We start from the raw sequence: 62898 nt of genomic DNA on the forward strand, positions 1-62898 counted from the left end.
GAGCGACAATGAGTATGACATTAACCAAGACTTTTTTATTGACTGAAGGGTGAGTACCAAACAGTACGTCCTGGTACTCATGTGAGCAACCCACGATAAAATGATGTGCACCCCTGATTATAACACAATTTTGCAATGGGTTGATTCATGTTTCAGTCAATTTCTTTTTTATTTTGAAAAGAAAATGTAGTGTTGCTGTCATGGCATTAAAAAGTTTTCATTTTGATTTTCTGATAGTTGTAGGGAGCCTGTAGAAATCTCATGCCGGGATACTCGTACCCTCAACTGCATTATATACACATCAATTTCCATCCATAAGTCGGTGAAAATCTCTCTGTATAAGCATTGTATGCATTGCCAAAAGCGCTTAAGATGTAGTGTGTACAAACATCACAAATGTTTTGTTCATTCTGTGTCGTGAGGCACTGCTTGCCTCTTCTGGGAAGTATAAATCTTTGCTTGCCTATTCTGCACCTTCTAACTTCCTCATAACATGTGGTATCACCATTTCTAACTTGCCCCATCCTTGGGAATTGGACTTTTTCATTTAGCTGTCCGAAATGCTTCCTGCCAAATTAGTTGATTATGTTTACAAGTTTTTCATTTTTTTTTTTTTTTATGAATATGCTCACTTTTCAATTTTTATTTTGTAGTTTTGTAAATTAATCATTTCAAAATATGTCCTATCTGAAAATTTAAAACATCTGACAGTATTGAATATGCAGCAGTTCAAGTTCGGACACCGTCTGTTTGCAATCAGCACATGCATGGTAAGAGTCCACTTTGTTTTCAGTTGGAAGGACTCCTCAGCAACCCCATGCAACAACGCTTCATTCATCGGTTGTGATAATTCTATTTGGTTTGTTTCTAATATACTGTAAACATTTCACCAAACAGCTTGACATCTCTTTTGTTCAGAGTCTTAAATGAACAACCCCACCCATGTCCTTGGCTGCTTTTCTCGTCCAAACCCGAACTTGAATTTTAATACATACGAAGCTCAGTCCCGGATAAAGAGCACATGTGCACAACTGGTGACATTGTAAAGGATCCTGATTTTTTGTTGTTGTTACAACAAGAAATGTATCAGCACCCTATGCCTCAAGATCGAAGATAACATTTAACCCTCAAGTGATGTATTTCGCCATTTGTCTTTCTGTAACTCCAACAAAGACAAATCTTTATGTGTATCATAAACTGGGTGATAATGACTGCACGCCAATAAAAGAGAAAGACTTGAAATGTTCAAAACACTTTTATTTGGAAATCAGCTGTTAATTCAATAGCTTACAACATTAGAGGCTTTTTTGATGTACAAAATCATTACTTTTCATTGACAGGATGAATCATTTTGCTTCGGGCAAACAGGAAAAGAAGGGCAGAAGTGAAGTGGCATTTGGTTATTGAACATTTCAAAGCTGAACACAGAAAGGTTTTCAGTAACCAACGCGCCCACAGTAATTACATAAGACAACCATAAATTACTGTGATTTGAGAAAGCTTTTTAAACTTGTATTCGCTACCGGCTTTAATTACAATTGTGGCTCTCTTTTTGCGTTTTATCTCTACGCTACTCACACTGGATAAATAATTGTTTGGGAGGGTTTTCCAAGCCTTTTTTACAGATTTCACTCCAAGCATTGGGCAGAGTATGTTTGGCCAGGCAAATAAGATGTCAAATGAAAAGTTGAGACAGGATAGTGGGTGAGTGTGCAGTATCTAAGGTGTAATCAGGACATGTCTAATGCTGACATGAACTTTTGAAGCAAAGATATGAGGAATAGCGAAAAATTGGGTTCCAATTCATATATCATAATGTTACCATGACCACCAAGCCAACAGCATTTGACGAATCCCCGGAGTTGTATTACTTGCCAAACCAGTATCACACCCACTGTTGCACTGGAAAATGCTCCTCATGCTTAGTAGAAACTTACACATATATCATATGTGGGGAAATACAGCTGTATATGGCAAGCTAGAGTAACGTTCGGAATATGTCCCTTGGTCATCTCCATGTGTGACTCACTGTTATGGCTACCCAGAGTCCATTAGCTCACCTCTAGTGCAGGTCAGATGAATCATCTTCCAGTAATACATCAATATGCTTTTACACTATAGACCTTTTGTTGTGATTTTGGCATGACTCAGATTTACTTGTGGTGTTGTGAGTCACGGTTTAATAGTCACCATTTTTAAAATCTGTGTTAGTGTTTCGTTCCTTAAATAAATCTGTCCATGAAATGTGTGCGTACTCTTTTTTTTTTTTTTTTTTTTTTAAATGACCGTTTGCAGTTTAATGTCTACAATGACATTTAAAATTATGAGCTGATGTTGTCTGGAAGATTCATGAACGATGAAACATGTAAACCGTAACCCAGGAAATCTGGTGGCTTCATGTATCCTGAACTCCAAGACCATATTATATTTCATTGACTCCACAGGAAGACAGCTGACCATAATTCCACTTGACAAGCAGTAAACATCCGAAGAAGAATAAAATTCCATTGACGAGGTAATTATGTATCATGAACTGAATTCACAGGTGTACTTGTTTCACAGATTCTCTCACATTTTTCTGCAGCTATTGCTGACCCCACCACAGGAGAGAACTTGGACACAAAAAACATGCCGTAGTAGCCAACAGAGACAGTATGAAGCATGTCTGCTTCTGACACAAACTCATAGAAATGCTGACCCTATTTTCTCATGATACAATATATTTGAAATGTAATATACTGTAGAGTGTGATCGCCAAAGGTCATGTGCCGTGGAGTACAATATTGTGGTTTTATTTGTAGTTCAAGAGTAACCTGGCTTCATACATTACAATCAAAGGCCCCCCAGGAAAGAGTAAACCTTTGAGCCCCCCCCCCCCCCCCCCCCCCACACACACACACACACACAAACACACACACGCACACTCACACACACGCACACACACACATGCACACTTGCCTCGCTGACTCGAAATACGTTTATCATTTATAAAAGTTGTGAAAGTATACCTGGCCATCTCGCTCTCATCCATGTCTCTCTCCCGCACTTGGGAAAGCAGGAAAAAAGTCAACCGAATGTCGGATGTGTTATCATGGTAAAGGAGCCACGAGTTCTCCTACCAAAACGCTTATCCCTTGTCACAGACTGAACATTGCAGGTGTTGCTACATCATTTTGTGATCATAGTCCTGGAACTTTACTGACGCACTTGTGTTTTCACTCATGTACTGTATGCACTGTGACTGCCTAGCAACCAGCCAGCCGGGATGAGCGCCAGCTATCCCGCAACTCTAATTGGGATAAGTGGTATAGAAAATACATGCCCCTTCTTTTGAGCTACTGTTCGATCCATCCATTGCAGAATAATCTCCAAGAATGACCCAATTAGACCACCAACACGTAATGAGTCATCTTTAAAACCCTTAATAAAATCCATACCTCCTGCTCCTCCCAGTTCTCCTAGCAAAACGCAGCCCAGCTGTGTGAAGACAACTCTGGCCTGCTCAAGTTTGTATCAAGTCAGCACATTGATGTTCTTCCACACCCGCCTACAGTCACTGCTCTCTCACATAGTTGCTCTGCCTTGTTAGCGGCAAACATCTTCTATTCATCTTCTGAACAAGCAGATGAAAATAATGAGAAACGCATGCTTGGCGCTGGCTGTTATAAATTTGGCAAAGGCTTCATAACTCAGGCTTGCGCTGCTTCCACTGTCCCTGTTGAATCTCACTTTACATAATCAACTCCCGCGGGACTTTGTTGTCCCTGTTCCTTGGTGCTCTGAAGGTCTGGGCTGAGAGAGCTGCTTGTTGTAAGGAGGAACTTTACAAGCCAGCAGAGAGCTGGAAGCTGAATCAGCCGATAGCCAGCTGTTAATGCACTCATGGCCTTGAGAATTGGCTCTGATACAGAGGACCTGTGAAAGACACTTTGGGTGGAGCACCAACTTGTAGACATCCGCTATACATCAAAACCATCCAGAACATTCTGTCCTGTTAAATGTGCACACACACACACTTAAAATATTTAATATAAAATATTTAAATATATATACTGTATATTATATTTGTTTATGCCGCCAGGCTGTATGTAATCTGTATGTAATCAGATGGATATGTGAGCGGTCCGTATAACTTGATAGGCAGCTGTAATAGCCAATCGAGTCATAAGATCGCCATCTAGAGGCCTCACGTTGAACGTGATGTGAGTGGATGCTCACTGCAGGAAGGCGGTGCAACGCTCAACAGGCAGGCTACGCGGTGTAACGTTAGAGGCGTAGCGTAGGTAGTAGCTTACCTGTGCCCACTTGGCCATATTTCTGACTGGGCTAGCAGGGGCATGAGCTAATCCTGGCAAATAGTTCTGCTGGGATGCCTTTTGTTTACAAAGGATCGATTTGGTGGAGCTACACTGAATTTGTAATCTTCAATTGTTTAACCAAGGCAGCATCGAGACACCAAAGCACAGCTGGACACACACGCTACGGTGGTTTTAGAATTTTCTTGGGACACCCGAGTGGATATGCAGTATTGTACATCTCAATTTGAAGGTAAAGAGAGCTCCTCAATGCACTATGGTGCATTAAATAAACTTTTGGGAACACGAAAGTGGATATACTGTACATCCCAAAAGAACACCCAAGTGGAAACACTGTATATTCCAAGGGAACGAGAGCATGGAGAGGTCAAGAAAAATCGGGAGATATTGAAAAGACTGATGGATTGTGACCGTCGTTTGTTTTGGTGGGTGCAAGCCTTTTCTTTATTTATTGTTTTAGTTTTTAAAAACAATAAATACACTATTCAATTAATAGTAACGAAACAAAATTATATTCTTATATTAAAGTGCGATTTGTAATTTGGATTTCATAAAATTTGGGGGAAATTTATTTTAAATTAAAATTAATTTTTTAAAAGTTTTGACAGCATCACGTATACTTACAAGTTTTATAGGCTGAGGAGGGTTTATTGACATTTAAAAGCTCCGGAAAATACACTGTGTACGTGTGCGCATCAGGGCTATTTATTGGAGAGTCTTACATCACAGAGGGCGTACGTGTGAAAGTCACGGCCCGCCACTGGAAGTTTTACCCGTTTGGTTGACTTCTGTTAGTAATCAACTTGGAGACAATTTAGTTCAATTAGACTTGAAGACTTGAAGAAATTTGCATGAACTGAGTGGAATATTAGAATTATTTTTAAAAAAGTTATTAACAAAACATTAAATGCTAAATGAAGGCCTTCTTGGTGAGTGCCTTGACATACAAACTCCCACATTCAGACCAAAATATTTGTATGTGGCGTTGTTTTGCTCATGCTCAACAAATCCCAAAGTAGCATGTGCATATAAAAAGAAGAATTATGAAGATTTGGTGTTTTATTAGACATAGATGTTTTATAAGACATTTGACAAATTACATGATGATTAATAAAGAAATGAAGGTAAACTGTTATATCTCCAGGGTTAAACAATGCTGAGATTTGCTCTTTAACAGTTAATAGCTATAAAATTAATGGTAAAACATGTCACTGATGAAGCACGTCTTTTTTTTCTTAAATTTCAGGAACATTAAAGTGTAAAAAGAAGCTTAGTATTAATGTAAAATTAAAATATGAGTGCTGTGAAGTAAAATTTTAAATTGTAGTCATTAAACGTGTGCATGTTTATATGACCTAACTTAAGGTGAATTGTTCAACAACTGTTCTGAACATTTTGGTCCTTCTTTTTGAATCACAATAAACCACTAGAATATAAATAATTCACTTGAGACAGTTAAATCATCTGAGCTAGCAATTTACATCAGCCATGACTAAATATTTTCAAATGACATGCAAAGCGATTTGTGATATAAATGCATGCAGAGGTCTTAGTTTGTCCAATTTCAAAAAAGAAAGGAAATTTACACAGTTCTGATTTATGTGGTGATACATCACCACACCATTGTTAAAGCTATGTTTCCACCGAGGGTTTAAATAAGGTAGTCGTTGTGTAATATGTCCCTCTTTGGGGAGGGAACAGCAATGAGAGAACTGCATGTACCATTGTTAGGCCACTAATAAGTCTTTTGTATGAATATGTCTACTTTCACAATCTGGTGAATGATTTGCCAGTCAAGTAAGACCTTGGACATTTTTGTTGCACTGGTTTCCTTTATGCATCATCGATTTTATGACTGTGTGCGCTGCTGAAGCAATGGTAACATACAGTATAATTTTATAAGCAGAGTTGCCAACTCAGCTTTTTTTTTTTTGACTCTTGTAGCATCTTCTGTATGAAAAAAAGCAGCATCGTTTTGATTTGACACTGCCATGCAACTAGAAATGAGTAGCCTGGCACACATCTTGCTGTTTTTGATTTCTTTGTGAAGGGAAACCTTTGAACGTGTGACGAGACATTTTTCACTCAAAAATTTAAAAAAGGAAAAATTCCCACTGGTTCCAAAGTCATCTTTGTATGAAAGTAACCTTACAGTAAGAACTGATGCAACTGTGGACTTTGCTTAGCTGTGAATCAAAACGGATAAAAAAAAAAAAAAAACAATGCTGTAACAAGAGCAAGGGGATTACATCAGTGATTTAAGCTCACACTGAGAATAAGGGTGTAGTAATGTACACACCGAGACCATATAAGTTTACAATTTCAATGTATGTCCAGTTTGCTCATCTTATACAACTTTCCCTTCAATCTCTAGAGAATGGGTGGAATCCAAGAGAGGAGGATGTTGAATATACAATAAAGGCCCGCAACGCTGTCATCTCAGCAGGGTTTGAAAGACTGACAGGCAGACAGGGAAGTCAGCGATGGCGACGGAAAACAGTTTATCTTATCACAGCTGTGATAACTTAAGTGGGCTGTAACAAATGACTTATTCGGTCATTTGGGCCGGAGGGCTTGCTGAGAGCAGCATCTGCGCCACGTTGCTCCACTCCCACATTGGCCATTTTTCACAGACGTACTGGGTGGCTGGGAAAACATGCAGTGGACACGCATACTGTACAAGCTTTGCAATGCATCACATCCATGCTGCTTCTTTTCAAACCTCAGCCATATTCAAAAATGGACTCTGTAAATTGATGATTTCAATTTTGCCATTCACTGTGGATATACGTCTAGAGTCCGATGGCGTTCATGACCTCAGTTTCATGTGAATAGATGCTATTCCCGAAACCATTGCTGATGGGCAGGGTTTGCAAATGGTATTTTTTCCTGCTTCAGATGCATCGGATGTATTCCCTAGCAAATCAATTACAGTGAGCCCTCGGTTTATGAGATTAATCCCTTCCGCGGTTGGGATCGTAAAGCGAATTCACCGTATGCTGGGCAATCCAAACCTATGTTAATTAGCTAACGTGTGTAAAACCCAGGTAAAAACATCAAAATTGTGTATAAGTATTAAAAATTGGTATCAAAATAGTATGGTGAGTGCTACTTATATATAATATACAAATATTCAATTAAATAACATCACAAATAAAAAAACATAGAAAGGATGGCATAGAATGTTATGGCCATATTCCATAGTCGGGGTAGCCTAGCCTAGTTTAGCGTTCTACGTATTTCTTGATTATCTCCAGCGTCATTTCTATATAGATCATCTTCTTACTTCTCTCTTGAACATCTCGGGACACATGGCTAACCAATTCAAGTTTGAATTAAGCACTAAAATGCACTATGAATATGTTTTTGTAAGCACTCACAGGAGAACAAAGCGGTCCGCCATTTTGGAGCAAGTGACGATGACCAATAGCAGACCAGCATCTCAGTGCCTCCGGGATGCCGACCAATAGTAGACCAGTGTCTTAGTGAGACATGACGGCGACCAATAGCAGACCAGTATATTGGTGATGTGGCAGTGACACGTGCATAGACATATGAGCGCGGATTGACTCGCGGTCATGCACGCAAACTGACCGCCATATTTGAGGTGTCGTAAGGCAAAAAAAAATGATGTATGGAGTGGACAAAAAAAACATTATAAGATGAAAAAAGGCAGGGATGTCATAAACCGGGGTCCAATATCAAAATATGAATTTTATTGCCCAGTGAAGTTTCTTTCATCCGCCGTTGGGGTGATGCCTCGTCAGCCCCTAATTTTGCACGCCACCGTTGTGAAGTAAATCAGGAAAGATGGTTTGAAACACATATGTCACAAAACTATTTATACTAGTATGTCAAGTCACTGTATGTCTTATAAACTGACAAGTAGTTAATGGATAGGTTGCTTAGAACTTTTTGAGTGTACCTGGTATTATCACATGCAAGCCAAAGCTAAAGAGCATATTAGTCAGGCTGTCTCTACATTGTTGTCTGCTGTATTTACCTGCAAGTGTAGTATTACAAGTGCAGTTTTTACAGTTTATACCCTTTACATTGCGATCCACTACTTGGAAACTCAAAATGAGAAGTGCTGATTAAAAGCAAAATCTAAAAGCAACACCGGAAAACACCGTGCGACTTTATTTTATTTACGATCCTATCTTACCCTCATAAGCCACTAATGAGGGAAAATGACTTTTAAATCACACCCGATTGTTTTTTTCCAAATTGTGTCTTTCTAACTAAACGTGAATCACTGTTAGCAATGCATAAAACTAGTCCACACAATCCCATACATTGTCTACGTAGTGACTGTTGAGGACAACCCAAGCCAAGTCTCCTATTCAGCCAAGATGGAGGAGGGGGGTTCCAGAGAATGTGCCAAAAAGAGGAGCCCCAATAGAGCCACGCATGATGATGGGCTGATGGTAAGGGGAGTGGTCTCCACCGTACAAGGTTTCAATAAAAGCCACTTGTGTGGACCTCTGAGGAGCCTAAATTTTCCAGTAGCATCAAAGGCATCTGCTGCGCCGAAAGACAGACGCTACCATAATTGGGGGAAAAAAGAGAGCAAAAAAAAATTGCCAAACTTCTTTTTTAATCATTTCAACTCTTATTACCACTGAAAAGGGCCTTTTGTGTGAAAAAAAAAAGACAAAATGACGAGTCTGCTGTGCATCACTATTTTCTCCTTGACCCTGGCTGGCAGTGTGTACAGTCAGCTAACAGACACTCCCATGCCATACTCAGGTAAGATGACGTTTTTTATCATGTTAAAAATGATGACGTTTTTATTTTAAATGATTGCTAAATGACCCATGTAATGAGCAAAGTGCTTCCACACAGTGTGCAGGTCAGTAGAGCAGGGGTTTCTGGGGTAGTAACACACAGACTTTGGCTCATTGACTTTCTGCCAGCAGACCACCTCATTGTGGAGCGACTCGTGAGTAAATCAGCCTTGCTGCCAGCACTCCTGAAGCCAGACAGAATCGCGCTACCATGTTGCTCTGTGTAAATGTCTGACAGGGGCCACTGTGTCTGGTGGGGCTTCGGGTAGTTCTTAAATTGAGAGTCTGCTTTTTAGTCAGTCACCTCGTTAGATGGCTCATTTGTTTGTTCATTAGTTAGCAAAGAAATCACCTGGATCATCTATTGGCACTAAAATAAGAGGTTCGTTTGGAATTTTTTATTGTTGTAGAGTGATATTTTAATGTCCAACAGTACCTAGAGAACATATATGTTCAAAAATAGAAGTTCCTTAAAGATTCAAGGTACACATTGAACAAAAATCACTCTACTTGAGAAATGATTCTTTGCATATCACAAGCACAAGAGGAAGCATACCATACGAGAAAATGATTACTGTATTGTGGTTATTTAATGCATTTTCAGCATCCTCTGTATGCTGACTCAGATGTCATAGGCTGAACAGACAGCCAACTCTGAGCTATTCAGATATGTCTGTGGGAGTGACAACATTGGCAAGTAGTGGAGCTTTGTGTTCAAATGTTGGAAATGTTCCCACAATGACCAGTGAAGTGTGTGTGTGTGTGTGTGTGTGTGTGTGCGTGTGTGTGTGCGTGCTTGCGTGTGTGCATGGGTGTGTTGGGGGGGTTGCACACTGTGCAAGCATTTGCACAGCTGAGACTAAGTTTATTAGCTGGAAAACTACAACAAAGCTATACTTCTGCCTAATATGATTTGGTCTATTCCATTTTTTAATATCACTGTATAAATATAATTTACATTTGCTAATTTAATTACAGCACTATAAATCATGTAACCTATGAAAATCAATGTTCATAATGAACACAAAATCAAATAAATTGTTGTACTCTCTGGGAGTGGCAGCGAACATAAATCTGAAATCCTGCTATACAGCTATGAAAAGAAAACATAAATGGAACAATAAGTAAATGGGCTTTCACTTACATAGTGTTCTAAATCACACTAGGTGCTCAAAGTGTTTTTCACTGACAACTTATTTACCTACTGATGACGCAGCATCGGGAGCAACCGGGGGGTGGGTGTCTTGCTCAAGGACACGGACACAACGGCTGGGAGCTCCAACTCACAACCTCCCAGTTGACTCTACCACTGAGCCACGCCACCTCCAAGGATAAAGATTCATTCCTATATTAACCAGGCAATTCAATCAACGCTATTAATTAGGTAAAAATGCAGATTAAAAGGAAAAAACGTCCCATTTTGTGACACACTCCTGTCACCACGATTGCAGCGAAGCCCAGCTAGCATTTTCTTAAACCTTGTGAACAACGAATTGTTCATGTGCTTACAGGGCGTCACCTGTCCGACACTTAGCGATTCACTCCCACGCTCAAAGCGTTTTGGCAATCTGCCACGATAATGGGCATCCCGACAGTAGCCCAGTTAAGATTTACGACCACCGGCAAATGTATAGAAGCCCGTTCTGAACAGTAGCCAAATGACTCTTTCCTGCGAGGTAATAAGTCTGTTAAGTGGGAGTATCGCTCATTGGTTGCTCGGGCCCTGTTGGGTAGGCGCTTGCTTGGAAATGGCCTCAATCCAAATCCGGGGCTGAAGTAGTGGTTTGGTTACGAGATCGGACAGTGACGCAGCCGCATTTAATTTATTATGAGGTAAATTTAACATGACAGGTCGGTGTGCAGGGGATTGCTTATTCTGTAAAGATTGCACCCATGGCACTGTGATGTGCCCACTTTCTATATTTGTGCTCATTATTTAGACCAGAGAGGGTGTACAGTATTGTAATTAGTGAGTAGGTTTCGTCAGGCAGTGTTCGCGCCTGCTAGGCTTGTTAATTATTCCACCATATTGACACAAACAGGCCAAGAGAAAGTTGTGAGTAGGAATGTTCTAGCGTCATCGGACAGCATGTGTGGATTCTGGAAATTCACCCACTAAAATAGACATTAGATTCACCTGTTTGTGTGTGTGAAATCACTCTCTTGAAACGGGACAATGATGCGTAGTTAAAATGTAACAGTATGCAAGAAGGAGTTTTAAACAATTTTAAGAACTTTGGTCCCATCACCATAGCAACATGTATACCTCTTGGTCTTTCACAAATCATGGGGGAATCTTCAAACATTGAGAAAAATACTAATCATTTTGGCTGATATTACAATAGAACGCCATATTGTTCAATAGAGTTTCATATTTGGTGGATTCAACCTCTGATGTAAAGATGGTGAACTAAAGTTGTTTCCTGTAGAACAAAGAAGCACATGGCTCCAATCACGTTCTAATACAACCTTTCATCCCTGGAGAGTAGAGTGCTTTAAAAATGCAAAAGGTATTGGCTGCAGCTGTTGAAGTTGTTTTTTTTTGAGTGATGTATTTTCATTCACAGGTGTGTTTTTCCAAGGTGTCATTAAGTTCTAACTTTTGGACATTTCTTCAAATATTAGGCTTGCAAATGTGCCACTGGGGATTAAGGGGCGTGGTCATGGGGTGTCACAATTCAAACGTGTGAAATACCACAAACACACTAGATCAGGCATATGTACTTCTACTCACATCCACTGAGTGGGATTACAAATAGACAATACATTGTTCAGCAACATGACCAATCACGTAAATATAACAAATTGCCACGAATCATATGTATTTTTAACTATAAAAGCTTTTGTCACGTCCAAATAATTAATTATGAGGTAAAGTGCACTTAGTGCAGACCGATCCTTGCTCAAGTGTTTTTAACCCTTTCGTTTTTAACAATAATTAAAAAAACAAAAAACAAAAGAAGATTTACAAATTCTCAGCCGCCTATGCGTGAAGTGTGGATGACGATAACATCTGGAGAGTCAATCGTGACGTCACTGTCCCTGTTCCAGGAATTTTCAAAAGCTGGTTCCTCAATCTGAATCCCTCAGGTTTTAAGCACACCTCGTGAAACCAGCACTCATGGAGAGTATTTATGAGGCCTGGCAAAGACTTGAGTCATTTCTGGCACCGCAGACAACAAAAAAAAAAAGCTCAGAAATGCTTGAAGTTGACGCACAAAAGTGCTTCCTATAGCTCTTACAAATCTTGATCAGTCACCTTACACATAGAGTTTTGTGAATCATGTTCTGGTTTGATTTGAGCCAAGTCTGGCAGCAGTGTGTGTGTGCATGACAGCTCAATATTAACAATGTAAAAGCTTCTGAACAAAGTCCAGATATGCCTACTGTGTGGTCAGAATAAGCACTGGGTTCCTTTTTGTGTTTTTCCAGTCTTGATCATTTAAGTGTTAATGTGAATTAGGACAGATTATCTATAAATGGGTTCAAGCATACATGTGGTTCCATTTAGTCCTTGTTTGCCCAGTGAAGAAAAGTGGCAGAACCAAGTAAGTCTTTTTCAGTGTCAATCATTTAAAGTATCTTTGAAGTGAAAATAAATATGCATTTGAAAGTTGACACACAACAAAGAACAGAATTGACAACCCTGAAACACAAAACAAAAAAAAACACCAAGTACAGTGGGATATTGCACATCATGGGCAATCGGAGCTGGGCCAACCTGCCAAAAGCAAAAATTTGCATATTATTGACGCCTATAGAAATGCATATTTATCAAGCCCAATAAGTCTTTAAAAAATATTTTCTTCCACAAAAAATAGGGAGTCAACCAGCCTCTGAAAAAAAAATGTTGAACAAAAATATTTAAAAAATAATAGTAATTGAATAGGTGAATATGCAAACCACGATTATCCGTATGCATGTGCGTCCACCGCATATACATAAAATGAGCTTTAAAAAAATGTGAAAAATCAAACTACGTTTTTGTTAGACCTGTGTCGGCAGGATGCAGGAGTTGCCCACGATGGCACAGAGCAGCAGGTGGAAGGGCACGACACGAAGATTTAGGTATGTCCCCCGATTGCGTGAAGCTACACCCTGCTCAACTGTCAAGCAAACAAAAGTTCTTCAAACTGAAAAGACGGCTGATAAACTTTTTAGTAGCTTTCTTATGAATGCGCAAAACCACATATTTGAACTCTCTAAAATCTCTGGTGGCTGAAATAAACTTGGGCAAGACACTATCCACGGGGGGATGCATTTCTGGTGTGCAGCCAGAGCTAGCTAGCGAACTGCACATGGTAAGTGCGCTCTGTAACCACTGATACAAATAAAGGTACTCAAGATCTTACATAGTCAGGGAGGGGTGACTCAAGTTGGTGCCCATTTGTTTCACTCAACCCATTTTAGCTATGCCTAAAATACATATCTGGAGAACTGAAAAGGTGAAAAACTGTTAGACGCCAAAATTGAGTATGACATACACAGTAAGTCTGTTTTTGCACAATGTTTCAGCACTTTTCTTCATATACAAACAAATTAACCTTAAAAACAAATTAGAATCCAATTTGCAGGGTCTTTAAATGTCAATGTGTATTGGGACAGATTATTTAGAAATGAGTTCAAGGACACGTGTCGACAGTTCCTCCTGTTTGCCCAGCGCAGGAAAATGTACGCTTAAAATCCAGCATTCCAAGCAAAGCTCCTGCTCGGTCATTTCCTTCACAACTTGTCAGAAATCTAAGCCACGCTGTTTCACGTCGGCTTAGAGCGGTTCCTGACTTCAATTACTAAACTGGTTCGCGGGCTGTACCTGTGGAGCCAGGGGTCAAGAGGTTGTGAACATATGTCCATCTGTGGGCTATTATTGCCAGAGAGGGGGCCGCCGCTGCTTTGCTGCCCACTTATGCAAGCCTTGTGCGGTCTCAAATGGTGATTACAGAGGCTGTGGGAACTTGAGGCAGAATAAATTGACTACCTTATTGAGGGTGCGCCGCTTGTAGCGCAGGAAGAGGAAATTTTGTTTGCCTGTGGTGTGTTGGTCATCAGCTTTGTTTATACCTTCAACTCAAGCTTTTGCAGTTTTTGCTGTTTTACTCAAACAATTTGACAGATGCGTGCTTTGACAAACGACACATTTCTAACTACGTTCAACCATCCTGTGCTCCTTTCCAGTTAAGCTATTCGCCGACCTTGGAACCAATGTTACTTTGCCGTGCCGCCTCCCGCAAGAAAGCCACAGCTTTTTTAGTGTCGGCATCAGAGTTAAATGGACCAAAGTAGCAGAGGACGAGGCCCTGAATGAGGATGTGCTGCTTTCCATGGGCTTCCACAAGAAAACTTACGGGAGCTTCGAGGATCGCGTATACCTGCAGGAGCTGGATGGTGACGACGCATCCTTGGTGATAACTGATGTTTCTGCGGATGACGCTGGAACATACCGTTGTGAGATTATCAACGGAATGGTGGACACCATACAAATGATTGGCTTGGAGGTGCAAAGTAACCTCATGGATGGTAAATTAATTTCATTTTTTTGGTCCTATGTAAAATAATCAAAATGAGATTAAGATGAACCAGACTATTTAAAATATATACCATACTATTTACTAGTTATTTACATACTAAAATTAGAAATTGGAAATTAGATTGGAAATTCATTCCAATCTTTCTGGATCCATATAGTGGTGTGTCTACTTACGAACGCCTCGTTACAAAAAATTTATCTTAAAAAACACCTTGGCGGAAAAATAATGTCTCTAGTAATGAGAGTAAATTCATGATACAAAAGTTGGCATATAATATGAGACACGAGACACCAGTGCTCGCGCCAACATGACAGTAAGTAATGTCATCACAACCAGTGATGTCTATCGTATTTGTTACAGTTTGTGATGCATTTCTTACAATTTATGAATATGCCAGCTTGCCCACCAATGAGACAATAATTTTTTGCATTGATGCTTACTGTGGTCTACCACTTTTCATCTTCACTCGCTTTACTTTGACTTCCCTACAACAATTTATGTTGTAGACCTATCAAACATAAAATTGACATTAGCTATGGCTAATATTGTACTTATACACATATGTAACATACTGCTTTGATTTGCCGTGATATTAGCGTTGTTAGCATGGCGTTAGCACTTGACACAGCCATGACATCACACAGGGAACATTGTGCATGATCCTAAACTAAAGAAAACTTACATGCTCAAAATGTGAACTTGTAAATGATTGCTGGAAATGTAAAATAAAAACGTACAAACTGAACATCCTAAAAAGGTCCACGACAACCCCAAACAACTGAACTGCGTTCATATTGTTAACTGTTACAAATAATATGATTAATTTAAAGGGTTTAGGAGTGTTTATTTTTTAAATTATTCCTTACATGATTTATTTTTATTATTATGCACTAATGTGATGCATTTTTATACTTTAATAATATTCTTTCAAAGGGTTTAGGAGCATTTTCTGGGTGGCTTTGAACAGATTAGGCTATTTATATGTAGAAAGCGTATCTATTTATGAAAGATTCACGTGGCGAAATTAATTCCGCAACAAATGAATTTCGTAAGTAGTACCATTGCACAAGTTAGAAAGGAGCCTCGCATGCTTGTCGTGAAAGGCCATCCCACCAGAAATCATTCAGCCAAAAATCATTTATCCAAACAGAAGACAACAAATGAGTTGTCCACATGGTGAAATTCTGTTAATTCACCTAGATATAATCCGAACATAAATATGGATGGTTGAATAGCCTTTTAAGACACACAGACAAGGCTCATGAAGCTTTTTCTCCATATATGAGCAGCTAAAACCCACCCTTGGATGATTTTTTTTCCCATTAATTAAATTAATTGTGTGATGTTGTCATTCTTCATTCCGTCCATTTTTGGTACCAGCTGTACAGTCCATGCTCCATATGTTAATGGGTTAAATGATATCTCCTCTACCGCAGGTGTGGTGTTCCCCTACTCTCCGCCTCTTGGCCGCTACAGCTTAAACTTTGATGAGGCTGTGCAGGCTTGTTTGGATCAGGATGGCGTAGTAGCCACCTTTGACCAACTCTTTGAAGCCTGGAAGGGCGGTCTTGACTGGTGCAACGCCGGCTGGCTGGATGATGGCACCGTGCAGTATCCCATTACGAACCCTAGAGAACCCTGTGGTGGTGCCAACAACGGACCTGGCCTCAGAAACTACGGCAGGCGTGACAAGTACATGAACCGCTTTGATGTGTTCTGCTTCACCGGTCCCTCAAAGGGTGAGTATTTAGTGAATACATTCAGATTTTTTTTTTTTTTTTTGCTTTGTAAAATTATGTACATTGGAATCCAGGAAAGATAGTTATAGTAATAGTAGATTTGCAGTCAACAGATGGTCCATGGTTGACATGTTGCATTCTGTGTTTAGGTCCTGGTGTTGTTTCTCTCAACATTGTATCATACAATGGAAACCAGATTTGCTCAGCTGGCATTCTGGGACTACATTTCATTCATTTGATTTTTAGATATGGAAGCAGGAAGTAGTTTTTGTTCTGATATGACAACAAAGCAACTGTAATATGAAGGAATTTAAATTATAGATGACAAATTTACAAGAAGCGCTGTCGATTTTATCACAGGATTGTAAATGTGCGCTACAGCTCAAAAAATATGAAAGTACATTTTTTTTAAGACTGGTAAATGTAGAAGCAGTTATTCAAGTCCAGTATTGAAAAGTAAAGTAACTGAATTTTAGTTATGTACAAAAGTAAAATGTAAAAATATCTTTTTTCAGTCAATTACAATTTATACCTGTGTGAAATCAATTTTAAGAAAGTTTAAAGTCCAGTACATGTCCTCAAATGTTGGCAGTAATAGTTCATTTTTCAGACAAATTAATACCAAAAAAAAGTACATGTACCTGAAAAATTCTACATAGGCTCTGTAATGAATTATCTGGTGAAGAAGAGTAAAGGCAAGAGAGATCACGTACATCTGGCCCGCAGATTTAGCCCACGTGGACCATAATTTATTGCTGTGCCATGTCTAATTAAGTGCCATTTTTTTATCTGTGTAATTTGTAGTATGACAATTCCACATTAACTCAAATTTATGGGACTGGAGCTACATCTTGACCAAATGTTCTCATTTGTCTGTTCCACACAGGACATTTCTACTGGCTTACGCAGCCTGAAAGACTTAACTTCGACGAGGCCGTCCAGGCTTGCTTCGACGACGGCGCAGAGATTGCCAAGGTTGGTCACATGTTCTCCGCTTGGAAGCTGGAAGGCTACGATCGTTGCGATGCCGGCTGGTTGGCCGACGGCAGCGTCCGCTACCCCATCTCCAGACCCCGTAAGAACTGCAGTCCCACAGAGGCCGCAGTGCGCTTTGTTGGATTTCCAGACAAGCAAGAAAAGCTCTACGGTGTCTACTGCTTTAGGCCCGAGCCTTGAGGAGCATCACCAAAGAGCTGCAATTGCAACCCAAAAAATCATTTAAAAAAAAACAAACAAAAAAAAACATACATTTTGGAGCTTGAACATCCTGAAACCATGGTTACATTTAAGAGCTATTTACGAGACATTTTCATATCACATGCAATGAATGAAAAAATGTATCAACATGATGGCAACAGGGAGTTAATTACGACTTCTCCTCGGAGTAGATATAGAAAGTTCAAGGATTATAGCTGCTATGATCATAATGCAAACATTAAGTCGTTCTTTACAAAATACATTCAAATTTCGCAATATATTCAGCAAATGTCACCTTGCACTAAATCTAAAACTTGGGCTTCAACACTTGTTCTACAGTTTACATATTATATTGCATCTTCAATGCTGAACGTTTTGTTTCTGATGGTGCAGTAGTCACATTTTCTATTTTGCAGGTAAAATGAATGTAAACAACTTGGACTGTGTTTCTTTTGAATAGAGAGCACCAATCAAATTGTTCCCACAACAATTATATGCTTTTACTTTTTTTTGTTTTTTTTACATCTTGTGCTTTTTTTTTAACACAGTTGTGTTAGTCTACATACTGTATACTGATCTTTTTGTAAAAACAAACAATGTGTTTCTCTTGTCGATAGGAACAGGAAATACTGTCATGAGATGACATTTCTGGCACACCTGTAAAATTAGTCATGATTACAAATAATGTTTCTAACCCACTTTTCTGGGGGAAAAAAATGTGAAAAAAAATCCACAAACAAACTACCGGTATCTTTGACTTGCCTGGCTTACCTGAATTAGAAGTCAGTCTGTTTACGCCACATTCTCATATACATTTTCTTCTGGTTCATCTTGAGTGTTTTACCGAAACCTTTATCTAAATCAGAACAAAATGTCAGCAGTTTCTTATATTTTTTACATTTCACTTGTTTTATTATTTTCACAATTCTGACAGCATTTTCCTACAAAACAGTTTTATATTAATAAATAAATAAATAAACAGTTGATGTCACTTAGTTGAGTTTTTCTTCCCACAATCGCATGATTGTAGTATAACCACAACAGGCCATAAAGACCTACAATTCTTAAAACTGCCAATTAGAGGCCACACATCTGGCATTGACCCATTTCATTGAGAGGAGTGAACACCAACCTCACCCTCAATGCACTTATTTATTCTTTAGCTTATTTAATTTGCTCTACGTTGGCTGGGAAGCCCCTCAAGTTAGACAAAAGGAACAGTCGTCTGTCTCAAAGGCAGTCTGTTGCGATGCATGGGAATGGGGTCAGATTTAGGTTGCCAGCTAAATATAAATGGGTTGCTGAAAGGTCCATTGATGCAAAGACTACATAACGCCCACAAAGAACAGGATTTAACCAAATATATACTGCTTTTTTGGAAAAAAAGAAAATATGGGGCATTTTGGTACACGGCATACCGAGAATGAGCACAATGGTAAAATGAATCATTTGGGATTCTTTCTGTAAATGAATACAAACCTGCATCTTTACAAAACCAGATTTTATACACAGTGTTCTATATTAATGTATTTTTTAACTTTCACGTGGAGGCCAAAATGTAGTAAGCACATTAGTCATTTTTGCCATCATTGAAACCCTTCTTAAGAGGCACAAAAAAGCCCCAATTTCAAAAAGTGCAACCAATGTCCAAGGTTTAAGCATTTTTTTTTTCCAAAAATGTTGGTTTGAGTCCAAGTTGCATGACTGAAGTGCCACATAAAAGTTGACTCAAACAGCTAAATTAAGCAATAATTACGGTTGGTGAGACATTTCATTGAATAAACATTTAGTTTGTTGTTATTTAAGACCAACACATGGTTTCACATTACAAAAAGGGTTGAAGCGGTGCAAAACTTATTTACACGACCACTGCTCATACATGTCTGTCTTGAAAAATCGGGACGTGCTATGTGCATTTCTTTTTCAAGAAACTGAAAGGACCCATTTGAATCACCCCAATACAAAGAGCTGGAAGTATTTCCTTTGGTCTCCAGAGACAGCAGAATCTCACAAGGTCAGATTGGAGGTCAACGCTTTCATCACGTCACACGTCTACCCATAATGAGAGTAGAAAATGCCAAAACCACTAGAAACGCATTGGAAAACTGCATTTGAAATGCAAAGCTATTGGCACTTTACGCTATTAGCAAAAACTTTAGGTGACTTGCTTTGATGTGTTCTAGAGAATCCCAGTAAGTAGTAGTAGAAGAGGCAGATAACCGAAGTTTGGAGCCGATAGTCATTTGCAGCAAAAGTGTACAAATTGGCGTAAAATTGAATAATGCAAACACTGAACTTTATCGAAATGCCTAAAGCACGTTTATTGAACCACACAAATAGAAAATAATAGCTCAAACCCTAAAATGAAAATGTGTCATCTGCAAAACCGGAAGTACCTCTATCAGCAAAACAATCAAAATCTCAATTAATATCGATAGTCATATGTATGAAATATAATAAAATTAAACCTACGGCGTTCCTGCCTGATAATTCACTGAGAATGCCGTCAAATAGCATGCTGTTCCATGAGAGCGGCCATCTACAAACCCGAAAACGGATGTGCGGCATGGGCAAAACCTCTCCTCTACACCAGTGCTTCTCAAATAGTGGAGGTGATGCCAGGGGAGGCGCGGGTGACCCCAGGGAAAAGGCGTCATTTTTGTCATGTGAAATGTAATTGCAATGAAACAAGAATTTTCATCTTTATTTTATTTTATATATTGATTTTTTGTTTTAGGCACTTTGATGCACTTGGTTATCTTTTTTCTGTTTCAGGCTAAGCTGTAACCTGTACACACACTGTAAAAATAATTAACAGTTGTTCAAAGTTGATTTATATTGCTTTTGTCTTTTAATGTTAAAAAGGATATAGGTTTAAGTACTCTATAATACAATTTTTATAGATAATAATCCTTTTAGAGTCAACGCGTTGTGTGTGTGTGTGTGTGCGTGTGCGTGTGTGTGTGTGTGTGTGTGTGTGTGTGTGCGGGGTCTCTTTCCTGGGGGGGGGGCTTGGCAAAATAAAATTGATAAGCACTGCTCTACACAAACAAAACAATCGTCCATCGAAAAACAAAAATTGCTTAACAATATAGAAACTACTTTATTTTCTTAGCATGGTTTGAAATAACATCCCGTTGAATCAGCCTTAAAGGCAAAACATTTACATTCATTTCTTTCTTTAAATATATATATATATATATATATATATATATATTTTTTTTTTTTTTTTTTTTTTTGATATCTATTTGATAATAGCCACGTGCTTTTTAGAAATACAAGCATGTCAAACATTGTCAGGGTTCAACTGCGGTCCTTGGCGAGTAACTATACCACCTGCTGTGGAAAAGACATGTTCACTGCCAAGTGATGTCGCAGGGATGGAAAGGTGCCCTTTGGAAATAGCAGCAAGCAAAGGAATCAAATGTGAAGATTTTTTTTTTCAACTTGACTTCCTATTTAAAAATAATATATTGACCTTTGATTTGATTATTTCTCGTTTTTTAAAATGAAAAGTTTGGCCTTTAAATTACTCATTTTTATTTGAACAATTTGGAAAGCCAATGCATGTGTTTCAGTAGTGCAAAAAATAAAAGAAAATCAGTATTGTATGTGAATATGAATCAGTCGTGATTGAGTAAAAAAAAAAATCTGAAGTGTGTGAAAGCATTCCAGGTGTTTCAGTATTGCACAGTATACGTGCAAAAACATGTCATTTTGTATAATACACTAATGTGTAAGAACGATAGTATATGAGCATTTCAGTAGTGTGTGAGGCCATCAGAGTCCTGCCTATGAGAGTGTATATGGTGAATATGACGGATGGACTTTTTTTTTTTTTTGCTTTCACAGTCTGGCCCTTGGGGTATGGATATAACATGTGGGCTCCAAAAGTTCCCCATCACTGGTGTAGACTCTTCAGCAGTGTAATTATATTGCAAAAGCTTTGTGAATCAGTTGACAGCTTCTGGAGGCAAGCCTCCTTACGCCATATGTTTGCAGTAATTCCCATGATCTGCTCAACAGCATGTCAAGTAAGTATATCTCCTCAGGGCCTCGTCAAGCATGTCTGACGTGTTTCTTCAGAACCCGAACAATAATACGACATTAAAAGACATTCTGGGTGGATTTGTTGGCCAATTTAAAAACTATATTTGGAGATTTATGCCTGCCACTGACAGTAATAGAACATCTCGGCCCGCTCACCGGAGAAGCAAAGGATTGAGCAACAGTGCTACCTGCTGGTACATTCACAAAATTGTCTTGAGTAAAGTAACTGTCTTGCGGAATGAAATGTTAAAAAAAAAAACATTTTCATGTATTCATTTTTATTTCCTTGATGAGTTAAAAAAAAGAGAGCAGTGAACAGGTTGACATCTTTTAAAAAATAAAAACGCAAACATCCTAGACATTCACAGTTTGACAAAAAACAAAATGTTATAAATATGAAAGGGATATTATGTGCACGTTAAAGCTAAGATACCCACATAAACATTCACAGACGAAGCAACATCACGTTTACATTAAAACGAAATAAAAACGAAAAATCAAAAGCATCAGCTTTGTAAATTATTGTCTTAGGTAAAACAAAAAAAACATTGAAGCTAATTGGGCCCTCCATATTATTTGGTCCGCTGCTGATATCAAAGCTTGCATACTGTGAAACATCATAGGTGTGATTGTGGCTGGCACTGATTTGTCAGGTATGTAAAATAGAAGCATTTAAGTTGATGAAGAGCATGTGGGAAATAAATTATGTGTATCCTTGTATAAACAGGTGTTCAAGTCCTTGAGAGTATTTCACAAAATACTACACTCAAGAATAGGGAACATAGCTCAGAAGAGGCAGGTGAGAGCAAACGTCTAAGGTGTATACAATTAGACAGCATTAGATTTAATGTAAACATGTCATAGCAAAAAGCTGTGCACATAAAATGACACCATTTTGCAATGTTTGGTGTGAAGTGTGTCGTTAAGTTGTCCATTGGCTTTAATACACGCTGGCCTTTTCAATGATGTACTGCATGTGCAACATCTCTAATTAGGATGCATGGACCAAACATCCAAATAACATTTATTCTCGACAGAAATACGTTCAATGGAAAAATGTCTTTAAGTTGGTACCTCTGAAAGCTGCCTCCGCTAAAAAACTGATCCAAAAGGTTTTACCATAATTTAAAATGATGAAACTGGTCAACAGTTATATGATGGCAGTATCAAACCACTTTTATGATTAACCACCAATAGTTCCAACTGTGCTCTGAAATATCAACAAGAGCATGATATTAGCCACAATTTGTTTACATAACGTAAGCGCTAAAAATTCACAACATTTTGGTAAGGACCACTTGTGGCAATTCTAAAAAGCTCAGGCAGATTTGAGTAACAGTCATGTTAGAATGCAATGTCATTGATGCATTTTGAACAACCTTAAAAAAAAAAAAAAATGTCCTTTTTGCTTTTCCAGTAGCCTGTTGAACACTTTTCTCTACACAGCAAGTGTCTCTTGGTCTGTGTCAATTAAAAAAAAAGAGCCATCTTCTTTAAAAGGCACTTGGGAAGATTCCATTGTCATCCTTAATGCAGGTCCTCTTAGATTGTTTGTATAACTTGTGCTTGTTTATTTTTGCGCACAAATATTGGATTTGTCAGTGAACCACATCCAGTACTGTACCGGAAATCACATCCTCTTAATTACGGCTTATCTCTCCGTCCCCTGTAACGCTGATGGTGGATGCGGAGGATCTGCTGATCAGGCCATTGCCTAAAATTGTTAATGCTGTACAGCCTTGTGTGCTGATGTTTCCTAAAGTAACTTCTTTGATAGTTGGACGCTGCAATGACAAATGTCAAATGTTAGCCGGACAACTTTGGATTCAACGCGAATGAATAATTTGTCCTACTTACGGTTCATGCAGGCGATTTTAGGAACATCCCAATGTCCATCGCCACGGCAACGGATGGTTGGGAGATGCCTCTGAATGTATCCTGTGCTGCACTGGTACCTGACCAGCGAGTTGACCTCATAGCGTTCACGTTGCCTCCCAAAGGTCCATGCGTGATCCACTTGTGGAGGCTGCCTGCATGCCACTGAGGAACACAAGCAACTTCACATTAACTACCAGACGTGTGGAAAATATTTCAGTCTTTCAGTACTGTAAGTATGAGAGTAATTCAGTAATGGATGTGTGTGAAAGTTAAGTAAATATCCGTAACAGAAGTCTCACTTTGTACAAATGTAGCGGTGCAGTCAGATACCAAAAAAAAATGGTCACAGAAATACACTGGTACTCAACTCCTAAAAGTACACAAAGTTGTTTCCCTCTTTATTCTTGGAAGAAAAATCTTGTGGAACCATGTAACATTTAATTTAATTTAACATTTAATGTCACAGCTTTTATTTTTTTCACACACGTCTTTTTGTTACTATAAAAACATACTTGTTTTTTGTTAAAAAATAAATAATGTGCAATAATGACTTGAAATTTGTTCATAATTATGCTATGTGGCCAAAGATGTGACGATGGAATTATACATTTATAAGGTTTCCCAGTCCTAATGACCCACTGAGACTAGAACTACAATGTGGTCCACAACAACAAAAAGTTTCATACCCGTCTACAACAGTAATTCGACTTTTGTTTACTTCCTTTACCGGATAATTGCAGCACATTATTGAATATTCACTTCCATATTCCAACCCATATATTCTAACTCAGCGCTGCCCAAGTCCGGTCCTCAAGAGCCCCTATCCAGCCTGTTTTTCATGTAACCCTCATATGGTATACCTGATTCAAGTAACCATGATTGTTCAGCCAATAAGTAGGCTTTGCAAAAGCCTGACAACAACCATGGTTACTTGATAACCGGATAGTATACCTTGTGCTGCAGATGTTGCGCATTGTCTGTGGGTGACATTTACCTGTGCCCTTCTTGCAAGTGAAGGTGAGGTGGTAGTTGCATGGGACGTCATTCCACTGGCCGTCCTCATGCCAGATCATCACCACGCAGTCCTCTCCTTCAGTAAAGAAACTGTCCGGCTGACTGGGCCTCCAATTTTCATAATGCTGCAATTCAAGAAGCACCGATAAGGCATGATGTCATGAAAAAAAAAATGTTCCATTGCGCTGTGATCCTCAATGCCCACAAGAGGTCACTTCTCTCTAGAAAAAAAAAAAATCACTGCGCTGTGGTTTTCCTTAATGCCCACAAGAGGTCGCTTCTCCCTTGACAAAATAATGGGCAAGCGACATTAATTTAGTGGCGGACGGACACAAATCCCAAATTATAAATCTCTCTTAGTCATTCCAGTTAGTCAGACATGTTCTACTGTCCCTATTGTGAAATTTTGAATGATCAGAGCACAAAGTGAAGGAAAATGGAAAGGTTTCCCGTGACAAAATGTAACTAGATGAGTAACGTTACATTGAAATAGTTAGGAAAAGCTATCCTGTATGTTTTGGCTTAAACTCTATTATATATTTGCAATCCTGTTAGAATGATCTTACAGGGTCCTTGTGTACTAAGTAAAAATAAAAACGTATTTCAATGAGGTATAACTGTCTTCAAATAATTGTAGAGGATTTCCTGATCAATGGCAATAATGTTTTTACAGATGTGTCTTTCATTCATTCTCCTGTGTTTTTTTTTTTTTTTTTCTAGAATACTTGACAAGAACGACTTTATGATTCATGCAGAACTCCTAATGAAGTTCTGGAAAACACTTTTGTCCAGTGATTTTTTTAAGTATGAGTTTGAAACAAAACCCCAACTGTTTGACTACCAACGTGGAAATGGGCATCAGACCCCTAGGCATTGACATGACATGAAATTATGCATATGCATACTTAACAGTACAAACGTTACGCTGCAGATGAGATCATTTAAACTTTTATACAATATACACACAGCTGTAGCGCTGTGGAGTACTTGACGTGCAATTGATGCGACCTAAAGTCTTTCAGCACATTTCTGGTTCAAACAACATCTTCAAAAGATGAGCCCCCACCACCACCACCTTCGCCCCTCCAAACGCCCTCACACACTTCAACCCCCGACCCTACAACAAGCCTTGTCCCTGGGCCGCGCTACTCTGTCATTAGGCTTTACAAACACAGCCACTTCCTGCTCGCCTCTGCTAAGGTAACAAATGTCATCAGTTGCACAACTGTGCACAGCAGGCCACTATCTTGCTCAAAATAATCAAACCAACTGGCCAGCCACACAAGTTTACAAAAACAAAAACACGTTATCCAAAAAAACAAATCGCATTGGGGCCACACTGAAAATGATTTTAACCTGAGAAAACCACAAGGAAAAACAATGTTGCATTAAGAAAAAAAAATCTTTATTTCAAGATCAAGCAAAATGCTACCATCTTTGACCAGCACCTGCTGTCTTTCTCTATGTCATACATTGTGTAATAAATCCATCAGGTAATTACAATTTTGATTTCTGCTTTCTCTGTGACTTTTTTGATGACCACTTGTCTGCGATGCTACCGTACTTCATTGTTGCTCATGAGGGCAGAGAAAAAGTGTTAACAAGCGGAGTATTTTAGACCAATGAGAGTCCATTGGGTGAGTGTGACCACCCATGCAGACCCCCCATTTTGCTTTGTGCATTTCTCTGTCTTTCTGCAGGCGGGCACAGGTGCTGTCCATCTGTGTTGTCTTCCTGCCTGGTGGGCCTTCTACCAGCGAGTGGGCGCCTGCTCTAAGAGGGAGTGTGGGAGTTAAGGGGGTGGTGGGACATTCAACCATACCTGTCTATGCCTGCCAGAGTGCATCCTCCATCTCCTGCCCTAAAAGTGTCACTCCTACACATCGCCCTTCAGCTGAGAAAGCATCTCAATAGGTGGCTGGTGATTATCTTTAAACCACTTTTACACCTTTCTGTACAGTAGTGTTGCACATGGCAATTACTGCTCGTCACTTTCCTGACGAGCGACATGTACAGTACATGCTTATAAGCTTCCGCTACATGATCAGAAGTTGCATCAGCACTCAGAAAAATGATACTATAGCGATTTACATACTATATGTTCAAAAAGTTAAAAAACTCATATTTTTTTCATTGACATTTACAATTCAAATGTGCAAACTTTGAATTATGAGGGAGCTATATATAGGTAGATAGATATTAATTCCCTTAATGTTAAAGCATGGTAGATATCCAACATCTCCTTATTTTTTGCCTTCAATGCTGCTGCAGTCAAAATTTTGTCCGCCTAACAAACCTATAAGAATCAGATCTCAATCAAGGTCAACATGACCTCTCTCTGGTTATGCATGTCCTTTTTTGCATTATGTTGTACCCACGAAGGTTGAAAAAATTTACAATTCTATATAGGCAAAGTCATGGAAAGTACAGCTCAGCTGTTTCCTGTCTTGCGATAGGAGCGAAAACGAATTAATTGCATTTCCATTCATTTCAATGAGGAAACATGATTTCAGATAAGAGCTTCATCACAGAACAAAACAAAACCCATATCTTGAGGTACCATTGAATGTTTTCAAATATATGGACAAAAATGTCATGAAAAAACTCATAAAGACATCATAAAATAAAATGCCACCACTTAACAGGTTTCTCCGTTCATGCTGCTTTTCACACTCTGAACACTTTTTTCATATATTGTTATATTGTATACATTGAGAACACTTTCAACAGCAGAGAACTTCATGAAACCAGAAAAACTAGTGCCTCCAAATAAAGGGTGCTCCTCTCAACACGAGTGCATCTGTCATTGACATGACGTCCAAATATTTAGACTGTCGCCCTGCCATGTTTGTTGAGGGGAAGAAAAGAGCTGTGGGAGAGCAAGCTATCTTACCGTGGGGCTCCCATCAGTCCAGCGGAAGTCACTATCAAACATTTTGTCATTTAAACCAATCCACTGGTAATCCTGCCCAAGACCTACCAACCAGAAGAGACAGATTATTTTTCTTGCCTATATTAGGACTGTGAGCAAAACAAATACAGTACACTGGATTGTGCTTTTTAAAGTATATACTGTGCTTTGCAGGCTTACGGTTAATAAACTGTTGCTCCTCATGGGAGAGGATGCTGGTCAGGTGAGCCCCTTGCATGCGACACTCTCTTTCCGCCGTATCCCAGTTTCTTCTGCTTGGGAAGTATTTGTAGCACTGGCCCTGAAACTTGTGCCAGCCGTATTCACATGTCTCTGTATCTGCAAGAAAATAAAGCAAAAGGTATTTGAGCTATGCCGATCCGTGCAAGTATCTCTTCTACTCAAGATGATAATTCCTCTCCAAATAAGTTGAGTTCTATGCGGTGTGAAGTTGGGTGGTCAAATGACCAAAGATTTGAGAATTTTCCACATTTTAGACTGACAACACTGTACCATTGATTCATGTCAGACTGATGGCCATCTTTGTGTCTAAACATTAACAACAAAATCCACTCTGTTGGTTTAACTCCTTTCATTTCAGCGCAATTAAAGAAAGGCAAATATCTCTCTGGGCCACTTTTAGAGTAAGCATTGCTAAGACAGCAGCTGCATTGAGTACACAGTCTTAGTATAATTCACTGATGAGTGAGCTCCTGCAAAACAAAGGGTGGGGAAAAGACACTCTCCAAACGTGACAACACCCACAAATGCATGCAGAATGGAATAAAATGTGCAATTCTTAGACAATATAGACAACTGAGACAGGTATATATTATTGTACATTGAAGTCAGCGCCAAATTAATTGGACTTTTTAATTGATACCTAGCAGGAGGTAAGGCAAGAAAGCGGCAAAAGACTATATGAATATTTTTTTTTCATGCATACAATTGAACCTCATGTCATTTGTTTGTGATGAGCAATGTTTCTCATTAAATTCCTTGTGGGTGCTATGAAACATAATTTGGCAACTGGAGCAATATTTGGTTGAAATTAGCATTCATAATCCACTTTGGATAAAAACAGGCTGATGTTCCAGTGTATTTTTTTACCTGTTCTTTAATGCTCTTCAGCCACACTTAAGGTTTTTTTGGACTTCAAGGCACACTTAATAGGCTTTAAGTTTCTCAAAAATGTGTTTATGTGCATTATAATTGGGTGTTCTTTATGTATGGATTTTGGATTTTCATTTAGTCATCTTCAATCACAATTTCTTCCAATCTATGTTCACCTTACAGTCCAAAATAAAGTACTTTACATCCTTCAGCAAATAGAAATAAACAAAATTTTAAAACGGCTATACCAAGAATTGAGTTTGAATTAAGTTTAACATGTGCTTCCCCTTAATGTGCAGCGGTGCACAATATAACCCAAAGCGCATTATTATACAGTGTGGACTCATTTCTGGAAATCTACCCCCAAAAAAGACCTGTCTTTTATGTGTCTAATAATGCCGCATAGTATTATAGTGTAGTGTATAGAATATATTATAGTGCCTCATGGTTCAGAAAAAGACAATTGAACTAGACAGAGGAAATACATTCATAAGAACTATGCTTGAAATGGAATCAAATATACACACAAAATGTTTCACCAAAAACGTACCCTCTTCACAAAAAAGCCCAGAGTAGCTCGGAAGGCAAACACAAGTGAAACAAGCCACTCCATCAACACATGTGCCTCCATTGCGGCAAGGATTGGACTGACATTCATCGATGTCTAGGCAAACAGACACAGTATATTACTTAAAATTATTATAATTACTTTTTTTTTCTACAGATTTAGAAGGACAGTTTCCTACCTGTTTCACAGTGATCACCGCCATAACCTGGCGCACAGCTACATGCTAGGATGCTGCCACTCATGACGCAAGAGCCTCCGTTCAGACAAATGTTTTCACTACATAAATCCATTCCTGATTAAAAATAAATAAATAAATACTGTTCAAACGAGTCTGTTCAGTTTGATTTGCTTGATAACATTGAAATTTGAAAAACTTACCGGAAATTTCAGCAGTCTCTCCTACAATGGTGTGTCCCAAGTCACGTTCTGGGAGCAAAGTTGGGCCATCTCTTTGTTTATGTGATTCTCCTCCGTTAAGTGATGGAGCTACAGTTATGTCACTCTCTCGTCTGTCATCCTTGCCAGGGAACATTCGGGGAGTAGCCACTGCTAGCACATTCTGGCTTTGGGTTTCAGCAGGTGCTATTGTTGTCAACTCTTGGTCTTGTGGCGACATTGTAGATCTTTCGTTCCTGCCTGTACCTCCCTCAATATCAACACTATCAATATCAACACTATGAACTTTAGCTGACTCCACCTTTGATGCAGTAGTACTAGCTTCTACTTTGAAGACTGTCTGGATTTCATTTAATCCTGGATTGATTGTTTTCATCAATATTCCGGATGGTGCCACAGAAGTTTCTGTCCTTGGTTCACTCCTAAAGATGGAGGATGACAAAGGGGTTACGTAATGATCCTTTGAGGTCACTGCTGCATCCTCATCACGATCCTCGTTAAGAGTGCTAGTTCTGGTGCTTTCGGAGCTGGGAGAGGGTGTTCCTTTTAGCACAAGACCGCTTCCGATACTGCTTACAAAGTCAAAAGGCTGATTCTCTGTTGCTTGATTGGTTATTAACATTGTTATTTCTGTTGATTTTATATCTCCATTGTCGTCTGGGATGCTCTCCACTATGTTGACAGTTGATTCCTCATAGTCTGTGGTCACTTTACTTAGGCCTTCAGAAATGCTGTCAGCTGGAGACTCTGTTACTTGAACATCTGTTTTGGGGGTTGCTTTAATCATTGCACCACTTGAAACCTGTTCATCTGTACGGTCAATTATTGCGGGAGTCACTGTGGAAGATACAGAATCAGTGACTGAAGGGGCGATAGAAAATGTGGTTATTAATTCTTTGAACAGATCTGTAGACATGGGACTGGTTGGTGATGCATCTCCCTCTGCGTGAAAGCGATGGGTGATGGCAATCTCTGACTGAGCTTGCGCCAATGATTCTTGGGGAGGTGTCGGGTTTTGTTGGGTCGGAAAATCTGTAACAAAATGTACCGGGATACTTTCTTGTGAATGTATCGATCCAAAAGGGACACCTGAAATGTGTTCTGCTGGTTTTGTTGTAGCTGCTTCTTGGTAGATGGTAGAGGTCTCTTCAGTATGTGCTATACCAGTGGGTTCTAGAGTACTTTTCATGTCAGTGTATTGTGTCATCTTATTCTCGACATCTGTTGATACTGTCTCAAAAGAAGTTCGAGGCATAACTGTAGACTGGGTTGAATGAGCCTCTGTCATGAATGTCTCAGTAGACGCAGAACCAGATATTTCTTCATATGAAAATTCATCTGTCAGAGTTGTTACACTAGACATGTCTGCATTGAGAACACTTGGTATAGTGACCCCTGAACCACCTCCTTCCGTTGACGTGATGAGATTTATCTCTGTTGACACAGAACCTTCCTTACTTTCTGAGGAACTAGAAGTTTCACCAGCGGTACCTGGTACCTCTGTGGTTGAGTTAACCATTACATCAGAGGAATATTGTTTGGTAACATCTAAAATGGCGTGTACTGTAGGGGTAACAGTGCTTAACAGAGAAGACAGGATACTTTCTGTTTGGAGTGAAAGTGGATTGGATATTCCATGTGGGCTTTCCTCACTTGGACTTTCAGGAGAGATTGCAAATGTGAATGAATCAGTTCCACTTGTTTCTTGATGTGGTTTTGCAGACAGAATAGACTGTGATGATGATGAAAGTGTAGATGTGAAGATATTCATAGTATCTGCTCCTGAAGCCTCTGGTTCATCTGTCACCTCTAACCGTTGCATCATTGTAATGGGTGTGAGACCTCCTGCCTCTTCCGTCTGAATGGTTGGGTAAAATGAAGAAGAGGGGATGCTTGAATGGGTATCTGCGTCAATAATATCAGTGCTGGATATAACCTCAGGGGATGGTTTTTCCTCTTGTAAAGAAGGCATAACGGGTGAGAACATTTCGACTTCATCTTTTGTATCTTCTGTAAATAGGATTATTTTGTTGGCCAATGGGGTTGATACATGCATCACCATGGTGGAGGTATGTTCTTTTAAATCAGTGTTGGCCTGAGTGCTGGGAGTAGCAGTGACTGTGACTGAGTGTTTGTCCAAAATGCTATGATATACAACTGAAGGATTATCATTACTTGAGTGGACTGTGGTTAGGTCACTCGCACTGTGAACATCCACTGAACCTCCACTTGTGTATGGGTGTCCATTAGTAAAAGATGATTGTGTTATATGCCCAGCTATAGTAAATTCATCAGCAGGAGTGCTTGCAATCGGAGATCGTGTAACCTCTGTGGTGCTTGGAGATATTGTATCCCGAGTCATTTCCATCTCCTGTGAGGGAACCTTTTCATCTGTGGTTGAAGTGACTGAAACTAACATTTCATTTTCAGCTGTTGACTCGCCAAATGTAATGTTCATAATGACAGATGGCTTAGACGTGAACATCTCTGTGTTTTGGTCACCAGAGCTCTCGCTTTCAGTCGAAATCAAATCTGGTGTTGATTCGTCAGTCATCGGTGTAAGAAATGACTGGGCAGATAGCATCATATATGATGTGGTAGGGTTCAGTTTTACTGTGCTGTAGAAAGAGGGAGCTGCTGTCCCAATAGACTTTGGTGTACTTTTTAGATTCTCTGGTGTTGCCGATGACTCTTGGTGGGAAGAGGCTATAATTGTTTCACGCTGAGTAGAAGTCAATTCATGAGATGTTGATGTTGTCCAATTTTCTACAGTTGTAGGATGTTCATGTATACTTTCCTTTTCCTCATTCTCTGATCTTGTTTGTGTCTCAGATGAAAACATTTTTGATCTCATAGTGGTGTGCAAGGAAGAAGCTTCGGGGCTCATGGGGTTTTTTGTTAGAATTTTTTCTGTAGACTCCTTGTCAGCTGCAGTATCCGCAGACCCTGCTATAACAATGGGTGAAGGAATGATTTGACTTGTTGCTGCTATAGTGGTATCAAGTACAGATGATGTTGCTCTGGGTGAGGATATTGTTGTGTCAAAAACATTAGTACCCAAATTCTCATCCATAGGTATTAAATTTTCATTGAAGACACCACTTCCTTGTTCAGTTAGGTAAATGTCATTTCCAGTCCTGTATGGAGCTTGGGTTGATAATACGAATTCCTGTGTGGACTGTCTGCTCGGATGTGTAGACAAATCATATATGCTCTTTTCTATAGCTGTCTTATAAGTTGAATCAACAGATATATCTCCGCCTGATCCCTCTGAACTTATCTCTAAATCCTCCTCTTCAGGGGAAAGCCCAGAGATCTCCATGTCAATATAAGTGGAAGTTTCTTTTGAGGGAAACACAACGTGACTAGGGACTTCCATAGGTTGAGTCCCATCAAAATTATGAGAAGTCGATGAAACACCAAATACACTATCGCCTGAACTTTCTTCTTCCCCAGTAACTAATGGTCTGATGGTGGTTTTGGATGACATTGTCTGTTCTTTGGAAGAATTTTTTATGGTGATTGGGGAGAATGTAATTGTACTGGCAGAGGTGGCATCTCCAATGCTTCCAACACTTTGCCTCTCTACATTGTGACTTTGTTCATTTGCAGCCAATAAAGAAGATGTGCTTTGTGTTTCAGTGGGAGTCACTGAGAGACTTTTCTTAGTACTGAACAGAGAAGACACCGAGGTTACCTGTGGTTTTAAAACAGTACTTCTTTTAGTTTCAGGTGATGGTATTAATAGCTTTTTTATGGTAGGATTGGCAGATTCTGAAAGAACTTCAATTAATGCCTCTTCTGTGAGAATCGTGGTGGAAGGAGTTGAAAATGCTGAAACAGGAGCAGATGGGACATAATCCTTTGTGATCAATGGTGTTGAGTCTGTGTTAGTAGTAGGAACAACAGTCTCCCTTGAGGTAGTCACATATTCTGGTGAGTTAATGTCTGTGCTGATGCTGTGTTTTGAAGCTGCTGGGAATTCTGTGCTGGTAAGTGTAAAAGGTGTCAAAGTAGAAATTAGGTCACCAGAGCCTTCGTGAATGTTGATTACTTCTGAATCAGAACCTGTTGTACTTGGAAGTGAAATAATTGTGCTTGTGGCTTCTACGGGGCTGGAGAAGTTTATTGCTGAGCCTCCCGTGACAGGGAGAGATGTGGGCTCCACAGTGAATTCGCTATCATCAGTGGACACCATCACTGTAACTATGTGTTTATCAGTGTTCTTTAGTGTAATTGGAGACACACTACTATAATCAGAATGATCTCTTCCATTTCCACTCATTGAAGGTGATGCTGTTGATCGTGTTTTGGTACTAAAAATCGTAGCGCTGTCTGCAGGTGGTTTTCCTGTCACTTTTGTAAGATATGCCGCTTGATCAATAAGCTCTGCATCATCAATTATTTGTATGGAAGGCTGTAGAGAGGTTGGAGATTTGGTAGATATATCATAAGATGTGCCAATCACAACAGCCGAATGGTTGCCATGTTCCATGATATTGTCTGTAGTTTGCAAAAAAGACAAACTCGATGCTTCTTCTGTTAAGATTTCAGTTGTTTGTCCATTTGAGCTGCCCAGTTCTGGAAGTGCAGAATCCACATCCAATTCATTTATGATCTGAATTTCTGAAGTGCTCTGTAATGTTTTAGTTTGTGTGTTTGTTGACTGTCCAGGTGTACTAATTCCTGCTAATGCAGATTGGTCGGAGAAGTCGAAACTAGGTGTTGTTTCGATGTAGCCCTCTACTTGATTAGAGGTGAGCAAGTCTGAATTGAGTGTTTGTTTCTTGGGGGTTTGGGAAGAAGCAGAACTTAAAATTGTAAAGGTCTCTTTGATGGATACATCAGTGTTGCGCTTGTCATCAGCAGCTGATCCTACAGATGTTGAACTCATATGTTTCTCTGTGTGACTTAAGTTATAATTATCTTGTGTTTGAGGTGATAATGTATTCAGATTGTCTTTGTTGTATGAAGAATATGCAACAGAAACAGCATCTTTTGAGACATGTTTTGTCACACTGTCATTTGAATCAGTGCTCATTGGAATTTGCGTGCTGGACTTTAAAGGGACAGTGGATGGTTCAGTTGGCTGGTGTTTTGTAGAACCTGGAGTGCGGTCACGAGAGGTATCGATATCCTGTAGATTTTGATATTTCATGGTTGTTTTTGTAAGGAAAGGAATGGTTTCCACAATGTGTGTCTGATCACTAATATCATCCTCAATGTCTGGAAGAGTAGATGATGAACCAGAGATCATTGGTAACGATTTGGTAGTAGAGCTTGTCACAGACAAAGTTGGAGAAGACGGCTGTGGTTTTGAGTATGAACGCATGAAGGGTTGGGTTGTTTGTTCACGTTCCACTTCTTCAGGCTGCTCAGTGTTGTAGACAGAAGATGATGTCTTTGCAAACATGTCTTGATCTGGATGACCCGATCCTTCGAGATGATCAAGGGATGGTTTTGTCCCAACTGTGAACAGCACCGGTTCATTCTTTTGTATTGCTGGAGACACTGAACTAGATTGAGTCATATTGTGGAGATTTTCAGCTTCTTCTGATGCTGTCATTGCTGGTGTCTCCGTACTAAACATTGACGAGACAGTTGTTACTTTTGGCCCCTTCATAAATTCATCTGCACTGTCTCCAGAACTCTCAAAATCTGTGGTAGTGAGACGTGGTAGGATTCCAGGTTTGATAGTTGAGCCAATATGGGAAGGTATAGACTCAATCATCATAGTATCACTGCTATTTCCTTCATTTATGTTTTCAATGTCTGACAGAGCAGACGATACAGTTTGAGTTGGTTTCTTAGTATTGAAGGAGGATGTTTTAGCAGTAACAGATGTCTTTAAAATGTCAGTAGTTGAATCATCATGTGATGTGCCCATTGAAAATGTCCCTGAACCAAACATGGAAAAAAGCGTTGGTGTTGTCGTTTTTTGTTCTCCATTTAAGTCCCCACTGCTGTCTTCTGAACCGTCAGTGCCTGCTGTGATAACTGATAACATTGTTTCATTACTGTTTGATGTTTTAATGATCCCTGGCTCAAGGGAATTGGTACTGTGCAAAGAATCACCCTTTGTAGAAGTCTCTTTTTCCTGAAGTGGCACTTGTGTTGGTCTTTTTGTGTGAAACACTAAGGAAGCTGTAGGAGATGAGGGAGCATTTTTGGTCATCTGAGTACTGGATTCACCTGAGCTCTCTTCCTCAATATTTGGCGAAGTCGGATTATTCTTTGCTGGTAGAAATGAGTCCTCTGTGTTTCTTACATGTGCAACGGTTTCAGAAGGTGAATCATGTGATGCTGTCTGAGATGAAGTGTCAATGCTAAACACTGAAGAGGAGGAAGTTGTTGCTGAAATAACTGGCTCTGTAGGCAAGTCGACGAGACGTCCTGAGCCATCAATGGTACTGACTGATAATTGTGTGTCAGATGTCATATTTGATCCAAGCACTGCTGTAGATGACATCAGAGGCTCTGCTGTCGGTGCTCCAGTATTGTAGAGGGATGACACAGCAATTGAGGACTTTGAAAAAGTGATTGTTTCAGTCCCACGTGATTCTGTTACTTCTGCTGTATCACTATGATTAATTGAAACAGTAGCTCCAGTAAAGTCCTCAATGCTCCCTCCAGAAACATCTATGTTTGTAATAGTAAGGATCGATGACAATCCAGGTTGGTCAGTGTCTTCATTTAAGGCATCCATAATAGGACTGGTTTTTGTGGAAAATGATGAGCTCTCGGTCTGATTCGTATGTGCAGGGATCTTAAAATGGTCTTCGTGTGATGCTGTTGCTGCAGTGGTAGTCAAATGGGTTTCAGAAATTAATGACTCTCCAGTAAGACCAACAATGTCTCCAGAACCTTCATTTAATGTGTTACTGATGAACAATAATGATTCAGTTTCAGGTATCATACTTGTTCCAATAAATGATGAAACGGGCTGGCTGCTCGCATGCGCATTCTCAATATTTGCCACTGTAACTGAGCTACTAGGAGGTTTTGTAAGTGACTCAGTGGTGAACACAGTAGCAGTAGTGATGGAAGATGTTTGAATTAAAGTGTCTTTGCTTTGGTCATCCGAACCGTCTTGTTCTGCTGGTGTCAGAACAGAAGTTGTAATGTGATGAGGCATTGGAGTTGTTTTTTCAGTGCTATGTAGGGATGATCTTGCAGTACCTGAGATTTTTGAAAAATCATGTGAAACGTTTTTATGTGATGCTTTCACAGCTGGCGTCTTTGTACTAAACAGTGAAGATACAGGTGTTGTTTTAATTTTTGACACGTCAGTAAACTCATTGCTGGTGTGTCCGGAACTTTCAAAGTCTGTTGCAATTCCAGGCATCGGGCTTGTTACATGTAAGGAAGGTAAAGATTGATTCAGCACAGTATCATGTGTGATGCTAGGTTCATTGGCCACAGAAATTAACTCAGTGTTAACAACTTCAACCTGAATATCTGGAAGAGTTGATAATCTCACAGAAGATTTAGCAGGTACGGCGTCAGTGATGTAAAGAGGAGAGTCAGTGTTGGGAGAAGATGTTTGATAGAGCATGTCTTGAGTCTGGTCACCTGAACCATCTCCTTCTAACGGAGTCAGAGCTGAAGTTTCAACACTTGTAGCTAAACTTAATAGTGTTTGTATTTTAGGATCCACTAGAGTTGTTCTTTTCGTACTATAGAGCGATGAAGCAGTGGTAACAGGTTTGTTTGGAATGTCTTTCACATCTCCGTGTGATGTTCTCACTGCAAGAGATTTTGTACTAAAAATTGAGGAACCCGAAGTTGGTATGAATATTGCATCGCCACTAAAAACATCAACGCCATCTCCTGAATTTTCTTCATTTTTCATGGATGGGCTGATGGTTGGTATTGGACTATTAGACACATGAGAAACGAATGGTTTTCCTGAAACTGATGTCATGTCTACTTCTTGGCTTTCTGTTGATTTTTGTGAATTTGCTTCTTGGGAGAGAGTGGTGTTGAAAGGTGAATTTGTGGAAAAAGCCTTTTGCAGTTCTGTTGTTTTTTCTGTACTAAACGATGATGAAATTGTAGGAGATACTGGCAATTTTGTGGATAGAGCAGTCATTTGTACATCTGGGTTGTTTTGGTCTGTTTTGGGGGAAAATGAATTGTTTTCAAGTGTAGAGGATGAAACGCCAGTCTGGCTTGTTCCCTGTGACGTCACTGCCAGAGTTTTAAGGTTCAGCGTTGGAGAAATAGAGGTGATTTTCGGCACGTCACCCTTAACATCAACACCATCTTCAGAACTCTCTGTGTGTATGTTGGTAAAGATTGACACCATGTCACTCGTCAATGCCAGTCCGTCAACAGTTGACATTGGATGTGTCTCATCTGGTTCCATTTCCGGTTCGTGGATTTCTATTGTTTCATGTGACATCCTTTGTTGTAAGACAGTTAACGGTGAATCTGTTGTAAATGTTTCTTTATAATGAAGAGGTATTTCTGTTGTTTGTTCTGTGCTGAACAACAAGGAAGTGTTTGGTGATTCTGGCAGATTTTGGAACATCTCAGTATTTTGATCACCTGAACTTTCTTCCTCTTTTTCTGGACTGGATCCATATTTTTCAGGTGTAAGTGATGAGTGCTCAGTCTGACTTGTTCCATGTGAAGTTGTCACTGCTGGAGTATTAGTGCTAAACAATGAAGAGGAAATGGTTGTTGAATTTAAAGACTCCACAGTAAGCTCATCTCCAGAAACCTCTGGAAAAGTGCTGCTCACTGCTGATGATTCTTTTTCAGGTGTCATACTTGAGACAATTTTATATGGAATTGACTCAGTGCTCAAATGTTTGTCTTCAGTATCTGGACCTTCTTGATCTGCTAGGCTCTTAAGAGTAGTTCCACTTGTTGTCAATATCACATTACCAGTCTCAGTCATATTGGATGATGTTTGAATTTCAAGAGAACTTTGAGTTGATGCCATCACTGCTGGGGTCTCCGTACTAAACATGGATGAAACGGTGGGTGTTTTTGAATCTCCAATAGACATGTCTGGTGTGTCTTTCAAATTCTTTGTGTTTGTTGAAGTGGAAAATGATGTACTTTCTGGTTGGACAGTTGACTCATTGAAGGAAGGGGTACTCTCACTGGCCATACCTTGCTCTTTGATGTATGGTGGTACAGATGAGACCATAGAAGAAAAACTTGATGACACAGAACTTGTGTTCATCACATCTGAGATTGGAAAAACTGAAGGTTCTTTGGTGACTGATGATTCTTCTGTTTCATGTCTTTCTGTTGTTTGATATGACATTGTTTTGGGGGATTCACTGCTGTTTTGAGATAAGTTTTTGTAAACAGTGTATTTTTCCTGAAGAGAAAAATCTGATGGTTTCCCTGTGCTAAAAAATGATGAAACTGGCAATGTAGTCGTTTTTGTTGGTATCTCAGACATTTGCTCATCAGTGGCAGAATTTGTGTCTATTGATAGAGTGGGGTCCTTAGTATGACTTGTATGTGTGCTGGTCTCAGTGGATTTTTCATGGGATTCTCTGGCTGCTTGGGTATTAGTGATAATTACTGATGTGGAAGTAGTTGGTGAAATGACTGACTCTCCAGGGAGCTCTATGGCCATGTCACCAGATGATTCTGTGTCAAGTGTCAAACCTGACCCAAAACCAGATAGGCGGGACTCAGTGATTGCATTTTCAACCTTAACTTCCAGGGCAGTTGATGTAAGAACCTGAGATTTGGTAGTAGAAACCTCTGTACTGTGAAGAGCCAACGCATCAGTCACAGAAGATGTCAAACTGTCTTGAGTTTGGTCCCCTGAACCATCTTGAACTTCCTCCATATGCATTGTAGTTTGCATTCCAATATACCGTGGGTTTTGTTTCTCAGTATTATAAGTGGATGATGCAGCCGTTACAGATGTCCTTGAAATTAAACTTGTGTCACTTCCATGCAATGACGTCATTGCTGTTTTTTCTGTACTAAACCTTGAAGCAATAGTAGTTGTTATGATATTTGATTTATCAGCAAACTCATCAATGCTATCTGTACCTTTAGTCGTCAAAAATGAGCCTCTTTCAGTTGTGATGGTTGAAACACTTAATGAAGGAAGAGAGTCAACCATCATCGTCTCGCTGCTTATAATTTCATCATTAACATCAACAACAGTTGAGGATAAACTTGCTGGTACAGAGCCTTCTGAAATGCTATATTTATGTGAACCTGTTGGTACATTTGTATGGTCTTTTAAAGAATTTTCAGTTCTTGCCAATGTTTTTTTTGGTATGTCAGTGCTGTTTTGGGAAAATGAAGCTGAAATGGAAGATGTTGTAAGGATTATTTCAGGTCTTTCATCCCCTGAGCCCTCACCAAAGAGAGAATTCCCCTCAGTGTTATTAGAAACAGGAGTAAGATTAGATTGTTCTTCTGTCTGATCTGTTACAGTTTCAATTTCCTCTTCAAATAAGGATAAAGTAACACCATTCGAAGTTCCTGAAACAGCAGAGACTACACTAGAGACCAGGCTGGGCGGTGTTTCTGTGACCATCATTGTTATGCCAGATACAGAAGTCTCTCTTGTGGAGGTCTCGGTGCTTTGAATATAAATTGTACTTGGGATGGAAGTAAATGTAAAAGTTGGCATTGATATTGAATTGATGTCAGAGGAAACTGCTGATATCTCTTGTATTGTGTTTAATGTTCCTTCTGCAATGACGTTTGTTGTACTTGTTTCTTCATCAGCATCATTCGACATGGGAGTGTATGCAGTCTGGAGAGACGCATGAGAGGAATCTTCAGCAGCTGGTGGGAGAGAAGTGCTCTTTATTTCCACTGTTACCTCAGCTATGTTTCTGTCTGTGTGAAGCTCTGTTGCCAAAGTAAAAAGGGATGGATCTTCTGCCTTGTCTCTCTGAGTCACGTGTGAGTCACTCTGCATAGTCGTGAGAGCGCGGCTTGACTTGTCGTCCTTTTTTTGTGCAGTTGCCGTGATGACAGTAGAGGTTACCTTATCTGATAAGGTTAATTGGCTGTCCTTTTCTATTTTGATCATATATGCCACAGATGGGGATGCAGTCGGAAAAAAATGTGATGAAGTAGCTTTAGCTTCTAACATCCCGTCGGTGGTTTCAAAGCTAGATTTTTCTGTGGTTTTAAAAGATGTGGTGTCACTCACTGCAGCTGCGGTGGAAGAAGAGATGTTGTCTATCTGTGTGGAGCTTTTTTCATTTTCAGGAAGAACTTGAGGCGAGTTGGTTTCAACTATTGGGTTTGGATCTGAGTCAAATTCATCTGGGCTCAGATTTTCTGTGCTTGAGAGATATCCTTCTGTTGAGTCAGTCAATTGAACTACAGTGAAGTTGGTCCGTCCATAAACCAACGATGTAGTTGTTTCTTCATTTCCTCCTAAAGTTTTCACATTTGTCACAATATGGGTACCTTTGGCTTCTTTGTCCTCTGGACTCAGTGGATCAAGGGTCATCTCATATTTTTCAGAAATAAAGGTAACAACTGGAGTGGTAGTTACAGTGGCAAGGGAGGAGTCGGAGTGTCTACTCTGGAGGACGGGCTCACCATCTACTGTTGAGGTGATGGAATAGTCTGGCAAACCAGGAGACTGAGATTCCTGCGACTGAAGGATGTGATCAGCTGCAAAGAGAGAAAGGAAATCCTAAAGATGAGGAGAAAGCGCTAGATTATATAACTTTACATAAACCTTTAACGAAACAAACATTTTCCAAGTTACAATGTACACAACAACAATGTTCATAATACTCAAACTTCAGGGTACATAATCTTTTCAAATAATAAATAAATGTCCTTATATTCTCTACTCTCTAGCAAAAGAAAAACTCAACAAATCTGAGATTTTGAAAACTTGAGCAAGAATTGAGCTAGCTCAAGGGTGTCCAAACTTGGTCCAAATATAGAATAAACAATAGATCTGAACACAAATGTAGTTCTCAGCATTCCCCTTTCCATTGCAGTTTCCCCTCAAATGGTTGTAAATGGGGACTGAAAAAGATTATTGGTTGCAGACAAGAATACCTGTACCTCCTGTTTTAAGTTCTGACCAGCCTGGGAACGTATGTAGGGGATTCTGACTAAGCTTTATCCAAGCACACCATTTGCTCTCTCTTTGTTCTTACAATACGCTGTCATTCGCCAAGTCGTCAGAGAAGTCTGCCACCTCAACCACTGCTTGACAGAGTATTTTATTCCGAGTATTTATCCTCTCTGCCTTTTATCTAAATATTTGCATTTGGATTTTTTGTTGCTGCCCAAAGTCCATCTATCCTTCCATTTTCCATGGCCGCTTAGCCTCACTAGGGTTGCAGGCTTTCAATTTTCAGATATTGAGAGGAACTCGATTCCATTCTTGGAAAACTTCTAAGTCCAAGAAATAAAACATCTGTGTTGCACACACACCCATTTTAGTAACGTCTGAACTTACTTTTGCCAGTTCAAGTTGTGACAAACCTAATGCTTGAGTTTCTTGAATAAATCTCTTTGATGCTGATGCAAACAACACTCTCGAGGTGTACAGCTCTAAAGTTATTTGTCTATATATGTTACTGTATATCAGTACCTTATTTTGCTCTGTTACTATGCAACCAAACAAGTCATGCCTCCTGATATGCTATTTTTCCTAAAGTTTTCCCACAAATCCTGAGAGAGCAAAGCGTGTGTGTCATCTGACCCACATGACAGGATGTCGAAGTAAAAGTAGCTGCAATCGCCCACTTTGGTCACGTGGCTGCCAGCTGTTCTGGCAGCAATCGACAACTTTGTGTTAGAGGTGACATCACCACTTGATCTCATGTCCAACGTGAGCTAAAGAAAGAGCATCTGTGCCTACTTGTGAGCATCGCACACACATTGCATCTCACGTGCTTTCTGTTTGTCTTGTCTCTGGGAAGGCTCTTATAAGGAGAACATTTCTACAAATATTATAGATTTACTGGACTAATGCTATCATACAAGGTACACAAATTTACTCTCTGCACACATGGTCTTTACTGCATGTACGTACAGCAAAAGAAAAACGACTGCTAGTATTCCATTAAGAAAACAAAGTCGATGTGTTAAATCTCATAACTTCCCTTGGCAAGTAGAACAGGTTTTCATTGCGTTTGATGACTGCACGTTGTGTCTAATTGTACCATTGCACAAATAAACCCAAGACCTGTTTGGAAAATGTATCTCCTGTTCAACTGAGTTTATGGCTACAAACAGACTAGGGAAAGAATTCATCTTCTGCGCAGCAAGAATTACAATGCACAGAAACAGTCTGTTAAATGTATCAGTCCACAGTGATTCGGCGTACCAGCACTTCCCAATTTTACCCTCTAGCATATCAGAACGTTTTACGACATACCTAGCATTTTGTGATACACATACAGCCCCTTCAGTAATTAAGGTACCCCCAAATAAATAAAAAAAACTAGTTAGACTTTAAAGAACCCTTAAATAGAAAACATACATTTTTAAAAAGGACAGTGGCTGATTTAATAAATATTAAGTCAGAGAAAAGTAAAGCTTGGGAGCAGAAATTCTGCAATGATTTGTTCAGCATTAGAAGGTGGAGCATGTTTAGTCTTACCTGGTGTGTTCAGCTCCTGCATGTCAATAGTCGTTTTATTCGTTGTGACCATTGCTCCTGCGGTAATGCTGCTGCTGTCTGTAGTTGAAACCACTGGAGCAGTAGTGAAGAACTCTGCATTCGTATTTGCTGTTGTGTCGAGCCGTGAAAGCGTGTCAACGCTTTGCTCAGACACCTGATTGGTGGACTCCTCAAAGACACTTGTTGACGCACCATCTGATGTTGCACCTTTGATGACAGTGGGAGCACCCGTCTTGGTTGCAAACAGGCTTTCTTGTGGTGTCGTGACATGTTGTATTCGGACTTTGTTCTGAGTGGTCGTTTCCAGTGGCGAAAGGGTGGTGGTGCCAGCAGGCTTGGTATCACACATGAATGTGGTACTGGTGGGAACGGCAGTGGGGGTAGGTGTGTCCGACCAGTCTATATCTTGTGACGGTACTGTGAGAGTGGGTGACAGTGCTTCTGCTGGTAACTCTGGCTCTACTTCAACAGTGTTGTCATCATAGAATGAGAATGGTGGTGTTGAGTCAGTCGCCGTTGTTTTTGACAAACTGAAATCATTTTCACTTTCAACTTCTGTTGCTGTGTCGGTGAGATTAGAATTGAGAAGCGCTTCCTCTGTTTCCCCCGCAGCAAACATGGGCTCTGTGCTCAGTGAGGCGTCTTGTAGTACGACATCAGATTCAAAGGTGCTGATCTCGATCACTGAATGATCACCTGGATCTTCCATTGCTTCGGAAAATGACTCTGTTGTATCAGTACTCCCTGTTGTGATGTGGAGTTCTGATATTGTGTCACCACGATTGGGAACTGTTTCAACCAAAGTTAAATTCTCGTGTACAAAGTCATCAACATCAAAGTCCAGGTCTACTGGTTTTAGATCATCAATGTCGTCATAGTCTTCCATAATGGTCGGTGCAACAGTGGTAAATAATTTCTCTTCTTTACCTGCTGGAGTGGGCCTTGGTGGAACCATACTAGTAGAAAACATAGATGGCGGATCTGTAAGAGTTGGGTCCTCTTCAGCCTCTGATCCAATTTGAGATGTTGAGGTTTGAGTAACCGCAACACTGTCAAGTAAAGGAATGGTGGAGGAACTGAAGGTGGTGCTTGTGTCGTTGATCACAAACACGTCCACAAAAGACGTTTGGTTGATCATCAGTTTCCTTCCTGTAAAATATCAACATTGTAAATATTAGACAAATATTCTAGCCATAAATTATAGTAGCATTATTTGAAAGCTTAGGTTTTCAATGCAGAGACTGTTTTGGGAGATGAAGTTTTTTCAAAAAAAAAAAAAAAAAGAATGGTCTTCCTCTCAAAGGGGTGATCTGTTGGTTACCATTTGTTAAAAATATTTACCGGTAATCAAATGTGACCGTCAAACGAATGTACTGATGGAATTTTATTTATTTATTTTTGTTATGATTTGGAAAAAGTTCATTATTTCCTCAGATAACTAATGGAGCCAGTTTTAATAACAACAAATGTAATTCTTAGAAGAACAAATGATAAACATTCTGACCAGGCGAGGCCGTTTACTGTGTAAATTCTTTACACAATTCATTGACACTTGAACCTTTCCGCTTTACTTCACGGTTATCAAATAAACACAACTAATGGATGTAGCAACATAAAAGTTGTTCGAAAAATTATGTTTGTAATTAGGCAATTAGACGAATACAATACGCCAGTGACCTTATTTACAGTACATAATGCATGCATGACAGAAATCACTGATATGTAACATCGCATGCTTTACTTCGCACATTGGCGTCCCTACCTAATTTTCACTAACGACAACAACCCAGTCTAAGATGAATGTTTTACTTCCCTGAAAAGTGGCTCCAACATTTGCCATTGCTTGAAGCAAGATTTAAATGTGGTGCAACATTTACCACTCATGTCCTCAACCAGCAGACAAATACAGACAATGCATTTGATACAGGGTCAAAAATGTTCCATCATCCTTTATTTGACAAGTCCAAAAAGAGCATGTGAATGTAAGGCAACTTATGGCTAACAAACAAGCTAATCGAGATGTAAGAGCGTTCCTATTCCTATGTCTTCCTATTCTGAGATTTGTTTGTTTACTGAAGCGGATTGGCCTGGCTGTCTGGGTATCATTCTCGAGAAAGTGTGAAGGGGATCGTTTACGTTATCACTTTGCAGTTGATGGAGAATTTCCCGCTAGCCTACTTGGACTAATTAAAATAGGTCCTGAACGAACTGCTCAAACCATAACTTATAAAATTGTAAGCCTTAAAAAGGAGTTCTTGCGTCTCAGAAGGCAACTGTCACGGGCCCCATTCACTTTAAAGTCGTGACTATACAATTCTGCGGCCTTCCTGCTAAATAGCTCAAATACTACAGGTATACTTTCTTTATTTACTTTCCTTCGCACCTCCCGCACCTGACAGTGTGTTGCTAATGTGAGAGCTACACCAAGAAGGACATTGAGGAAAACTGTTTTTAATGAGATGAAAATGTCCTGCAAGGCATCTCAATAACCCAAGAAAGAAATTATATGCGCCTCTGTTTGTGAGTAAAAACTGTCACGTCATATATTATATTTGAAGAAAGGGATTACATTTTGTTTAGATTTTAAATACGGTTAAATATATATTTATATACATATGTATATATGTAGGTATATGGAAACACACAGGAATACATGGAGAACCACTGTTCTAAATGATAAATCATTCCAACATCTTGTTAGAAGTTCCTCACTGTCCTCCCATTACTCATACATATTGACTCACACATGAAAAGTAGCGTAAAGTCTTTAGAGAGCTTTCTTCAATGACACATCACTTGCGTAAACACAGCTCTTAACATATACACATACGGTCTCTCCATCCTCATGAAAGTATCTCTGAGGTAAGGTAAAAGACAGGATTTTTCCAAACAGGAAAACAGAGGCAGCTTTCACAGGGAGTTCATTATCTCACCAAAACCTTTGAGCTGTTGCTTTTACTGACGCCTTTGTTTTGTACAAGACAATCCAGGAACCAATCAGACCACAATCACCTCCCCTGAAACCCCCATCTTCAGCCTCCATTCATCCGGTCTTTCTGTGTATTTCAACTCAGTGATTGCCAACCATATTAGTGTGCTAGGAGATCATCGGGTGTGCTGCGGTAAAAACATTATTTACCTTAAAAACATTATTTATGAAAAGTTCTTCCTTGTTTGCATCATAACTTGTCCGGAGATGTAATGCTGCGAGCGAGAAGGCAGAAGTCCCACCAAACAGGGATACGCGAAAATCACTCAGATGGGGACGTAAATACAAATGATTGAGAGGGGCGACATGGAACACACCGCAGGGAGGAAAGGGCAGGCTGTTTTGGTGCCCTCTGAACTCCGTGGGGACTTATCACCGCGAGACTCAGGCTTCCTCAGAGCACTAAATGGCCAGGCAGGGGACAGCTTATCTGCCCAAGCTCTCATTTGTAAAGATGGAAAGACCAGGTCAAGGGTCACCAAGGATGACTGAATTTAGAAGTCCTGCGGTAGCTTTGTCCATTATCCAAATGTCTGCTCTGATAAGTACGAGTGAGAATGATGGAGTGAAAAAGTCTGACAGCGGAAATGAAGGGAGAAAGGCAAAAAGAGAGTAAGATAGTGAACCTAAAAGGGCTGACAGGTGAGGGATTCTGCTGCTGCTCTTAACGGAACCTATCAAAGTTGTTTGCTTTGCCTTGGGGCTGCTGATTAGTTAAGAATTGTCCCAGTCTGCTAACTTCCAGTGAACCGTGAAGTGTCATTTCTGTTGAGATGTATTGCCAATCTTTTCCCTGTGGCACAACAATGACAATATTTGTACGCATACTTGGATCTTTTCAGAAGGACGGGCCCTGAGATAACATAGGACACGCTTGAAAATGAAATGAAGTAACTCTCTTCTGACAAGCTAGGCCAAAAAGATACTTGAACGGTGTTTGGATAGCACTTGAGCGCACACATGTGCACCAGATCAATCAATGGAACATTGTAGGATAAGCCCAAAGGAGTATGTAGAAGGAAACTTTCAGCCTCTAGAGAAAAATCTTGACCGTTAATCCTGCAATTAAAGTAATGACCGCTCGGACCAATATTTTTTAGGTAAACAGTTTGTCACTGTTCCCCCTCCCCTTGACTGAATTTTGCAGCGACAGAAATGGGCCGGGGAAAAAAAGCTTGTGACAGTTAGGTCAACTGGACATCGTACTCGAAGAAGGCTAAGGTCATCATCAAAATAAATGCTTCTATATTATAACAAAAAAAAAAAAATACCGCTTGCCTTATTGAGAGTCACGTATCAGAAACTGATAAAACATACCTTTAAAAAAAATACAGGAAATGTGTTGTTTTGTACCTAGATGGGAATGTATGGGGGGAAAAAGTGAAAGGGTGGGGACTGAATAGCAAATGAGATCATCGTCTGGACTGTTTTACAAAACCGTCTGCGCCTTCAATCCCAGTTTTCAATGAAGCCAAATATGAACGCATTACGCTGTCAACGCCGCCCCACACAGGTAACGCCATGTTCCATTGCACTCAGCAAGAAGGGCTCACCTTTAAAACAGTACGCTCCGAGCTGAGTTGTCGGTTCTGGGAATCCAGTCTGGTTGCGAAAGCGGTACATGGTTCTGACACCCAGCAGGCCTCCCCCGCACTGAATTTTGGGTACAGAGACAGGATGTCGTGCACTGCCGTCTGAAAGCCAGCCGTAGTCACACCTGTCGAGACCGCGTCGCCACGCGGCGTGAAGCTGGCCCGGAGTCGCCAGCTCGCTATTTCTCTTCTTGCATTCTTCCTTTGCTTGCTCAAAAGTCATTTTCTGGGACACGGGAGCGTAGTAAACATCACCTGGAATAAAGAAGAACAATTGCAAGAAAGGGTTAAGAAAATAACAGTAAAGTACCTGTGTTGAGTTCTTATTTTTTAAAAGTAAAGGTTTTGATTCCCTGTTGTGGTGTCACAACATATTTTTTATAGCTGAGGCAGCTATTGCTGTCCTGCCTAAACATCGTGGAGTGGAAGCACATGTTGAATCAGTGTTTACAATTCTCAACTGAGCTATACTGCTCATTTAGTGGCAAAACCGCACTTTTGCTTCCAGGTCACATTGAAAAAAAAAAAGTGGACAAGAGGCTGAAAACATGTTTTCATTTAGTACAGGGTGTAACATTTCAACCAATCCCATACTATATTAATTCCTTTGATTTACAGTGGCATTGACATCCACCCAAGGAATGTCGCCCATCCTTAAAGCATGACACATGTAAAGTGTAGAAGGTTACAATGGTTGTTCAATAACTGCAGATAATATTTCCTTCATGATTTTCATCCTTTGAGTTGGAATTTGAGTAAACATTAAGTCAATGTTAAAATTGACTTAATGAAATGTAGTAAGTGATCGTGATCAGATTCTCTGGTCAATGGCCATGACTGATTTCCCCAAAACAGATGAAGAAACACATATCAACAGTGAACATATGAAAACAAGGATGATTGTTAGCCAGCTTTTGGGTTGGGTTTTGCTCTCCTGGCTGAAGCCACCATGTCGATGTGTTCACACAAATGATGCAAATGTCCTTCTAAATGACTGCATTTGTTTCGAGATTGGACAAAGATTTAAACTGTCATTAAAAAGTTATGGTGAGAGTTGAATTGAGCTTGTCAGCACTTACAGTTTGGAGCATGGGTGATAAGAAAAACAGGGGGGGGGGGGGGGGGGGTGCAGTCATCAGAAGCAATGCCAGATACTTTTACGACACCATTATCACATTTTTTATAGGCTAAGTTACCACAGCAGAGCGTGAACGTGAATGTTGCAGTTTTTTTTATTCTGTGCTATAAAGTGTGGCTTTGTCTTACCGTAAAGTTTGTCCACATAACAGTATACATCATAAGTCTCTGTAGGTTTCCTGATTCCGTACGACCTCACACCAGGTTTGTTCCGGAGATCACCATAGCAGCCCTTTCTGGGGTTTCTGATTGGATATCTTTAGGCACAGGTGATAGAAGATTTATTTTGCATCTCTCTGATGCATGGAAAATTTCAATAAAATGTAATTATAATGCATAGACAGATTTGAAGTTCAACATGCCTGACTGTCTGGTCAGCAATCCAGCCAGCATCGCACTGATCAAAACCATCCTCATAAGCGGCTTTAAGCTGGTCGTGCGTGGCGATGGTTGCACCGATGTCGAAGCAAGCTTGGACAGCTTTCTCGTAGTCTAACGTGTACCTGCTGGTGTTGGCGCGGTAGTGAAAGACGACACCTGGATGCAAAATAAAAATAAAAAGTCTAAATTTACTGCATAATGACTTTTATCCAGGATTGATCCAATTCATTTACATCCCCGGCTGATGCAAACATTTAGGACGTGTGTGCTTCACTATTTTACTGTTGGTCAGAATTGTATTATTAGGTGAGCCATTTGTCTCTCTATGTGGCACTAGCACTGACCGGCGCGTCAAGTATAAACCAAGCAAGATTTTTCCAGCAGCCTTGTTAGTGAATTTCGGCGCAACATAAATGCAGAAAAAACATTTTGTATAATGCAAAAGGGGATTTTTTTCTTGTATGGGGATGTAAGAAATAGGGAAAGGCTTCAATGCATGGATTTTTTTTCACAATGGGGGATTTGTATTTATTTTGTAGAGTTTTACTATATACCACTACTAAGATGTATCAATAGCGAGCGAAAGGATGTTTGGGAATCCACAGATCACCAAGTGTTGAGTGTCCAACTCTTCAAAATATTGATTTCCAAAATGTGTTTTCCCATGTATTTAGTAGTCTTATCATTGCCGTCTCCGAAGAAAACAGACAAGATTCTACTTACCTTCAACATTGAGGTTGACTGTATCGTGAGTGTCTTCAATGCCGTACATGACCTCACAGCGATAGGTGCCTGTATCGCTTGCAAGCAGCTTGACCATTGTCAAAGAGGCATCCCCCACAACTTCTGGGTGACTGGGTACGGAAACGCGACTCCTGTACTCTGGGCCAAGCTTGATGATCCCATTTTGTGCCACTAACACTATTGACTCGACTCCGCCCTCTATTTTGGTCCATTTAATGCGTAAGTAGTCGGTGGAAAGAACGACGGTGTTGTTTGAGTTGACCGGTGACGAGGTTGGAATAGTTGAGAAAAAACAGGGAAGGTTGACCTTTCCGGAGAGGGATCCATAGACTGGCTTGGTGATTGACAATGTGTTGGCGACTGAAAGGGTTCAAAAAAAAAAAAAAAAAGGTTAACTGGCAATCATTCAATATGCAAGAAAAATAGGTGAATACAGTGACTGTAGTATGAATCTATTTCTGGTCCTCAATATGGTCAACATGCTAGCATACTTTGTGGTGCTAAGGCTAACAAGCACTGGTGTACAACTAAAAGCATGATGATGTTTGACTCATCTGCAGTGTGTAAGAAAACCACCCAAATTGTTCGAAAACATCATAGCTCTGAAATGTAACCCTGGAAAGTCACACCTCATCTTCTAAATTAGGTCCAATTTAATATAGGCTATACAGTGTTTAAGGTCTGCTACACATTGATTGACGCAACCGAACATGGGTGTGGGGTTCTGCAAATACTTTTCATGAGTGCTGAAGCGTTGACTTAAAAAAATAAATAAGTAATGTCGATCATCTTAACGCCTCACTTTTTGACCAAGTTGAAAAAAAATAGGTTTTGAGGTGCCAAAATGCCATCTACATCAAAGAAATACTTTGCAGATATATTGATGGAGCATAAATGGCTTACAATGACATTATATATACTTTTTACGATTAAAACCTAAATCTATGTCTCTTTTATGATGAACACTCTGGCCTCCAATGTGACTGTATTTTAATATAGTATACATGGAGAGCCTACTCAAAAGTTTAAGAACCGCACTACATTAGAAGATTTTTTTTTTCTTTTTAATGATTATTAAAATATAAGTAACATGGATGGATGTAACTTTGAACTTCAATCTTTACTCTATGCTAACCATATTTACAGCGTAAAAAAAAAAAAAAAAAATCAAATAAAAAAGACCTTGTCCTGATCCAGACAGGGTTACTGTCACTATCCTCCTGCCGACTATCTCAGTCCACTTTGGAGTCAACAGGCAAGGTAACATCAGACAGACAAGCAAACACACCATAGCAATAGGCTGAATCATGCTGACTCATATGGTGAGGAGAGATTTTGCTTTTCCCCCCATATTTTTTTTTCGAGGGGTTGTGAGCCGGGGTAAGCGGGGGTGGGGTTGTATTGAAGACGAATAATGTAGGAATTGCTCTGGAAACGGCGGTGAGACCGCCTTGGAGGCATGAGTGTGCGCGTTTTAACAGAGGACCTTATTAGGATGAGCGGTGAAACCAGCTGTTATTTCCAGACTGGGAACTTGCTCTAATTGAAAGGTGTCCCAAGCAGACAGAGAGCAGGGGCCAAGGAGAGCCTTGGGGCCCAATGGATCCCCCAGGTGCCAAGGTCTTAGGACACATTATACCTTGAGAAAGCTTTCACAGGTTGGTTTAAAGCAGGAGTGTCAAAATGATTGTACTGCAATTCATGGGGCCGCATACTGCTTAATTTCATGTCAAGTGGTCCGGACTGAGAAGTTATGACATGATTAACCTGCATTTTACATTTCCTTTGGACAAAGGGAGAAGGATTTATTTTTTTAATCTATTAATACATTTCCGCTTTTTTAATGCATTGAAATATCGTGGAGAAGGCAAAATATTGCCACGTTTACTATTGGTATAGTTTCTCGTGAGTAGGATACAACAGCCAATCACAAAATGTGTTACAAACATGAACTATTTCGTTCAAAAATATGCTCTACTAACTTGTTGAGCTGGTGGCTGTGAATCTTAAAACTGATTATTTGCATTTTTATTAAATCTATTGACTAGTCGAAAGCAATCCAAGTAACTTAAAAATCTTAATTCATTCTGAGTCCCCCATCCAAATACACATATTTACCACCTCAGGCCTTCAGAAATGTTGGCATTCTTAACCGCACATAACTTTCAAGGTGTTTCCATATTTTTTTTCTCCACAATTATATTCATCCTGTGGGCTGGTTTGACCTTGCGGAAAGTCAATTTTGGCCTATGTTTATTACCTCAAGATTAAAAAAAAAAAGAATGGGTAACTTTATTATAATGATGCACCATGTCTCAGGTAGCCCACAGTTGAATGTAACCTCCCCAAACTGAACAGACATAGACAAGAAGAGAGCTCAGTGGATGAGTGGAGGAAAGGGGAGTGCCCGAGTGAAGCGCTCAAGAAGCCGCTTTCAAACCTACCGCTTGCAGTTGCTGCTTCACAGAGACAATAAAACCACAGGATCTGCTTTATTTTTAGTATCATCTGTTGACAAAAAGACATAAGTGTGCAATTAAAAACAGATGCATTTGGTCTTGTTTCTGTGTGTTTTGACACATGTTATTGTCATTCAAACTAGCCACGTTGAGTCCAACTTGGTAGAGATAGGGAAATAATAGGCTAAACCTATGGGCAAATAAGTCAAACCCAAAGTGCAGGAGCCAATTTGGCTAACCACATCATTTTATCAAGCCCAAAGACGAAAATAGTGTCTAACTAATGTTTCTTGTTAAATTAGTATTTATTTTTGGCAGAAGATTTATATCAAAATGTAAACAGACAATTTCTTCGCCAAAACCTAACCACAGCAGTTTACTAAATACAATATTGTCAACTGTAGTGGCCATTTGTTTTTGGTCTATACCTTTTGACGTGTTCAAGTGAGCCAGCAAAGTTATGTGCAAGAATGAATATGAATATGAATATGAATGGGCTGTGTCTCAGGTACATATTCTGTTACTCCCCCCATGACTTCTAATCATGAATCAATTTGCTACTAAAACAACAACCAAATGCTGGTGCAATTGCGTGAATTTAATGTGAGGTGGCGGTTCTCCAATTAGGGTTTTTTGTCTATCATTGTGGTTTTCTGAGAGAGCCCACAACTACTGTTGTGGTCATTGACGAAAATGAGTTTGACACTGCTGCACCAAGGCTTCCTGTGGGGTCAGACTGCACATGAGGACTGACCCACCCACCATTTTAAAACACGTTTACTCATTAGCACTTTAAAAACAAGTGGTGCTGTAAATTCTTGCTCTATATAAATATAAATCAGTATGACAGATGACAAAAAAAACTGCCACCCAGAAGAACAACATGTTTACTTGAACGATAAATCATGTTTCATTAACAATAAAACTAATCAATGCAGTTTAAAGAGGTTAAAGTGTCACCCATAACTCATAATGTTACTTCCAGTAAGAAATACAGTTTTAAAAAAAATTTTCATTTTCACATTTTAGGATAGTCAAATGAAATATTACAGGCACTGAAATCAGATTGGTGCTCTAAGTGGAATGACCAATTATTTAATCAATCATGGTTACAAAACACTTCAGCATGCAGTATACTTAGAACACGTGTACATCCCGCGCACTACAGTACATGCACAGCATAGTTTGAAGGTTATTTGAGGACAACACAGCATCGTTGGGTGGTTCCTTATGAAAACTTTACAGCAACAACGATGATACCACTATTTATAAACAGATTTCTCAGTTCGTTGTGAATAAAATGAAAAATATTACATCCGTTCCATGCTTCAAAGAGATTTTTCCAACACTTTTAATGTGGTACTAATATCAGAAACACTTACGGTGAAGCCGTTATTATTCCATAAAATGCTCAAGTATCTCCTCAAAGCCAGTTAATCCTCGTGCGTAACGTGCGCTCGTGCGTAAAAGCGTTCCAAAGAGGCGCAATCCAACTCTGCCCTGCTTGATGCTTCAGAGCTGCGTGAGGAACACGCTGCCGTTGTGGACAGTGCGACAGAATGGTTTGAACTGTCCGCTGAAGGCGAGCTGCCTTGAACTGAACGCACGCCGTTATTTCCTTTGTGTTGGGAGGAGGGGCAGAAGAGTGCCCATCAGAAAGTGAATGACACCTTGAGGAGGGCGGGATAACACTTCATTTGGCTCTGTGCCTCTTGAGGGACATCATCGTCCAATCAGACTTGAGTTTTGCAGGTAACGCTTATGAAATAGGGTGAGCCCTTTTTATGAACACGCACGCCACTTTTATTAGTGGCAAATGGGTCGTTACAGAATGGAGGCAATTTTATGTCACTCCTGATCCATGCAGAAAAATACAGAAACGTGCATTTGCTGTTTAAATTACAGCCTGCAACTTTAGGGAAAAAGTATAACTGTAGCAAATGCCCCTCTAAATAGAGCACAGGCATCATTAAAATGGCTTTGCCTTTGTCCCCTTTTTGTGGCAAACTCACATATTAAATGTAAAATGTATGTTTTAAATCAGATTGTTTATGGTGTGATTTGAATGGTCATACTTACAATTGCTAAGACACTTTGGTTGTATTGTTTATTATTACTCTTGCTCTGGAATGTCACTCAACCAGGGGTGGAGCAACTCCACAGTGGGCCACAGGTGGCCAATGGCACCCTTTGTCACCTTCCACCCCCACACATATTGGGGAACATTTTGACGTGTGATTTTTTTTGTCACGTTCACATGGATGGGATATTCTGAGATCCCATCTTCCTTATCTTGTATGAACTGCATATTTATAGAATTATATGTGAGGCTTTTGATTATATCCAATAAGTAAAAAAAAAAAAAAAGAAAAAAAACAGAGAAAATAAGAATATGGAGGTTTGGATACAACAAATTGTATACCCCACATGGCGGTAGCTCAAACATTGATGAAGTTACAGCAGTTTGAATGTAGCTAAGTTCAAATCCCTAGTTTTGGAAGAAAAAAAAAAAAACAAGTTTAGTTTACCACATTTATCTTTCAAAAGTACATAGCAACCAGTTCCTTCGGAAAATAAAAAATAATGACATCGTAGAATTCACATCCTCTCCAAATATGCGCTGCATGAATTAATGCAGTATAATATTAAGTGGGGCACAGCACACACACTACGGTATCTTAGAGAGTTCATTCTTTGCAAATCTATGCCACCCAAGTGAGAGAGCGAGCAAATGCGACTACAATTCACCATTGGTTTCAGTGCATATTTATTTATTATGATATAATATATGAGAATATTTAATATATTATATAATATATAGTACTGTATATATTCAAAACTACACATTTATTTGTATGTTATTGAACTTTATAATGGGTAAAAGAACATCCCAAGTAAGATGATCAGCAAATTATCTCCAAAGACCAAGGAGGAAGATAAGGACATCCGGTAGTTGAATGGGAGAAGCTATTTGGCATGTCAGAGAGTGATGATGACCTGTAAGGCTTTTCGCCAAATTAGTATTTAGCTGTGTCAAAAAAATAGAGCATTGAAACTTCAAATCATTTTATTGTTGCAACATTAGTTTCAGCTTTCGCGCCTACGTGCATGTGTACATTGCCTCACAGTATTGTCTCGCCCTCAGTCTAAATCTTATACAGTGTCCTTTTAATACTTACATGAAAGCATTACATTAACAGAAGAAATAGACTTGTTAAAGAAAGATACCCCAACGATGACGTCATGATGATCTGCCTGGCATGAGGCAAGGTATGGCATGTTTGTACAGTATGCATAATGTTCTCAGCTGTTCTCTTCTGTGCTAAAGCATCATATCATGGTGTTATCAAATTTTATTGATCGCTTTGTCTATTTATTGTATATGACGCAGTGAAAAGACATTTGAGAAAATTGATTAGCAAATTGATCCCTATTATTGGATGTTATCTCGCAAATCAGTTTATAAAATTCTGAAATAGAACACAAAATCGAACTAAATACAAATAAATGGCATTATTTAGTACAGAGTGGGATCATTTTTTTCTCTTTGTATGTATTTGTACTATTATATACAGTAGCTTTTGTGCTTGACCAGCTAGCATGTACTTAAAGAATTTCCAATCCATGCTGCTGAAATTTTAATAATACAAACAATAGGTATACATCTTTCTTCATTGTGTTTTTTTCATGTGCAAGAGTATCTGTAAAACGGAAAATACATGTTATGACAAATAAAAATGTCTCATAACAGGTGTAACACTGACGGTTGAGCTGAGCTCGCACCACTTGCTCATGAGTACGCAATGGAAACAGGGTGGTACACTCATGCCTCCGCTTCAAATTGAGTCACAACTCAATGTTGTTGCTAGCAACACAATTCTGCAGTACCGGGAGGTGGGATGGGGGTCTTCAGATTCTCAGCTACTTCAGATTTCTACTTGGTTTGACAGAGATTTACGTGTGAAAACTTTATTGTTCCAAATTGGGCTAAATGTGAGTATAAAAATGTTAAATATAGAAAAAAGAGGTAGGAACATTGGTAAAATTAAAATCTTGTTTGATTCGCTGAATATGATTTTAATGATTTTTCAAGGACATTCGTAACAGGGATCACAGTGCACCAGGAATCATGAACAACAATGATGCAACTGATACGGAGAGTCAAGACTATTCCCTAAACATGGCATTAAGAGAATAGTTCTGTTGTGGCATTTTTCTGTTTGGGCAGGTATCAGTTGAGTTTTTGGCCGCCTTTCAAAATTGTGTACAATATTTTTTTTTTCTTCTAAGATGCAGCAGATTTGATTTACAGTAGTGTTAATGGGCAATGTTGCTCTGGTTTTCATTTATGGATTTGAATTAGACATTTTGGAGCAAAGAGCCCTTGAAAACGATCATGCTTGTGCATTTATCTGCTATTCTTAACTGCTAGAAAAAGACAATAGGTTCATTAATCGGATGTAGTTTGAATTGTTAATCTGATTTAGTTTGAATTGTAATCCTGTGTCCTATACAGAGAGCTGTAACTTCCATAATTCATGACTGGTGTTTTTGTTATATTTGTTATATTTGTTATATTTGTTACATTATTTTGTGCCTGTGGGTGCTCTGAGTTATTTTACCACCACTGGGTTTCAGCTAAGGAGATATATAGACCTGGATCAAAAATGGAAAGGAATAAAAATAGAAATGGATCATCTTTTAATGGGAACTACAGCGGAAACAAAGTTTTTGTAAAGACCTATTTTTCACAGGATTCAGTTAAAACATTTTTCTTGTAAAATTGTCTTACCTTTCATGAATGCAATAGGTTTTTCTATGAAAAAAAATACAGAAAAAAAAAATTCCCAACAAACAGCAGTTGACTTCTTGGAATCGATGCGCCATGCCTCGTGCTCATGACACATTCCTCCTTGGTATCTCATTGAGTGAGCATCATCCTGTGCATTCATCCAAAACATTCGAGGTTGCATGAAAATGGTTCAACAGACGGCAAGGAATATTCCAAAATGCAAACTATTATGAACAAATCAAGGCTGGTTCACCCTAAAAGGACAACGTGCGTACCAGCTCTACACCATCGGCAGGATCCTCAAGGGTGCGTGGGAGTTCGCCCAACAGTCTACATGTGGTTTATGGACTTGGAGAATGCGTTTGACTGTGGGGTGGTCCTGTGGTGGGGTGCTTCGGGAGTACGAGACACTGAACCCTCTGATACGGGATGTTGGGACCCTGTACCATCGACGGATCAGAGTTTGGCAGAGGTTGGCATTTAATTTACAGGTTAAACAACAACAACAACAAAATCAACAGCAAACTGGAGGGCTGTCAATGTTATGTGGCCATTGGGTTTTGGCACTGGGGACACTGGACACATTGAATGAAATGTTCTCAGCGCTTTTAAATTCTAATTGTTATTAATTACAAAAGAAAATGTATTTCGTTCATTTATTTTTCAGTGTTGTGAGAGTCGCTTCAATGAACAGCTAAATACATGAAACTTGAATTATACATTGTTCTAATCCTTTTGGTAGTTTTCAATTAAAGCACTTTTTTTTCTTTTCTTTTTTTTAGTTCTTACATATTATTTTATTCTCTTGAAAGTTTGTATATCGAAACATTCCATCCATCTGTTCTTGGTCCGGACCTTTTGTCAGATTTGATAACCCTTAGCCCGCGTGTCAAAAGGTTTTGCCCACAACTGGTGAAATACTTTTGGTTCATCGCATCACCATGAAAGATCCTAAATCGTATCACCCCAGGTGGACAACAATTACAGGGGAACAAATAAAAGGTATGACCATGAGTACATGATCAAAATGACTAATTTTAACAAATAACCTGTAGATGAAAAAACTAAGTTTTGGTATGTGTTAAAATATGAAGCCACTTATAAAAAAAAAAGATTTTAAAGGTTCTGCCACATTTCTTATGGCGATATAGCGCCTAATAAAAGTTGACACACTGTAGATCTTCTGATAACACTCGTTAACACAGAAATAAGACAGACCTAGATTCTGGATGGAATTTACCGCCTGACCCGGTCATTAATCAATGACCACTTTGTTCGGGGTTACGGGAATCATTTATTCACATTACCTTGACTCACCGCCGTGAAGTTGCAAGTCAACTCACCGCTGTGTCAATCGCCCATGTTGCATGCATGAGCCACCATCTCCTCTTACTTTTCAGTTTCCATAAATTATGGTGCAACAGAGCCAATCGGTGTTTGATCCCGGGGATCTGCTGCAATGGCCCCATGATGACCCACATATCATATGACTTATAAAGGTGCTCCATCTCCGGCCCCATGCCACCACAGACAGCATTAAAAGAGCATTAAATTTCTCTGCGACCCCACAGGGATTTGTCTTATTGAAACGGCTCAAGCATTTTTTCAGAGTGTGTTTTGCAGTTCACTGCATGTCTAGCTCACAACATCTGAGGGACGGGGACCCTCAAGTGCCATAAACTACAGGAATATGACTTCTATGGAAAACATAGCCCAAGTAAGAATAAATTCCTGAGTTCTCCTTGAAGGAAAGTCTTAAATAATGTTTCAAACATAGGCCAAACTTAGTTTTTCTCAGCACAATTTCCTTCATAGATCAAATAAAAACTTCCCTCAAAGCGCAAGAGGCACATGAAGAAAAGCATAAAAATCACAAATATATATACTGTGAAAAGGACTTAGGCACAAGATTGAAAGCTATCTGGGGAATTTATTCCAAAAGTAGACAGCAGAGGATGATCTTCTTAAGTAATACTTTATAAGCAAGTACTTTATGGTGCTAGAGGCAATTAGCAGGGTGGCACAGTGTCCTAGTGGTTAGAACTCACAGTTCTGAGGTTTAGAGTTCAAATGTGTATTCAACCTTCCTATGCACAGTTGGAAAGCTCTCCTTATGCTTGTGTAGGTTTTGCATCGGTAGGCTGGCTTTCTTCCACATTATATAATTGAAGGCTTTCATTCACTCTCAAAAGAATCACTGCCTAGGTACAGTTCATTTGTGTTTATCTTTCAAGTGTACTACAGTTGTTTTGTATTTTAAGAAATTCAAACATTCATGCACAATTTGTTTTCACCATTATGTGTAAAACATTTTATGGTAAATGGAGAAGACCTATAGAGCGCTTTTTACAACAAATGGTGCTCATAGCACTTTAAAGGCTCATATTCATACATTCTCACATGGGTGCCTTTCGGATCGCATGAACCAATTCAACAACTTCCTGATGTATCCTTGTAGCTTGAGTACTTCACACTGTCTGACACAAAAAGCGTTCCATGAGGGTCCCACCTGCACACTAGGGTCTTCGTGAACCTACCACGACCCACCGAGCAGTGCGAGTGCATTCACAAATAATTGGTTGGTTGAACTTGGGGAAGCGTTGTTTTGGGTAGGTGTGCGCTATTCTGGAATGAGATCTCCTGAGTACAACGGGTCGCTGACTCAACCCCACCTTTGGGGTGTGCTTTGTGACTCGAAGCCTTGTATAAAATACACAGACCAAACCCAGACCCAAGTGGATTTCCATCCATCGATCGGGGTCAGTACAGACAGCCTGTCTCAGTCTGTATATAATTACTAATGTCACACCATAACACATTCGCCAAAGGTGCAAAAGGGCTCATGTCACCAGTGACTTAGAGCTTTGTCTATGGATTACACACTGAATATTTACGGGGGCGAAGACATCCATTGCCAATTTACTTCAGTTACGGGAAATGATAAAGATCATGGTCACCAGGGTCAGGTATTGAACCAACAACCTTGGAAGGTTGACACTCTACTGCTGAGGAGTATGTCAGATAACTATGTACAGTTTTATATTTTCATGTATTTAACTTGTGCACAATGTTGCTAGCTAGGGATGCCAACATTTAAACGAAAAAAAAAAAACTTACTTGCGTTTTCATTATTTTAGTATTTGGAGAGTTGCATATTTTTGTAGGTGTTACTTGTCCATATGTGTAAATGTAAGCGGAAAATATTACTTACTGTATAGGAGCCCAGTGATTGGCTGTCAACCAGCACAGGGTGTACCCCGCCCAAAGTCATTTGGGAATGCTCCAGCCTAACTATGTTTGCCATGTCTCTACTTATGATTGGTGCAGTATAAAATAAATGGAACTCTGTTACTAAAAGGAGAATTTTGATTAAGGTGGGATTTTAGTTTTAAAGTTCAATAAGCAGCATAGTGTCACCTTATCATCTGTGGAAGTTAGTTTTAATGAAATATAATTGCAAAAAAAGAAAAAGTCATATATATATATATATATATATATATATATATATATATATATATATATATATATATATATAATGTATATATATATAATGTATATATATATATATATATATATATATATATATAATGTATATATATATATATATATATATATATATATATATATATATATATATATATATATATATATATATATATATATATATATATATATATATATATATATACAACTATTTTTGCAATCAATGACATGTCAGTCAATGAATGCCCTACTACCATGTAACAGGCAGTCCCTAGTCCATACAAAATGGCTAGATTATGTTGAAACAGCATAAAAACGACACCAAACTAAATGTGCGAGGGGTTCACTGTGGGAAGCCCTGAATGAACCGACCACCTTCACAACATACAATAAACACAGTAACCACAAAAAATAAAGTGTACCAGAGAAGTAAACACATTGGTTTATCAAGAAATACGGCATCCAAATGTGTCTTTGGTTATGCTGGTTGCATTCAAGCAATCTTATAAAAATGAATAAAATGCATATAAATACCCATTGGGCCGAAATTTTGGATTCCAACTAATAGCAACTACAAATTTGACATTAATGTAGACTCCAATCAGAGTAGTATCCAAAATGTTACCATATTATGGGAATAATGCTGTTTTGGTTATATTGTTTGATATGACTTGTATGATTATTATTGTTCCTACGGTGAGAGCAAGATATCGTAACCAAGAGATTAGGATATTATGCGGCACAGTTCTCCCTGCAAACTACTACAACCACCACCAATAAACATGTTCAATTTAAACTTGCCACTCAAAAAGTGGGGATTCTGTGTCTGTTTATGTGTAATGAACCATAAAGTTGCATGTTGTAATCTCCAGGTAGAGGAGAAACAAGTGTGCTTTTCCAAGTCAGCCATCCATTCTGTGGGAAAATGAATTTGCCGCTGGACAGATGTGAAGCTTGATCCTTTGGAGCCAAGCATGGAGGCGCAGACCACTGAGGATGATCCTTCAAGCTTTATTTGGAAGCCAAAAGAGGTAAGCAGGACAAAAACTGAATATAATTGTGTTTTCACAAATCAAAATCAGGTCAATTCTTTGTTTTTTTTTTCTTTGTGATTACATTAAGTGGTGGTGAAATGTAAGCCAAGTGCATTAGAGACTGATTTAGGATGGATTTTCAGAGGAAAATCTTTATTTTATTTCTCACACTCTTGTTATTGATGATAAACCGCTTATTTACCTGCCCACTGTAAAAAATATGGAACATAAAGCAGACCACGTTGTTGTTAGATTTCAGTCCGTGTTTTCACTTATTAGATTCAAACCAGAGTGTTTTTTTTTAATATTGCAGCATTGTAATCATAAAATATGGAAAATTATTCTTTATTGTATTTGGTTTTATGACTTTGGAGTCAAGAGTTTATGGTATTGCAATGATCAATTCTGTTTGTTGTGACATTTTAAACAAAAAAGAAAGTGAATCACCGTGGAAAAGAAAAAGTTTTAATTTGACCTTTTACCCCAATTTCTCAAAGATGATAGCTTGTACATTATTCCAAGTAAATTGGGCTCTATAACACCAGGTATTTGTTTCCAATGAGTCCAGAATGCATAAGTGATTTTGGTCAAGCTGTGTGCGATATTAATAATAATAATAATAATAATAATAATAATAATAATAATAATGATGATGATGATGATAATAATAGTAACAATAATAATAATAATAACAATAATAATAATTAAAATGTCATTTTCATTTAGAAAAAAGAATAAAACTGAAAGGAGGTGTCCAAAAATTCAGACATGCATTAATCCTGTATATTGTTTATTGACCTGAGACCGGCTTATTTTATCATCCATCCATCCATCCATCCATCCATCCATCCATCCATTCTCTATCTTCACGAGGGTCGCAGGCTTGCTGGTGCCTATCCCAGATGTCTATGGGCAGCAGGCAGGCCCTGAGCTGGTTGACAGCCAATCGCAGGGCACACAGGTACGAGCACCCATTCACGCACCTAATCACACCTAAGGAAAATGTTGAATGTCCAATACACCTGCTATGCATGTTTTTGGAGTGTGGGAGCAAGCCGTAGATCCCTGAGAGAACCCATGAGAACATGCAAGCTCCACATAGCTAGGTCGGAGCGAAGTGGATTTGACCTCGGGACTCTGAACTGTGAGGCGGACGTGTTAAACAATTTTCCACTGTGCCGCCCTGGCTA

At 39.3% G+C, this 62898-nt stretch overlaps 2 protein-coding genes across 2 annotated transcripts; one reads left to right on the top strand and one right to left on the bottom strand.

Moving 5' to 3' along the window:
* Positions 1-8828: 8828 nt before the first annotated feature.
* LOC148429468 (hyaluronan and proteoglycan link protein 1-like) lies at positions 8829-18551 on the top strand. Its single transcript, XM_088422072.1, has 4 exons — positions 8829-9065; positions 14279-14620; positions 16068-16370; positions 17257-18551. The coding sequence occupies exons 1-4, from the start codon at positions 8975-8977 to the stop codon at positions 17544-17546; spliced, it is 1026 nt and encodes a 341-aa protein (XP_088278198.1). The 5' UTR covers positions 8829-8974; the 3' UTR covers positions 17547-18551.
* Positions 18552-21328: 2777 nt separating this feature from the next.
* Positions 21329-52448, bottom strand: vcana (versican a). Its single transcript, XM_088425352.1, has 22 exons — positions 52385-52448; positions 49920-50300; positions 49178-49352; positions 48945-49072; positions 47640-47933; positions 43077-44246; positions 40894-41122; positions 40041-40782; positions 38048-39311; positions 36677-37462; positions 36348-36595; positions 30753-36242; positions 29987-30686; positions 29480-29737; positions 29280-29393; positions 29084-29197; positions 27601-27759; positions 27403-27485; positions 24490-24634; positions 23475-23657; positions 23266-23401; positions 21329-21410 (listed from the first exon to the last, which is right to left on the bottom strand). Exons 1-22 carry the CDS (start codon positions 52446-52448, stop codon positions 21329-21331), a joined length of 12945 nt encoding a protein of 4314 aa, XP_088281478.1.
* Positions 52449-62898: the final 10450 nt, after the last annotated feature.

This window comes from Hippichthys cyanospilos, chromosome 1 (assembly GCF_059441005.1).
Source record: "Hippichthys cyanospilos isolate Australia breed blue-spotted pipefish chromosome 1, RoL_Hcya_1.0, whole genome shotgun sequence".
Taxonomy (NCBI): domain Eukaryota; kingdom Metazoa; phylum Chordata; class Actinopteri; order Syngnathiformes; family Syngnathidae; genus Hippichthys; species Hippichthys cyanospilos.

What these genes read in the sequence shown, in the direction of transcription:
- vcana (XM_088425352.1), bottom strand. Translation starts at nt 52,448, where the DNA reads ATGATACTAAAAATAAAGCAGATCCTGTGGTTTTATTGTCTCTGTGAA. An exon ending in AGTCAACCTCAATGTTGAAG is followed by an intron (nt 49,353 to 49,919) that starts GTAAGTAGAATC and finishes TTTTGCATCCAG; the next exon opens with GTGTCGTCTTTCACTACCGC. An exon ending in TAAAATCGCCTGCATGAACC is followed by an intron (nt 23,402 to 23,474) that starts GTAAGTAGGACA and finishes TTGTCATTGCAG; the next exon opens with CGTCCAACTATCAAAGAAGT.
- LOC148429468 (XM_088422072.1), top strand. Translation starts at nt 8,975, where the DNA reads ATGACGAGTCTGCTGTGCATCACTATTTTCTCCTTGACCCTGGCTGGC. An exon ending in CACTCCCATGCCATACTCAG is followed by an intron (nt 9,066 to 14,278) that starts GTAAGATGACGT and finishes GCTCCTTTCCAG; the next exon opens with TTAAGCTATTCGCCGACCTT. An exon ending in GCAAAGTAACCTCATGGATG is followed by an intron (nt 14,621 to 16,067) that starts GTAAATTAATTT and finishes CCTCTACCGCAG; the next exon opens with GTGTGGTGTTCCCCTACTCT.